The sequence below is a fragment of the Chaetodon trifascialis genome, chromosome 8 (assembly GCF_039877785.1).
Source record: "Chaetodon trifascialis isolate fChaTrf1 chromosome 8, fChaTrf1.hap1, whole genome shotgun sequence".
NCBI lineage: Eukaryota > Metazoa > Chordata > Actinopteri > Chaetodontiformes > Chaetodontidae > Chaetodon > Chaetodon trifascialis.
This window is the reverse complement of record NC_092063.1, coordinates 27002150-27074238: the sequence shown is the minus strand read 5'-3', so window position 1 is coordinate 27074238 and position 72089 is coordinate 27002150. Positions and strand designations below refer to the sequence as shown.

The 72089-nt window shown below is 40.4% G+C and overlaps 3 protein-coding genes across 8 annotated transcripts in view; all 3 read left to right on the top strand.

The window, feature by feature from the left end:
- The window catches only part of rbbp8l (retinoblastoma binding protein 8-like), a 17271-nt gene extending 10564 nt beyond the window's left edge, over positions 1-6707 (top strand). Inside the window, exons 5-14 of one of the 6 annotated variants that reach the window (XM_070969062.1) lie at positions 559-671; positions 956-1031; positions 1323-1477; positions 1576-1622; positions 2561-2643; positions 2917-3640; positions 3735-3834; positions 3933-3997; positions 4170-4311; positions 6527-6707. In XM_070969062.1, the coding sequence (XP_070825163.1) occupies positions 559-671; positions 956-1031; positions 1323-1477; positions 1576-1622; positions 2561-2643; positions 2917-3640; positions 3735-3834; positions 3933-3997; positions 4170-4311; positions 6527-6588 (1567 nt within the window). In that variant the 3' untranslated portion in view covers positions 6589-6707. Of the gene's footprint in view, positions 1-558; positions 672-955; positions 1032-1292; positions 1478-1575; positions 1623-2560; positions 2644-2916; positions 3641-3734; positions 3835-3932; positions 3998-4169; positions 4312-6526 lie in introns of all 6 variants that reach the window. The other 5 variants (XM_070969058.1, XM_070969056.1, XM_070969057.1 and 2 more) reach the window with 5 other exon arrangements.
- Positions 6708-11898: 5191 nt separating this feature from the next.
- On the top strand, positions 11899-32419 carry hck (HCK proto-oncogene, Src family tyrosine kinase). Its single transcript, XM_070969488.1, has 13 exons — positions 11899-12115; positions 18546-18685; positions 21261-21291; positions 22032-22125; positions 22253-22348; positions 22731-22834; positions 24468-24617; positions 25278-25430; positions 25524-25706; positions 26733-26809; positions 27707-27860; positions 28205-28336; positions 30238-32419. The coding sequence occupies exons 2-13, from the start codon at positions 18554-18556 to the stop codon at positions 30438-30440; spliced, it is 1509 nt and encodes a 502-aa protein (XP_070825589.1). The 5' UTR covers positions 11899-12115; positions 18546-18553; the 3' UTR covers positions 30441-32419.
- A 361-nt stretch (positions 32420-32780) lies between these two features.
- On the top strand, positions 32781-51475 carry tm9sf4 (transmembrane 9 superfamily protein member 4). Its single transcript, XM_070968402.1, has 18 exons — positions 32781-32824; positions 34367-34474; positions 36921-37020; positions 37193-37349; positions 38517-38661; positions 39326-39449; positions 39634-39755; positions 42193-42304; positions 44980-45050; positions 45210-45342; positions 47189-47270; positions 47366-47441; positions 47655-47738; positions 48400-48575; positions 48703-48766; positions 48957-49076; positions 49437-49526; positions 50678-51475. The coding sequence occupies exons 1-18, from the start codon at positions 32807-32809 to the stop codon at positions 50825-50827; spliced, it is 1932 nt and encodes a 643-aa protein (XP_070824503.1). The 5' UTR covers positions 32781-32806; the 3' UTR covers positions 50828-51475.
- Positions 51476-72089: the final 20614 nt, after the last annotated feature.

Sequence of the window (72089 nt, the reverse complement as noted above, 5' to 3'; positions counted from 1 at the left end):
ATCCTCCGCGTTTAACCCATTCTGGTCATCCTTCCTCCGCGGCAGACCAGGAGCAATGGGCTGCCATCTGACAGGCACCAGGGACCAGTTCCTTCCTGTCACCATTGGTCAGGTGGTGGTCTTCTTGCATGTTTTTAGTGGGGGTATTTTTATGGAGGATACCGCAGGAGAACACGGGGAGAACATGCAAACTCCACACAGAAAGGCCGCTTTCCTCGAGCAGCAGGCACCGAAGGCATGGTGGAGGACACGCCCCTCAGCGCCCACAGCGGGATTCGAACCGGGACCTTCTAGCTGTGAGGTGACAGTGTTTCCACCGTGCCATTGTGCCACTTATACGTTATGTGATTGTTGCGTTCACAGTGGCACAAATAATTTCAACTGTTGATTTGTAAGAAGAAAGATTACATAGTCTTCCAATAATAGACTGTCAAATGTGTGTTAAACTTCACAGGGTGGTGCATTTAGTACCTGAACATTAAGATTATAAGTAATATAAAGTGTTTACAAATTCATCTTGTGTTTCTGATGTCGTGTTGTTTCCTGCTGCTTATTTAGGCTGAGGGCAGGGCTGTGTGACAGATGTACAGTAACTCAGGAGGTAGCCAAGAGAAGACAACAGGAATTTGAAGCCTCACAGATACAGAGCCTCCAGCACATCTCTCTACTGGGTATTCTGTTTATATCTGTCTTCGTATTCAGTGATTCAACCATCCATCTAGCTGTCATCCATAACTTGTTTCTTATGTCACATTTCTTATCAGTCTAGAATTCCTACTAAAGCATTTTTTATTAAATCATTTCCTATCTTTTCTTTGCCTTCTGGCATTTGGTGATTGCTTCTCACAACTTTCTTTTAACCTCCTATCAGTGTTTTTCCTTTTCAAGATATATGCATTTTGGAGACAACGTTGTTGTTAAGTGCTCTTATCATGATTTGTGGTCTGTGTTGTAGCCGGAGAAATTAACAACCTGAAAAAGGAGAACAAAAAACTTAAAGAGGAGATCAGTAATTTCAGAGCAGCACTGGAGTGAGTATTTGTGTTTCATCATAAGCATGAGTCAACTTCAGTCTTATATCTAGGAGAGGCTTTAAACTGTTTTTCTGTTTTTTTAAGATCAGTTGTTAGATTAGTTGTTATAACTCGCATTTTTTGTTTGTGTGGAAAATAGTTTGATTTTCATTTTTCTAATATCTTTTCATTGTGAAAACATACCCCACATGTCAACATTTTGATTATACGACCAATGTCACTCACACAGCAACTGTGCAAAACTATGTGTATGTGTAGCAGAGATCACAGTGACCACTCCTCCATCAGCTGCACTTCAACAGAGGTCAAACCAAACATCTCCCCTGAACTGACGACCTCTTCTGGACCTTTGGCCCTTGTCACTACAGCAAGCAGCAGGGCCAGCAACCAGCCAGCAGATGGTGACGCTGCGATGAAAACTGAGGTAGACCAAAGGACTGCAGGTGAGGGTGAAGAACAGCTGGAAGGATTGTGTGATTGTTGTTGTTTGATTGTCTCCTTTCTGTCTTACACATGTTCATGTTTTCTGTTTCTCATCAAGCAGAAACTGAACACAGACAATGGAGAGGGATGAAGAGAGGCCACACTGTAAGTTTCTAAATAAACACACAGTATAAATGCAGTTTTTAAGCAGTGTTTCTCTAGGATCCTCTCACTCCACCGTGCAAGTTGTTACTTGTCACAATGATCATGAAGGTGACACTACTCTGGACTTGAATGTATAGGCTGCAATATAGTATAGAATTGAGGATTAATGGTATGCAGCTTACAGAATAAATGGAACTCGTGAGTTTGTGGTTACAACATGGAAAGTCATGTACATGATATGCTTGGGGTTCAGGAGGTGAAGTTGTGAGAACACCACGGCTGGGCAATGGCACCATGGATATAACCATCAGTGCCATCAAGGCTAGCAATTTAGCAAGCTAGTGAGAGAAATGCAAAGGCTTAATGAGGAAAAAGATGAGGTCTTTGGGAATATCAGCATTTTAGACAGACATGTTATGAAATTAGAAAGAAAAAACTCTATACAACTAAAATTTCAACATATTAACATACACCGAAAAATTTACTTCCATTTCCACTGCTATCTCTGAAAATATGTCACAGCTCATGAACTCTGAGCATTCAGAAAATTTCCACCTCTGAGGTGGTGATTACCATTCCTATGGACTTGTCTCGTGACCAGATGAAACATTTGAAGACAGTATATTATAGATCCAACTGACAGAAGGGTGGGATGAAAAAGGAGCAATTCCAAATCTGTCTGTTACGCCAGCGCCACAGACAGCACCATGGATTTATCAATACACAGCACAGTTGGCTACTGACATTTTATTACTCATACTTCAGAGCAGTAGATTCCAACCTGCACAAACCTCAGTCAGATAAAGGACCATTGAGTCAAGCAGTCTAGAATAACATATTCAACTAAACAAGCCCTTTGTCACTGCACTCTCTGCTACAATATGATAGCCACAAGCATGGTCATTTCATCTGCTTGCTGCCGTTCTCCACTCTCACAGGGCCCACACAAGCCTCTTTCAAATCTTGCATCATCATCATCCTGGAAGACAGAACATAGCGTATCAAGTGTTGGAGAGAGGAGGTAAGACAGAGGGACATAGGGAATGGCAAAATGGGTTGTTGTGCCACTATATGGGAGTGTGTAAAAGATGAATGATCAAAGGTCAGCACTAAGCTCAGATCGTATAAACTGAGTTCTATAATCCGTTTTTTCCACTACTTCTTACTGATAAAATGATCACATTACTGTAGTGCATTAGCAAGTGATAAGTTATGCCCAATACTATGGCCTAATGACCTGTATAGACAATTTAACCATTCGCTATCTGACTGGCCTATGTGTCTCAAAACTTAGAGCTCAGAGTGTTGAAGGACTGGACAAGCAATCATCTATCCCTCCTCAAGCTCTCCTTCTTAGGAACTCTTCTTCATCAACTGGTGGAGAAATGAACCCCAGCAGACACGTGCTCCACGTTCCTGTCCCCTGCCGTCCTCAACCAATTAAGAGCAGCCCTGTTACTCTCCCATGGCCCTTATCAGAATCCGCTGACTGGGTTTCTGCACCTGCTCCAGGGAGCAGCCTAGTGGTACAACCTTCACTTAAACCAAACCTGCTGCGCTTTCCTAACCTGATCTCAACTGGCCAACATGGCATCCCTCAAAGGCAGGGTTTTGGGTCTCTCTGGCACAAGCAGAGCACCTCTAAGCCCAGTGCCATAGAGCCAACTGTGTTGTTCAGGTTGAGGAGTCTGTCAGAGCATGTGGAGGGTCAAATGAAGCCCCAGGAGAAAAAGGAAATCCCGCCATCCATGGCTGAGAGGGTCTCTGGAGAAGGGCTTAGAGAGGTGTACGAGGGGCCTCTAGATCTGTCAGATCGAGGAAAGTCCAAATCCAGCCAGTCACCAACAGATTATTCAACCTTAGCCTCACAAGATGTAGAGAGAGTACAGAACAGCCCTGACAAGGATGTGATGACAAGTCCAGTATCATCACCACATTTTGTCATCCCTACCTCATCATCATCTACAGCACCACTGAAACTACATGAGGAAGAGACTACCAGTGAACCTAAGCACAAGGTAATTTCAGGCCTCTTAGCAACAAAATGAAAAGGTAAAGACAAGGGTGAAGGTAAAGAGGCAACAAACAGGATTCATGGTATGATTGTCACAGCAGGTAATCAAAGAGCAGGAGCAGGTCGATGAAGCGAATGGGAAGACAGACCAAAGCAATGGGAAGAAGGTGCCTGTCCTCACTATATCTTTACGTCCAGGTAAAGAGCTTAAATTCACATGTGTCTCTGTGTGTTGGTATACATATTTTTATTGTGTACAGGTGAACAATAAACTTGTATCATGTTGTCTCTAACAGTAGTAGTGCTGGAGACTCTGAATTCTGCTCTGCAAAAGCAAGAATCTTTATCATCAAATGGCAAGGTAAGGTAATTCAAGTCAGCAAAGCAGATATTATACTGTATATTATTACAATATTTGCTCATTCAATTTCACCATTCTCATTTGACAATATTAGCTGTTTCTAGTTTACTGTCACTTGAGGTAAGAGTTTCTTTCTGTTGTGAGCCCTTGTCCTTTTTCTGCATTATCACAGTCATCATCACCAGCGGTTGAAACAGGAAGCAGCACAGATGAGCGGGAGGAAGAGGAGAGTGTGTCAGGACAAGAAAGCAACGGCTACAAGAGGAAGAGGGCATCTGTGGACACAGAAACCGACAGAGACTCGGACACAGACAGTATGCATCAGTTCATATTTGTAGTCACTCTGGTTTGTGGTGTTCGAATGAAATCACATACCTAAAACTCTATGCCTTAAGATTCTTTTCCCTCACACATTCATCTAACTTCTGATTCTGTGGACACATGTATGATATTTAAGGAGCAGTTCAGCAGTATGAGAATTTTTTTTTCTTGCAAAGAATTTAGATGTGAAAATGGATACCTCTCTCATAGCCAGCAGTCAGCCAGCAGTTGACTAACTGAGCTGTGCATAAAAACACTAGGAAGATGACTTCATGCAAATCAGGTAGCCCCAAGACTGCTGCAAGGCCCAAGGACAGGAGAAAAAACTCCCCATCCGACAAGCTGAGGGCCCAAATAATACTGGTGTAACCCACATCTCATAAGCCAGACAGTATTCTGATTAGGGACTCTATAACCAAGCATCTAGAAATGGCAAAGACTGATAATCTCACCATGAATGACACATCTGTCAGAGAGCTGACAGAGCTGCTGCCAGGCATCCTCTCTGCACATCCATATTATTCACTTTGGATTTTTTGACATTCTGCAAAGGAAAACTAGCTCTTAGGTCCTGAAAAAGGACTTTTGCCTGCTACTGGAGAAGCTGATCAACTATCAGTCACAACATGTAATCATATCAGGCCCCATTCCAAGCTTGGAGGAAGGCATCAAATCTTTCAGCAGACTGCTTTCCCTGAATACATGGCTGACATTGAAATGCCGCATGCCATGCGATAAAGTTAATTAACAATTTCAATACCTTTTGGAACTGTAAAGACCACTTTAGGCCTGATGGAGTACATTCAACCATAACTGGTTGCACAACCTGCGTCATGCTCTTGACATGCTGTACCTAAACAATGCACAGAGAGACAACAAGGCCAGCCTGCACAGGGGAAAGCTTCACCCAATCCTTTGCCAACCCAAGGCATTCAGAGGACGTCTCTGTCCCAGTCATGGATCCAATGCCCCTCTTCCCCCTCTTCATTACATTCACCAGGGACCCAGTCTTCACGACTATCACCAATCAAGGAGTTAGTTAAAGCTGACACACTGAAACTCAGTCAAAATGGTGAACAATTAAGCAACAGTAATCACAGACATAATTACTCAGGTGAGTATCAGAAATGAGACAGACACCATGCTGCTTCCTCAAACATACTGGTGATGTTAAACAACTGGTGGCATGATCAAACACAGCATAGAAAACACAGACCACCTGGTAACTGTCTCAGTTACTTTTAATTTGTGATTGTCCAGCCACAGTGTCCAGCCAGCCTCCTCTCCTGTCACAGAATCCCTACGGCTGAAATTACCTCTTTTTAATGTCAGATCATTGGCTAACAGATCCTTTCTGGTTAATGATCCGATAACTGAAAATAATTTGCATTTGATGTTTTTAGTTGAAAACTGGCTAACTGGCCATGTCCTCACACAGTTTGTGTGTAATAATATTGACTTGTGTGAATTTATGTCACACATTACTAAAGACAGCCAGCTTAGATGGCAATGCACTCACCAACTATATGTCGATAGCCAACCTTCCATTCATCAGTAAGACACTGGAAAATATGCAAATGAATGCATTTGAATGCAATGAAAATAACATTCTAGAGGGGACACAGCACTGAAACTGCTCGGACTGAAATAATCAGCAATGTCAGATTAAATTCTGATGAAAATAAGGTCTCACTTCTTGCCCTCTTAGAGAATTTGATATTTGAATTGATATCTTACAGTTTTTCCCCGTTGCTTGAACACTTTTTGCAAAACTTGGCTCACTGTGTCAAAACTCTACACACAAGCAAACAAAGACACAACACTGGGAAATAAAGTATTCACATCTATGTCAAACTGAAACTCTGCTATCAAAACCTAACAATCCTCAAAATGTCACTCTGAAGACAAAATGATACACACTTGTGTACTTTCTATAAAACACTGCAGTCTTTCATTTTCACTGTTTTTATTCAGTACTGTACATTACGGTACTGTACTTTACAGTACATGCAGTAAAGTGGACTCTTTTTGATGTAGTCTGAAGTTTAGGTAGGTCATCTAAATGGACTTGGAAATACAGTAACTTCCACTCAACTGATGTGAATCATTGTCTTTCTAACTCCTTCTGTTGTCTTTTTTTATACATCTATAAATGTAACTATCACAAAAATCACCAAAACTGGAACCATTTCCTTTTTTTCCTTACAGATGTCCAGCAGGAGAGGAAGATCAAGATCACAGTGAGAACTGAGCAGAAGAGCCCAAACTAAAGATTATGACATCGCATTGGCTTGTTGATCTTACTTAAACCCTGATTAAGTGACTGTTTTGGCCACTTGGGGGCAGCACAACAAGCTATAAAAACAACACTAACATAACACCTTATTAAGTAGGGCAAACAAATTAGCAAATAGTGGAGTATTTACACATCCAGTAGACATGTAACAACCTTAGCATTAATTTAATATGGGGTCCCTGGCCTGATGATAGTTCAGTCTTCATATAATTTCAGTTTTTAGGAAACTAAATGGGAAGTCAACCATTAACCTGTAAATTATGTCCTTGGTTACTTTGTACATAGATAAAACACTAAAACAGAGCTGACATAGATTCACTGTATTCTGGACACTTGATCTTTTCCAACAAGTGGACCAAGAACTGACACTCATGGACCCCCGCAGAAATGAAAATGTCAACTTATACAGATGAGAAGTTGCCGAGAAAGTCTTTCCTTTTTAATATGCTGAGAATCATTGAAGACCAGGTACACATCATACAGGTTATGGAGGGTTTGCTATGCAGCTGTTTGTAGGCAACCTTTAAAAAAAATTACTGCTAACAGGAGGATTGGAGATTGGCCTATAATTGCTAAGTATGGATGGGTCTAGATTACCCTTTTTCGGAACAACAGGAAGATTGAGAAAAACACTGGACTGTAGAGAGGCATTAATGGTATGCAGAAGTTCATCTGATAGGCAAAATGTGTCAATCAAATTTTGGTATGCATGGAAGACCTACCACCCAAAAACAGATAAGGCAAGCAGCCAACCATGCGCCTACATTACCAACCACAGTATGAAGACATTTGATCATATTTGAAAGGACATTACAAAGCACCATGTTTAACTGTTTTACCCTGAAGTTCAAAGTTTTCAGTTTTCAAGTTTACAATAGTTACAACAGTTCACATCTCAGTGATGCAGCAGATATGCTTGAGTTTCCTCAGGATTTTAGAAAACTTTTTATGAATAGCCCTTCACGCAGACTAACTGTTTTTGGCCACTTAGGGATGGCAGAAACAACTCATATCCACAACTATGATGTATTATCACCTTATAAAGTTGCCTCTTTACACATTCAGCAAACACTGAGCAACCTTAGCATTCTTTTGTTGTTGTATTTGTGTTCTCCTGAGAGACATACAGTAAGTCCAATACTCAGTCTCATTTTAGCTTTGTTTAGCTCTTCAGCAACTCTGGAAAGCAGTGGCTAACTTTGTCTCTCAGCTGTACAGAGCTGGGCAGGTAGATATAATCTTTGTTTACCTGAGCTTTTTTTACTGAAATCAGCTGCCTGCTGAAAATTAATCACAACAGTAAAGTCGTGCTTAAAGATGTTAAACCTGCTCATAGTGCTCAGGGGAGCAGATAATACTCTGTGGGTCCATCATTACAAGTAAATACATTGATTTGAGTCACTTAAAATTCTTCATGAGACAATTTTAAACATCAGGTTGTTCCCTGCCTTTTGTCCAGTGCTCTCTGTAAGGCTCCAGCTTCCTCTTATGAGCCTGAACTGGAGTAAGCAAATATAAAAGATGATGGACAGGAAAATAGATCATATCTGTAAACAAATTCAAATGTGGTTGAGACAATGATAAGTATTTATGGTTTGGAAGTGTTGCCACTGAAAAGCAGAACACAGTGCCCTGTATCTGTTGACTTAAAGAAATTTCTTTTTAAACCAGAAAAAACTTCAGTGTCACAGTTTTGCTGAGGTAGATTCCACACATTACACATTGCAGTGGTCAGTAGAGACTCTCAAGGATGGCCTTGTTTGCTTGCTGTAATCTACTAACATCTCAAAATAAATGTAACTATTGATGCTGAAATGCTTCACATTGAACCTTTAAAATGTATGGTAAGATAAGAGAAAGCTGTGACTGCAGTTGCTAAAACTGTTTTAGATTCAAGCTTCTCACTCAACAGCAAGTTATTTTTGGTGGCATTTATGTCATGTTTCACTGGGGATGAACATGTTCAGATGCTGAGAAACTCTACAACTTGTCCTTTCATTCAGTGCTTTTATGTGAAAATTAATTACATGTAGTTTCAGTATATTAGAATGGTCCACTTATGAGGTGGAACATGCAATGTCTTATTCTATATAATGTTCGCAATAACAGGTATATGTCCAAGTCTCCCCATGTCATGTTAACATCATATTCAATTGATTATTGAGATTGGTAAACAATAATAACACAGCCAGGCTTAGAATGTCAAACATTTTCAAGGCCATTTTCACAAGGTACAACTCAAGCTGTGACTCTAAATATGACCAAGTGAAGACAAAGAGTTTTCTCATAGGAACCATATATGGTCAGATTTAAATGATAGGGGGACCTCTATTCAGTCTACTCTTGGCTGTTGATGGGTCAGAATTGATCATCACAGCTATTGCCAAAGCAGTATAACCATCAGTAGTGTCACAACCTGCACTGTCATCACCATTCCCCTTTTCTGAAACACTGAAAAATGTCAAGGCGAGTGACTGACTTTTCAAATTTGATCTTACATGATTGATTATTGTATTGTTAAAAAATAACTATCCAATTAAATTCAAAATTTAGAGAATTATCCTTTTTTCCTTGTCTTACAGAATGACAAAATAAAACAGTGTTTAAGTGTCACCTACACTATCCTCCTTTCATGTCACATACAGTATTTATTACTGTATAGCTTTTTCACTTTCCTGGCATTGCTGTCACTGCTATTTTTGCCACAGGGCCCCCCTTCCTCTCTCACCCTTTCTTAAGTCACCAACAAAGAAAAAAAGAAGAGAAAAATAAGTTCCTCTTCCTCTTTTTCATTTTCAGAATACACATATTTTGCAAGAATGAACTTTCCGCTCACAGCTGTGACAGCTTGTGGTAATATGGGTGGATGGAGGTACTAAAGGAACAGAGTCAGTTAAATAACTTTGACTTTTGTGGCAGGACACTATAGAGCTAATGTGTCCATTTTGTGTAAATATGTAAACGTTTTAATGACATGTCCTAATCAATAGGGAGAGTCGGCCAATATTTACTCTATAATAAATGTAAGATTGTTGTTATTTTCCTTTTCTTTTTTCAAAACTGACACTTCTCTTTTGTGTGTGAAAACCTGTGCAGTCCTAATGCTGTTATATTGATTTCTACTGTGTCCATCATGTTTCTCTGATCCATTAAGTACAGTACTTGGCCAATGATCAGTGACAAACCTTTCCCTGCCATTCACATCTCTCTGTTAATTCAAATGTGGTTGACGATGCCACTGTAAGTGCATTGACTTCCTCAGTGTGTTAATCTATCAGACTAAATGCGGCGTTGTTGTGTGGTCTTAACATTTATTTTGTTTATCAGAGCAATTTAACACACACTATTAGAAACTGAACGCTGAAATAAATGTCTGCTCTTGAATGTTGCCTCTCTGTCTCCAACTGTAATGTTTCAGCTCTTACGTATTTGTGGGAAATACAAGTAGCATCATGTTCAAGACATTATTCAAAACAGTATAGTTTGATGATCAAGGCAGGAACCAGTGGAGGCCATCAAAGTTTGTCATGTAACAGACTGGTGTGATACAGTTTTAGTGCTGCAGGAAATCCACTCCATGGTCACTACGCTGTAAAACCATTCTATTCACAGGTTTGCAAATTTACAGCAGGAAAGATTTTTAAGGAAAGCCACAATCATCTGACTAAAGTCTAAATAACAAAATGTTTGTACTGCAGAGCATTTCGTCAACTCAGGATATTCAATACATCATTAGCTTTGTTCTGGCTGTTCAATTGATTGTATGGTCACATCTCCCCCTGCAGAGAGTGACGGATGGAGATTCACACTTTGAGTGTGATCTGACATTTTGCTTTTTTCTCTTTTACATTAGTTCTGCTTTTAAATGGATCTATGTGTACTAAAAGTAAAGACAACAATTAAGTTAGGACCAGGAAGTCCAAAGTACAAAATGAAAACAGGTTAGGTTAGTGCTAAACTTTGTGTTTTGTGTCCTAAACAAGCTGTGGTTGACCTAAATTCATGCTGTTTAACATTTTTTACATTTAGTTCAGCAAATTTACAGAAATAATGAATGCTTTTAGAATTTATATTCATCCTTGCAAACAGACTTCGGAACATTTCAAAGACATGGGTGGGACCCAGTGACATTGATCCAGTGACCCAATGACACCAGACATTGGTGGGACTGATCAGTTGTCTCTTTTTTCTTTTTTTTTCATGAAGCACCATAGACTGAACCTTTCAAAGTGCATGTGTAAAGTCAGGGCAAAATACACCTGTCAGTGGATTCATATGTCGTCGGTGAGCTATGAGTGTGGTAATTCCTCATGTAATCATTAAACTATGTGTGGCTTTTCAATCTGCTAAATGAGGAACTCAGTTCTCCCTGAAGTTTATGTAGAGGCACAAACTGAGGTCTGTAATGCAGAGAAAATGGTTCATTGTGCCTGCACCCACATCAGACGTCAGGTCATCTGCAGCTGTGAACAGCTGCCAAACACCAATTCCTTTTCTTTATCCCTGATGCTGGAGGGGTTTTTTATCTCGTAATATCCTTCACCAATTTCAAACTACTACATTCTACCTTTCTATTTTTTTCTAATCTCATTCATTTCATCCCCACACCCCCTCCCGACCTCTCAGTGCAGCCTGGGTTTCAGATGGAACTTGGTCTCTAATCCTGACTGTTGATTAAGGATTATAGATGAAGAGCTTTCTCTCATGTGTTATTGTGGAGCTGCTGTTGAGGCCCTGAGGCTGAACCACCCACACCTCCCCTTCTGCTGCCTGCCTGCCTCCACCCAGGGGATGCATTGCAAGATAGCTGTCAAACTATCATTTGAATATATGTTAGAGCCGTCCTGCACACCATGCAAATATGTCCCTCACATCTGTCCACCCATCCCTCCATCTATCCATTCTTCCCTCTCGTCTTCCACTCCTCCAGTGAACAAACCAGCAGACACATCAATTAGGCTTCACCACTGCACTTTTGCAAACATCTTTTGAGTTAGTGAAGAGCTGTACAGTAGAATCCAAGTGTTTAATACAATAGTAGCATAATGCCCAAAAAAAGGGGGGGGGGGCTAACTCAGACGCCAGACAGTGATTATCTATTAAACGAGACACAGATCATACCGACTATGTTAAAAACAGTTACATATTTGCATTGTACCCTTTAACGCAGTGTGCAGCTTTCTCTCCCCAAAGTGTCACTGAAGAAGCAGCTGATAACAGTGACAGCAGTCTGTTTGACACAGTGGAAGCAAGTGCGGTCGGTGTGAAGTTGTTCCTCTTTTCACCAACTCTGTCGGACGCGCACAGCTCAAACTTCCTCGTACGCGTCCAGTTGGCTACGCTGCGCTCTGCCGCCTCGTCCGCATTCTGCCCCTGACCCAGGCGACGGGAGAGGGATGGGACCCACATGAGAGACATGAGGAATACTCTTTACACGGCCATCCGCATTTAGAAGATCAAATACCGCTGAAGTGATTGTCGAAGTGACTGGTTGTCGCGCGGTAAGTGTCCTCTTGATGTGTTTTTGTGGAAAGGGAGAAGACAAACTGTCTGAAAGATGACTGGAAGAAAAAATGACAGGCTGTGAAGTGAATGTGTCTGACGAGTTTAGTGGAGAATGCCAACACTGGGCTTTGATGATGGTCAAATGAACACGTTAACAGCTGGTATGCTCAGTTCCGAAAAGAGGAAATAAGAGGTCTTTGAGCTGAAGCAACCACCGCCTTTGAAGCCATGTGCAGGACCTGAACAAGTGTTAAAGTGGTCAAAATGATGGAGTAACGGAGCACAACGCCATCACACTGCTGCCCATCGTTTTATCTTACAGTATGATCTATGAAGTGACAAGGCAAGTGTATCTCTAACTTCAGCTAGAGCTGAATCTTTGTTCATCTGTGTGTGTGTGTGTGTGTGTGTGTGTGTGTGTGTGAGAGAGAGAGAGAGAGAGAGTGTGTGTGTGTGTGTGTGTGTGTGTGTGTGTGTGTGTGTGTGTGTGTGTGTGTGAGAGAGAGAGAGAGAGAGAGAGAGAGAGAGAGAGAGAGAGAGAGAGTTCTTTTTAGACTGTCCTTTAGACTAAACAAAAGCAAGAAAGTAGACTAGTTTCTTTTCTGTTTTTTTGTTCCTCCATGGTCAGACAACTGCAGACAGACAGCTGTGCAGTGTGCAAAGACAATGCTCTTAATGGCGCATCCTTTAAAGGAAAATGCTTTAATCGAAGGGAATCTTGCCAAGAATCTCATTTAAAAAAAAAAAAAAAAGCAAGGGAAAAAGTGTATTATGTGCATTGCAAAAATGCCAATATTACATCATACTGGCCATTGTTAAATTCCCGGTCTGCCATCTGTCTTGTGTTGTAAACTACTGCAGCAGTTTTGCCCCAAATGTTGTACATAGAAAAGTTATTGCAACCCAAAATTTTGAAAAGACAACATGCATGGTTGGTTGCTAGTGTTTCATGCTCTGACAGATAAGCACTATAGCACTATTTGAATTTTGAGTCAAAATCAACTTCCTTTATGAAAAGCAAAACTCCATAAGAATAATATAGTTTATGATCCAATGTGCACTATGTACAATAAAAAAAATGATAGAAATAAAAGAACATACTTTAAGTTAATGTACCTTGCCTTGGACTGGAGCTAATTATTATTTGCATGATTTATTCACTACACAAAACTATACAGAGCCGTATGGGAAGTAGTTGAAATAAGGTAAAATCATACAAAATATTGTATGTTACTATATAGATAATACATAATAATAATATAATAATTGTAGATTTTATATCCGTCTTTACATGAGGGTTGTCTGACAAGTAAATTGGATCTTGTTGATGATGATTGAACAGCAAACACAGGAAAGCACATAGATGCTCAAATGATGCAGGAGCTCAGATTCAGTCCATGGTTGTTTATGAAGTTCAATCATGTCATGCTATACAGCTGAGCATGCTGAGCTGGAGACACCCTGCAGTTAGCTAACCAAGAATCTTCTGTTTTTCCTCTTGATAAGTAACTTAATAACAATAAAAGTGGCAAGTAGTGCCTAGGGACTATGAGAAGATGTTCTTTCTTTCTTTCTTTCTTTCTTTCTTTCTTTCTTTCTTTCTTTCTTTCTTTCTTTCTTTCAGTCTTAATGCTCTGCTGGTTGCATGCCAGGCTGGCAGGTGATGTTATGGCCCCAGGCAGTCCCAAACAGGTACACACACAACCTGGCAGCCTTTCACAGCCCACAAAATTTCCATCTGAGGAAGAATCCATCCTTCATACAGTAACACAACACACATGAATTATTCCTGTCCCCTGTCTGTTGAGAGAGTGTTGGCTCTTAGGTGATCGGTAATAGGAAAATATATGTGTCCCTTCATAAACATGGCCGTGTGGTGTTCATTGAACTGCCAGTCAGGTGCTGGTGTACTGCTTGGGCAGGCACAGGGTGTGGATACACATAATGGCAACCTTGAAAAGTAGGACAAAAATGACACATGCAAGTATTTCATGTTGAAGTGCATGTTTGGACATTTTCGTGCCATTTTGTTGTGTTGTGGGCTCGAGGCATCGCTGTACACTTGTTATCCACATGTACTAAAAGCTTGTGCTGAATGTGGCTGCCTGTCTTTGCAGTGATGCTCACTTACATGGCATGACATAAACAGATAATCCTGAACTGGGTCTTTATTACAAATGCCAACCATAATGTTATTGTATGATTAAAGGGACAGTGTTATATTTTGACTTTGGCTATAGTTTTGAGTAATATTTTAGAGCAATCGTGATGTACTTCAACTGAAATAGAGACCAAGGCTGAGAGGTAACAGTGCTATTCTGAAACTTTTCTAAAAGGTGCTATGATGCTTTGATATGTGGCTGCCCACAGCTGCTGTTATGTTTTAGACATTATGCACCAGGGCTCTTGAATAGTGCAGTGCTTACTTTTAAGTAACTCTTGAAAAGAAGAAATAACACTGAGAATGTTTGCTGACAATTACTCTTTTTATGCTTGTGCTCCTCTTCTATTAGGTATTAGCATGTGACTTTGTGGTGTCTCTAAAGCAGCTGACTGAGGAGAATATTAGAAAATGGAGGCAAATTCAATGAGCCATTTTGCAACTACCACTTTTGGCCACAGCAGCTGTAGTCAGCAAAAGTTACCTATTCTCATTTTAAAGCCATAGTATTATGTTTTGGTAAATAAGCCATCTCACTTATTCTCTTTGTCATATCTCCTGAAATCCTGTCACCACTATGAGGCTGCGTTTAAAAGACTGAAGGCATAAATAGTCCTACCAATCACAGCACAACAGAGGCGGATAATGGGGTGGCACTTTGGTAGGCCAATCAGATTTCCTGAGGTGGAAACTCTTCTAGACATTGTCCTGCAGGGTTGGTGTGTCCCCCTGTTTCCAGTCTTGGTGCTGAACTAAACTAAACAGCTAACACTTGTCAGGAAAGTAACTAAACATATTTCCCAAAACGCCGAACTATTATTTTGTCTGAAGTCCACATTTGAGTTCTTTGTCCAGGTTGAAGCTCATGTGTGACCAGAGAGGTAATGCAAAATCATGTAATTATTCGTATGATCTGAACTTACAAGACATGGTTTCATTCTGTTCCAAAGAGAAAGTTGATTAAAAAAAAAAAGAAAGAAAAGCATTCCTGCTGGCAGAGTTTATTTTTTAACGTGTGGGACAGAACTTCAGACTTTTCACTGAGCGACATCTGACGTGGTGATGATACACATTTGGAATTTCCACAATTAGAAACGATTTCAACATTACTGTGAAACTAACACAGACTAGTGTATGGAGCAAGAGGCAAGGAATCATGTTGAAAGTAATGGATTTTATTTGACTTTTGACAATAAGATATATTTTTAAATGATCATTCGATCAAAAGATATTTAAGCGATGCTGTAATGTGAAGGGTTGGTTGCACATTCCAGTCCGCAGCTTTGTGAAGCTTTCATCCACCTCGTTGGTCTCTACATTTGAGTCCCAATGGATGTTACAGACACTTCCACTGCTTTTATAAAACATTTTGTCCTGTTTGTATTCACTAAGAGCTGTCGGTTGAGTAGATTTAGATTTTTAGTCAGGCTGTATGATAGTGTGGATCAGCTTTGATATGTAATGTAGTTGCTTTAAACACAGACAGAGATTAGTCAGTACATTTTTACCGAGCCAAACTATGGCAATATGTTACCATCAGCCTCTGCTGACCTCCATTTTGTATCAATAAAAATATCACAGGGAGCCACAAATGTTCATTACTGAAAGAAGAAGAATTGCAGTAAAGAGTCAAATCTCTCCAAAGAAACCTTTCCCTCCTTTGATTAGACAATTAAAGAGGAACAGAGTATAGAACAAGAACAAGGAAGCAAATATGTCAGCAGCACTAATTCTGAACTCAAGAATACTGGAACTTCCTGTGTCTAAATGTTCAAATGAAACAATTTCCATTGCTTACCACTGTACGTGAGTGGCTGTAGGGCAGTATGGTAATGATTCTGGTAAAGACTGCAGATATTATTGTAGAGGAGCATTCATTATAAACATTTTGCCCTTCCTTCATATTCTCTCAGCTGCTACTCTTTCTCTTCTGCTCGCTTCATCTGGTTATGTGAGCCAATGTGAGCTAAAAGAACACAGCTTCTACTGTATCTCCCATCACATGCTCCCTCTTTGTTCTTCTTCCCGTTAAACCTTCTCCCATATAACTGCATGTGCATTTGCTTGATACAAAGAAAAAATAATGTAGTAAATGTTACAGATGAAGAAGAATGTGTCCTTTCTTGAAATAATTTAACAGCATTAACTGAAGAATCAAAATAGAATTCTAACTGTTAAGTCAGAATAAACACCAATTCTGCAGAAGCATGCAACATCCCACAAATCATATTAGTCATGTTCATTCAGTAAGCTGACTGACTGACTGACTGACTGACTGACTGACTGACTGACTGACTGTGCAAGCTATAAGTCATCTTTGTTTTCTCAGTCTTCCCCGGTAGTGCAGAATATCAAACAACATGGTGATATGCTGTTTTAACACTTTCTCCACCCAGTAATGGAAATATTTTGAAATACATTTACAGTAGCAGCTAGCTGAGAGCAAAATGTTTCAGCTTTGTGCCAATGCTTAACATGTGTCACAGTTTCCAGAAAGATTCACACCACTGCCTCAAGTTCGACATGTAAATATACATGTCACTTTTTTCCAAGCACAATGGCCACAATGGCATTAAGGTTCATTAACTGCCATTCTATAACACAGGGTTGCACAATGAAATGTAAGTTCTAGCCCCTTCATGCTGTACATATGTAGAGCATACAGTCTATACAAATATTTAAATTAGAATAGATTGAATTAAATGGAAGATAAAATAAAACAGTGCAGTAATTTGTATGCATATACCTGGACACGTGTACACCCAGGAAATATGCACAATGTATGCAATGTCCGGGTAAAGTTCCATGTTATTTATTTATGGAGCATTGTAGCATTGTCTGATGATTTGTTTTGGCTTTGTTTTGGTTTTTAATCCAGAAATACTGACTTTTTTATTACACACTCCCTTGTCAAAACCTGTTACCTACTTTACCCACAATGCAACGCCAACAGTTTGGTTGGACATTTGCTTGTGGCTAATGTAGCTTCAAGCTGCCAGCCTCCTCAGAGCTGAGTTCTTTTAAGATCACTTCTTTGCAATTCCACAACCCAAGATTTTTTTTCCTTTTCAAACTTATTGTCTTCAACTCCAGCTGACTCTGACTCAAGTGACATCAATTGCATTTATCAGTCTTCACACAACCTTCTGTTGAGTCACAAAAGGCTGTACAGCCTACAAACCTTTTTCACATTTATATAGTAGCATTTCCCAACACCTGGAAATAGACTCTGATGTATAAGATGAGTCCCCCTTTAACACCAGACTGATGTCACGGTCTACACCCACACCTTGTAATACAAGCCTGCATTACTGTGGCAAGGTGGGAGGTTAATGCACTGGAGGTCAACATATACAAAATATTCAGGAGGTGATAAATGACTCTTTACAGTGCTTTGGTGAACCCTATAATTAATAACTAGTCTAATTCTTTCATCGTCAATGCTCAGAAAAAGTGATATATAAAGTATATATATATATATAAAGTACATCTTACAAAAAATCATGCATACAGTATATGTCTTCTTTGAAAATGGCAGATGACTGCATCTAAATGTAGACAGATTAGGTCTGTAAAAAAAATAAATAAATAAAAGCATGTGCTTCCTCTGAGGGTTAACTTACTCTGGATTCTTATCTCCATGATCATGCCATAAATTTGATAGCCCAAATTCTTCAGAAATCTTGTAAACCTTTAATATATACCTTTATATATGTATATATATAAGAGCCTGCAGAACTATTTAGTAAGAATAAAAAAGTATGAATATGCCTTCTGGCGTCTTCAGTACCTCAGTACCTCACTTCAGTATTGATCAGTGTTGCAGTAACATGAGAACTGATGGTTGCAAACAGCATTCAAAGGTCATTTAATACTTTAGCTGCTCATTTTAAGTGTATTTGTGAATACAATATGACAAAAACTAGTGTTCTTATTGCGGATGTGGTGTTACATCTTACATCCCAGCCGAGACCCTTGAGGAAAACTTAAAAATGGCAAATGACAAAAATCCATTTCATAACAGCTTTTTTCTTTTTTTCCAATAAAGTCCCCTGTGCATACTCAGTTCATGATTATTACTAAATCGGCATGACCTCCACTACATTCCACCTTTCTCTGAATAATGTAGACACATATCAGGTCACTCTATGGCTAGGAAAACTAGCTTTGACTATTTACATTACATTTAATGTCCCCATGGCATTTTCTTGCTGGTGTCCACAGCCTTTATGTCTTGCTGTTTGTCTTGTGCTCTCCTCCTGCAGAAGGCACTATGGGCTGCGTGGGCTCAAAGAAGGAGCAGGAGCCTCTCAGCAAAGGGACGGGACACGATGAGCTACAGAACCGGGCACAGACAGCCCACTATGTCAAAGACCCCACGGCAGGAAACTCTGGGAGCAAAGCTGTAAGCAGTAATGTTGTGACACACACAAATGTGAGAAAAGTAGCAAGTTGGTGTTCATCACAGGGCAAACAACAACTTAATATACTGTAGAATCACACAGAGGAGAGCAGAAATGATTTACACTTGGCTTCCTTAAAAATACTTCAAATTACTAACTATGACATTCCCATTGGCAGAAGTATTCAGATCCTTTACTTCTTTTAATGTACCAAAACAACAATGTAAAAAAACATTTACCATTACAAGTAAGTCATGCATTCAGAATTTGAATGTAAATGTTTTAGGGGAGTGGATTTGGAGAGAGTCCTCCAAATCCACTCCCCTAAAACGCATGAATGCACACTGCCTGGCCACTGCTGGAGCACAGGCCGATGGAGAGGGGAGAGTAGTGTAATGTATATTTGTGTGAGACCTGAAATTAACATCCTTGACATATGAAATTGTCTAATATAATGAAGGTACAATAGACTGAATAATAAAAAATCTATACTTTTTGAAGTAAAGTGCTAATTTTAGCTGATCTGCTTATCAAGTGCTAAGAGTAATAAATACACATGTACACACATGCACACAGATGCACACACACACACACACACACACACACACACACACACACACACACACACACACACACACACACACACACACACAGACTGAATTAGCAATGTGAAGTCAGCAGCTATTCATCAGTTCCACAGATCATGGAAATATGTGACTGTAAGCATGAGCTCACATTGTTTTATGTTAAGCATCTAAAGTAAAATGGATATTTTTGCTTTGCATAAAATGATACTATCATGTTTGTGATGCTAGTTTCTGTTGTGCGTTCCAATTAAGTGAATCATTTTTTTCACAGTGCAAATTATTGCCATTGCTAACCATATGCAACTACTTCATGACCCATTTAAGAAAGCACCCAGCATTCATCATAAACAATGACAACATGACAGATTCCTCTTAAAAGGAAACAAACCAGATAATTAACGGTCCAACGGAAATACAGCAACCACGGTGTCACCTATCAGACCCATCAACTCCTTCAGTTCTCACCATCGTTGAAAAGTCATACTGATGCTGACTCTGGTTTGACCTTTTCCATTATCTAACTTCTGTTTGGTCATAGCCTTTTCTACTTCTGGCCTTCTCTGTCTTGTCTTGTCTTGTTTAGCAATGCAGCCTGTTTTAGGTATAGATGGAACTGCAGATTTTGGCTTCACAATCTATCCCATTTATATTGCTTTAGCTATGTATCTGCCTGGCCTTGTGGAAGAATCTGGTTTTATGCAAAGAGCGCACAGGCAGAATGCCCATGGGTGGGGTATACATGCAGACAGGCCGGCAGGCCGTCCACCAAATGAAATAAAGGTCTGCTGATGTGGTGAAAAGTTCAGAATCTATAACTATAACTAACTATAGCTGGGAGATAAATGGAGTAAAAACTACTATATTTACAGGATCAAATGGAAATATTGTACTTAGGTTCAGTTGAAGAGTAAGTATACTTAGTTGCTTTCCACCACTGAACATGAATTTCACTCTTTAGCCATGTTATATCTGACCAAAAGGGTCGTTTTCCAAATGAAAATAGATGCAAACACCTACAAAAGTGGCTTGTCTTCAAATAAAGAATGAGGAAGTTTAACTGCGTCAAATGCAGAAACAGTGAAGTTATATGAGGTAACGCAGTGTCATTGGTTACTGCCATAAGCAATAGGAGACTGTCCTGTGCCTTCCAGAGATGATACCGTAGATGTGCACCAAAGTGCACTCTAAATGTGTTCCTGTGGCTTGTTGAGTTTGCATACTGGCCAGGCTTTGATCTGTGCCATGGGTAAAGTAGCAGTGCTGCTGCGTGGTGTGGTTCCTCTGGCTACTTCCTGTGTGCTGACTGTAACATCTCCCCTCAATGAAGAAAGAGGAAGTAACAGAAGCAGAACCAGAGCTCTCAGACAAGAGGTGTATGATCAAAACATCAGTATTAAGCGACACCTAAAACATGCCTCAACTCACACATAGCCTATTGTATTGTATTATTTCATAGACATCTACATTTACAGACCATCTGTCTGTATAAGCTCAGCTCATTATACCTACATGCTAACGTTGCACTTTGTTGAAAACAAACTGATATAGAGAACCCACTACAAAACCAAAAAGCTAAAGTAAAGGTAACTGCAGACGACATCCTGATTTTTAAGTTGAAAAGACAAAGTCCTTCCTTCCTTCCTCCTCATCAAATATTTGTTTTAGCATACATACATACATACATACATATATGTATATATATTGGACAACCTTTCAAAGAAGAATTTAAGACAATTCTGTACACACAACTCCAAACGAATGCTCATGTTGCTCCCTGTCTGCTGAATAACAACTTAATATGGTGATAGTGTCACGTTTACAGGGTGTTGCACCGCCCCTGCCTAACCCAGTAATTAATGCAGCTTCAGGAATGTTTTCTTCCTCACTTTAAATGAACAAAAAAGGGGAGAATGAAAATTTGCTGGAATTTACCTCCTCTCTTTGCCTACATACCACCATACAGTGTGTCTCTCTGTCATTCTTTTCACAGAGCAAAATGCCATCTAATGCAAACTCAGACGGTGAGTCACAATCTTTATTTACATTCTTACACAATACTATAACCCTTAAGAGCCTATGTTTGACTCTGCATTTTATATTAAGGCATCAATCAACCACTAAGTTACCTAGTACTGTCAACACCACCCATATTCTCACAAGACACTTGTGTCACTTTAAACAGTGTGATGTTGGTCATTGTTGGTTAGATGCAGAGAAACGCCATCTGAAGCTCAGCACAACATGTGAGAGAGGAAGAGAGAGTGACTGTCAGAACAGAGCGATAGCCTCTCTCACCGCCTCACCACACAAGCCTCCAGTACACAGAAGACCAGCCCCGTTGCTATTATTATCAAGCATACCAGGAAGTCAGTTATACAGTCAAAGTAATGAGAACTCAGTGCCAGTAACAAAGGCATGGGCATGGTTCAGACTTAAATACAGTGTGTCCATTAAAAAACTAGATCCGCAGTCATTTGCACTTTCTCACTCTCACAATTTCACACCCTCATAATGAACTTCCTTCAGAATGTCTGCTTTTCACGAGCCAAGACTAGCAGGTTTGGTTTCAGCTACATCTTCATTTTACAATCACAAAGATGTTTTCTCCACAAATTCTCAGCATGTTTGGCCTCAGAAAGAAGACACTCGCAAAGCTTTCAATGGCAACACAAACGGGATATATTTTATACTGCATATCATGACCAAAAACATCAACATGAGGCCTTTTGCTTGTTTTTTCCTTCTGGCCTTGCTGCTGCAGGAGAGAGTATTGCCATGGCACTGTATGACTATGAGGCCATTCATGAAGGAGACCTCGGCTTCAAGAAGGGAGATAAGCTCAAAATCTTAGAGGAGTAAGTTGAATATCAGCGGTGAGAAAGATCATGAATTCTTTGTGTGGCTTATCATGTCTTTGTTGACAAGAAATACTCACACCCGTTCTCTCTTTCTCTCTATCTCTCTATATCTCCCTCTCTGTAGATCGGGGGAGTGGTGGAGAGCTATGTTAATCAGTACAGGTCGGGAAGGTTACATCCCCAGTAATTATGTAGCCAAAGATACTCTGGAGGCAGAGGAGTAAGTGTACTCACACTCAGTACACATTTATATGTATCTCCCTAGTGAAAACATTTTTTTTTTCTGAAGATGTAGATATACAATTATGTAATAGATCCCTATTGCTCTTGAGAGTGTGACAAATGAGATTACTATTAGTATTATTGTTATTGTTATTCTAATTATTACTAGTAGTAGTAGTATCATTATTATTCTTATTATTATTGGCAGCAGCAGTGTTAGTGGTGACAATGATAGTATAATTTATTTAGATGGCACTTGATGTAGTAGTGTAGTTTTTCACAAAGTGGAAATGAAAACAAACAGAAACACACAATATGCATGAATGACGAAGGAGCTGTTCAGAGGTTATGTACTGACTGATGTGTTTTCTGTTACTGAGGTGGTTCTTCAAGGGTGTGAGCAGGAAAGATGCTGAGAGGCAGCTTCTGGCCCCTGGGAACAAAGTGGGATCCTTCATGATCCGAGACAGTGAGACCACCAAGGGTGAGTGAAACACATTCAAAAACAGATTATTTGTCCTTACATTGAGCAGTCTAAGCAGTCTTGAAAATGATTTATTGACTGCAAAAATCACAACTGACTAATCAAGCACTTACTGTAGAGCTTGGCAGTTACTGCTGTAACAGAAATTGGGTTTTTAACAGACAGGCCAAGTGGACTTCATTTTATTTATTTAAGCCATTGTAATTGTAAGAAGTGCACATTACAAACAAGTGAAGTCCTCTTTCATGCAAACTGGTTAACTGACTAATGACTTGAATGTGAGTAGCCTTTAAAGCTGCTCCTGTCTTTAGAATTATAAGTCCGACACCAAGAGCTTTTTGAGCATTCCTTTTACTCTTTTAGCTGTGTTGGTTTTACAGCCCACAACTTTAGTGTTGTGTAGGCCGTTTTATGTTTCCAGATGCAGCTCCTGTTTTCAGCAAAAAATCTCTGATAAATTCATTTTACACGACCATAATGGAGGATTTATCAGCTAAGCGAGCGTGTGGAGACCAAAACAGAAATGGAAAGAAAAGAAGTGAATGTTGAACTTTCATCTGTCAGGTTGCCAGAGTCAAAACTACTTGTAAACTACTTGTAGTTTTGACTCAATTTAAACTTAACGTTGCATTAAACATAATGTTGCATTGAGTCAACCCACTCAAAAAAATAAAATGTTTTGGATTTACTTAAAAATGTTATGTCAAGTGGTTCCATGAAACTGGGTTAAGTAACTCCTGAGATACTTGATTTATTAATATGGACTCAATGATGTCAGATGAATTATACATGAGTGTATTGAGTATATATCACTTGACTGGATTAGTTCATTTTTATGGATTATTCACACATTCAACTACTTAATATGGTTATGTTCAACAAATGATAGAATGATGAGAAGAATACGCTGCGCAGATGTACGGCAGTCATAGTCATGCATTGACTCAACAAAGAGCCATTGTGTAAACCTGACAAGACACATTATTTCGTTGAAACAGAAGAACTGACTCAATCAGAATTTTGAAATATACATTTGTTGAGTAAATTCAATAAAAGAGGATTTATTAAAACCAACAACACTGAGATTTGCAGATGTGTGAATAGACAACTGTTTGCTGACATGGCCAAAAAAGAAATTTTAAAAATTAATTCTTAATTTAAGGGCTGAGCACAGGCTGAATCTGCCATACATATGGTGAATTGTTCAAAGGGGCACTTCACCAGTTTTACACATGCATTCAATGTACTTATCATGAAGAGTACTACTCACCCTGTGGAAACCATTTAGAACGTCATCTGTGGCTTTCTAAACAAGACCATTATGAGGGTTGTGCCCAACTTTAAAGTTTTAACAAAAAGCCTCTATTACAACCTGAGGTGTGACGTGTGAAAGAAGTGCAATTAGGCAGGAATGAAATGTTGATCTGCAGGCAGTCCCAGAAGCTTTTCTACCCACACCAGAATAATCATCTTTGAGGAACACTGGGCACCTGTAATTTCCTAATATAAAAAAGTTAAGATTTAAGATGTTGAATTATCTATAAATATCAGCTGCTTTCAGTGAAAAAATGTTGGCAGCAGCATTCAAAAATCTCCTAGTCACATGATAACTTGTGTTTCTCTTTTACCACAGGCAGCTACTCTCTGTCTGTCAGGGACAGTGATGTCCAGTCCGGTGACACAGTTAAACATTATAAGATCCGTACGCTGGACAATGGAGGATTCTACATCTCTCCCCGCAACACATTCAGCACCCTGCAGGAGCTGGTCAGCCATTACAAGAGTGAGTTCTCTCCGTCAGAGTTCAGACTGTTTCTCTGATATGTTTACCTCCTCGCATCTGTGTGTTTTAGTAGTCTAGTTGAAAAACCACCATCATTAAAATGATGATGAAGGAGCAAATGAGGAATCCTCAGTCATTAGTCACAAGGAGTTTGTTTTCTCATTTTTTGTTTATTTATTTATTACTTTTTAGTCATTTAATGGTGTCAGACAAGAGTAACTTGTCACTATCATGCCTGTAGTAATGCACAGCGCTCTCTGCTGGACAATTTTAATACATCAAGCTGGGTGAAATAGGTTCACTGCTTAAGTCATAGAGTTTATTGCTCTTTAAATTGTAAATGTGGCAGCATCAGCATGATAATAAGATAAGACTTAATTGATCCCACATCAGGGAAATTAAGTTGTAAAAGCCACAAAGTATTACAAAAAGCAAAAACAGTGGCACAATAAGGTCAAGATAAAAAAAAAAGTGTTCAAGATACAGAATAGAATGTACATGTGTATATGTACATTATGTACAGATTCTAAAAAGTGTTTCTGGTATATAAAAATATTTATGTAATGATATAACTCCCCCCAAATAAGAGCATAGCACTGATTGTTATTGTATAAAAGCAAGCAAAATCATAAGTACATACATTTTTTCTGCCAATTCCAGAACAGGGAGATGGTCTCTGCCAATCCCTGACCAACCCATGCTTGAGCCCCAAACCTGAGAAGCCATGGGAGAAAGATGCCTGGGAAATCCCAAGATCATCACTAAAACTGGAAAGGAGGCTTGGTGCTGGCCAGTTTGGAGAAGTCTGGATGGGTGAGATAGATCTGAGTCGTTAGAATCCAGTTATTAATGGAGAAGGGAAGCTAGCAATTCATTTTCTAATTCTAATAATTGCTTTGTTTAAAGCTACATACAATAAGCACACAAAAGTAGCAGTGAAGACCATGAAGCCTGGCAGCATGTCAGTGGAAGCCTTCATGGGTGAGGCCAACCTGATGAAGAGTCTACAGCATGACAAACTGGTCCGACTCCATGCTGTTGTCACCAAGGAGGAGCCTATCTATATCATCACTGAGTTCATGGAAAAAGGTGTGTGTGTGTGTGTGTGTGTGTGTGTGTGTGTGTGTGTGTGTGTGTGTGTGTGTGTGTGTGTGTGTGTGTGTGTGTGTGTGTGTGTGTGTGTGGTGTGTGGGTGGGTGTCCAGGTTTAGTACATGTGCTGAACACTTGTCACAGTTCTTTTATTTTAATTCAGTGATAACTGTACTGTCACTTTAAATTTGTTGTTGAAAAAAAATATCATTTTCCCCCAAACTTTTAGACTTTAGACTTTAGACTGCTTCTTTATTCATCCCAATTTGGGAAATTATTTTTGTTGCAGTTGCAATTAAACATACACACAAACACAGAATGTATACAAGATTTTTTGTTAAAAAGTAACAAAAAAATGACAAAAAATATAGACAGGAATAACAGCAATGAATTTAACTAAATATATAGTTATAGAATATGTATTATAATATATAATAGGTATTATATAATATTTTAATAGTATAATAAAAATACAATATAACTAAGGATATAGGCAAGTATTTTCATTTAAAAATTGTGCAGTTTCAGATGATAAATAAACCAATAACAGACCTTATAAACCTTAAGCAGATTTATTGTATGGATAGCCTATAAAATATCCACATGACATTACACTAAATCCCAAGTAAACTGAAGGGGGATTTTGGGCAATCACAAGTGTCACGTTGAGATGCTGTAGCATCTCAATACTACACGCTGCATTTGAGAGTGTGTGAAAACTACGTAGTGAGCAAACAGACAAGTCTTAACAGTTACTTCGCTGGTGAGGAGTTGAAATTGATAGCTCCATGTTATGACCACTGCTCTAAGGGAACAATTAAAGCCATAAACTAAAATAAAATCGGCGGTCTCTTAGATACCTCCCTGATACTAGCATTGGACATGAAATGTATTTAACATGTTTGTAAAGAATATCTACAGTGATGTTTGTTTGTTTCGCACTACCAGCTTGTATTGTTTCTATGGTGACAATGTGTCTACATGTGGCATGTGTTTGTTAATGTGTTTGTGTGTGTGCCTACAGGTAGTTTATTAGACTTCTTAAAGAGTGATGAGGGCAACCGTGTGCAGCTCCCAAAGCTCATTGATTTCTCTGCCCAGGTGAGATTCATCAGCCACAGAGCGTCAGTCCATTCCACACGACATGACAGCTTGTCAGACCAGATCTTCTACTCGGCTGGTTGTGTTGCGTTTTACATGACTGAATCCTTTGTCTGCGATTCATTTTTCACTGGTCACATTTGAAAGTTCACATCATTTCTTGAGTTCAGTCGCTCATCGTTCTGTTCATATGGATTGTGTTAAAAGTGAATCATATTATTCAGTGTCTGTCTGCAACATTGAAATTAACTTTTCCGTAATTCTGCCATGGGCCATTGTTGATGTGATGTCCTTGTTATTCCATGCCTAACTGTCTACTCCAGTAAGAAAAGAGTTGAATTCTTGGTGATGGTTTGGAGAATAATAGACAAAAATGAAAAGTGAAACTCTGACCAGGATGAAATAATGCTGAAAAATAGATGGATCACTGAATATGGAAACACAGTGTGAAGCGATGATGATGTGATGTGAAGCAGTTTAAACTAGACCCAGCCGATATGACTCAGCTGCAGAGCCACAGTGGCTGCACTTTCAGACTTGCAGTTGGAGACAGTTGGAGCTGCCTGTTTTGATTCAATCCTTCCACGTGTAAAATGATTCGTCGGATAGGAAGAGAAAGTGATCTTATTTAATGCTAACACAAAAAAACTAAAGGGAGAGACTACACATGTAAATAGATCCTCACACATATTACAGTAAATGTATTCTTGCAGCAGAACAATTTCTTTCAAGAAACAACCCATTCAAAGATTATTACACGTGCAGTATGGAAGTGTGTGTTTTTAAGAAGGAAATGCTCCTTGAGTGCTTGAATGCTGTTCCAGGCTGTTTTTGCCAGTGACATTTACTGTTGTGAACCATGTTTTGACTCTTTTAAACGGACTTATTTGTCTTCAGACTGCAGAGGGCATGGCCTACATTGAGCAGAGGAACTACATCCACAGGGACCTGAGAGCTGCTAACATCCTCGTCAATAAGGCTTTAGTGTGCAAAATTGCTGACTTTGGCCTGGCTCGTATCATTGAAGATAACGAGTACACAGCTCGGGAAGGTACAACACAATATTCACTGTCACGTGTTGTGTAGCCAGGTGCTATCAGCAGAATTTATTAAGAAACTGAGGAACTGATTCCCCAAAACTGATGAAATGGGAGAAGTTTCATCCATTTAGGGGAAATTAGTTTGTGTCAGCGAGATGTTGGATTACAACATGAGTGACATAAATAGCAGTGAGTGAAGACGACAGTGACTTGCTGTATGGCTTTGAGAGGATGTGTGACCAGCAGGAAACTTCTCAGCAGTGTCATTAAGAGTTTCCAACTCCAACTTATGTGTCAATAATAATGTCAACATTAGTTACATTTTTGACTGTTTTCAACTTTCCACAATATCCAGGAGCCAAGTTCCCCATCAAATGGACAGCCCCTGAGGCCATCAACTATGGCTCTTTCACCATCAAATCTGATGTGTGGTCCTTTGGCATCTTGCTGACTGAGATTATCAGCTATGGACGTACACCATACCCAGGTAAGTGGATCACTCACCTAAACTCTTCCCATTAATTGTGCATGGTTTAAAGTGGCCGTCTAAGCCAGGAGGGAGTGTAAGATCGCTCTCAATGGAATGTGATAGCATAATAGTTAGGGGTTTGGATTTTATTGAAGATAGAGGCAGAATGGAAACACTTTACAAAGATACACTTTGCATGTGTGGAAGGCCATCTTGTATCATTTAATAACACCATAGTTATAGTTCCATTCTCTATAGTTCCATCATCATTTCTTATCAAATTGAGCTTTTCTCATGGTATTATGGCTGGCCCTTGGTACCAAGTGCAGTAGTAACAAGGCTACCGCTATTCTAATACAATTTGGCAGATGCTTTTATCCCAAAAAAAATTACAATTAGTTTTTATCCAAAGTAGACGTGCATATGAATTCACGTTTTTGGGGTTCAGTATCTTGTCCAAGGTCAAGATGGACTGCCAAGGCCAGGGATCAGACCACCGACCTCCTGATTGGCAGATGGCCACTCTACCTCCTAAGCCACAGCCACCCCTAGTCAATCTGTCAAGCTGTACATGGGAACATGGGATGACACCCAGCTCTACCTCTCCTGCAAACCAAACTCCACACTCCCACCCCCCTCCCTCACCTCCTGCCTTTCTGAAATAAAATCATGGTTCACCTCTAACTTTCTAAAATTAAATAGCAATAAAACTGAATTCCTTCTCATTGGCACCAAATCCACCCTATCTAAAGTTGACACCTTCTCTCTCTCCATCGACAGCTCCTCAGTCTTCCCCTCCCCCCAGGTTAAGAGTCTGGGTGCCATGATACACTCTCCCTTCAATCTCACATTAATAACACCACCCGGTCTGCTTACTTTCACCTTCGCTCCATCAATCGTCTCCGCCCCTCCCTCACCCCCCACACCACTGCCATCCTTGTCCATAGCCTTGTCACCTCCCGCCTTGACTATTGTAATTCTCTCCTCTTCGGCCTACCTCAAAAGTCCCTCCATAAACTTCAGCTGGTTCAGAACTCTGCTGCCCGGATCATCACCAAAACCCCCTCTTCACACCACATCACCCCTGTCCTTCAGCAACTTCACTGGCTCCCGGTAAATCAAAGAATCACTTACAAAATCCTTCTGTACACCTACAAGGCTATCCATAACCTCGCCCCTCCTTACCTCTCCGACCTTCTGCACGTTGTCACTCCATCCCGTGCCCTCAGATCTTCCTCCTCCCTCCATCTCACTGTACCCGCTGCCCGTCTTAGCTCCATGGGGAGCAGAGCTTTCAGCCGCTCTGCTCTCCAACTCTGGAACTCACTGCCACCTGACCTCCGTAACTCTGCCACCCTGCTCATCTTCAAATCCAAACTCAAAACTCATCTATTCAGACTTGCCTACTCTCTATAAACTGCTTCACACGGTCCCCTGCCCCTATTGATTGTATCTTGTTTTTATCTTGTATTTTATATCATTGTTTGTATATTTTCTGTACAGCGACCTTGGGTGTCCTGAAAGGCGCTTTCAAATAAAATGTATTATTAAAAAAAATGTATTATTAACACTGAGCACTAAGCTAAATGCTAACATGAGCATGTCATCATCTAATTAGGATGAGTTTTGCTAGTGTTTGCCCATAAAACAAACTATTGGACAAATTAAAATTTTGACCTGTTGGTGGATCTAAAGGAAAAGTCAGAGAGAATGTCTCCACAAAGTTTCATAGCAGTCCATCCAATAGTTGTTAAGATATTTCAGTTTGACAAACCAACTATGCATAGAACCAGGAGGCTAATGCAACAGCCGGTGGCATCTAATGCAGCCAATGAGATATTTCTCATTTATTTTGAAGAACTCATAGCTCTGCAGCCTCTCTTAACCAAAGCTTGTGATTTTTTTTTTTTTTTTTTCAGGAATGACAAACCCAGAAGTGATCCGTTCCCTGGAGAAGGGCTACCGAATGCAACGCCTGGACAGCTGTCCCGCCGAACTCTATGAAATCATGCTGGAGTGCTGGAAGAACAAGCCTGAGGACCGTCCCACCTTTGATTATCTGCAGAGTGTCCTGGAGGATTTCTACACAGCCACAGAGAGCCAGTATCAGCAGCAGCCATGAGACTTTTTCATAACATCACTTTACATTCAGACTTAATTGCAAGTCCATTTTCTACATGCAACAGTGCAGTACACACACACACACACACACACACACGCACGCATGCACGCACACACACATACACATACCCATGCTCTCTTTTTACCATTCTCTCTGTCTGTCTCCTTCTCTTTCTCATTCACACACACATTAAGGGACTGTACAAAAATGACTGGGTAGGGTTGAAACCAGAACATTTTAAAATAATATGACCTGAGAGATAAAGAAAAATAAAACATTTCAACAAAATATAGAGTAGTTATTATTGTTACTATTAGCAATATTATGATAACACACATCCTACCTTAAACTTAGGTCATGGCTGGACCAAATCAGATGGAGTCCTGTAAAGTTTTGAAGGCTTGGTCACACAGTAGGCTGACATCACCATAGCTGCATCAGCTGTACGGGATATTTACCTTCAAAAAACTGACCAAAAATCATCTGGATGCACATCAGCAGCACTCTTGTGAATCACTGGACGCATATAGTACATGATGTGTGCAGATATGTTAATTTGTTATATCTGCAGCCTCTTCATAATGAAAAGTGGTGCCAAAAAGAATACTTCACATAATTTATTTGTGCTTTTATTGTACTAGATTTTTTTGACAACAGATTGCACATATTATTTGGATCACTCGTTGTGAGTGCATTATGCAGAGAAAACAAGTGACCTGACATTCGAAATATACTACCTCTATTTAGCAATAATTGCCAGTAGCCCTCCCACTTTTTTGCCCTCGCCCTGTTATATTTTTTGTGCAGTCCCTAACATATCATTTGAACACCTTTGAAGGTGTTCTACATAACATGCACAGCATGAAGAAAGCCAACTGTACAGTACAGCAGTTGAAAAAGCATTACTGTTTCGCACACAGTTATTATTTTACATACATGGCCACATTCATAAACAACTGTTAGTCACCTGAAAGCAGTCGCATGGAAAAGACTGGATTTATCTGTTCTACTTCAGTACACATTATGCATCCATCAAAGGAAGGTATAACCATAACACATGTGATGATCGCAGATATTACTGTGTTGATGTCAACAATTCAGCAAGCAAAGGTGTCATGGTCCACTCCCTTCCGATGCAGTGTTTTCCATCGTGACATGGTACTGTGGACTTGACAGAGTGAAAGATAAATGACTGATTTTGCATGAATCCTCTATTTAAATTCCATGGGTTTTTTTCATTGCATAACTCCTTCACTGTGCCTTTGCCATAGTTGTTTCTTTTTTCAGTAATTTATAATATATTGCATACGCTCTGTATTTATGAAATGATGTACACAAATAAATACAGTTACGTAGGAGTAAAGTCTTTAATGTGAAGCCATGTTAAGTAATAATGCTTGATTATTCTTTTGGTCCATTGAACTGTTTTTCTGTATTTGGGAAGTAAATGAGAGAAGCAAATACAGATTTTCACATCTTTTGGCCTTCTTTTTTTCTGTGTGGAAAAAATATTTATTGCTGCAAATAGTACTGCTATGAACATCACTGTATCTTGAATGGAAGGATATTTTCCAAAGTAAAAGCTTTTCAATCATTTTCTGAGTCAAGGACTCATGACTGTGCTATTTTTCAACACTGTTTGGATAATGTGTTTCTCATATTGTTGGAAATCTTAATGTACCGAAATGGACAAAAATCCTAAAATTTCATAGAGAATATTCTGAAGTGTCTAACATTTAATCATTTTATCATTTCGTGATTTGGTATCATCCGTTTAGAAATAACTGAGGTACAATATCTGACAGTCTTCAATGTGACATTTGCAGAGGCGATATGTGACATTACTGAATAAATGCCCAACACTGTAGATATATTGTTAGTTAAATTTTTTGTGTGTTTTTCTTTCCCAATAAAACTCCTTTGCGTATTTTGTTAGATGCTTGGTTAAGTGGTGATATTTTTCAAATAAACTGTTTTTGAAACAATTACTGTATCTACTGTACCCATATATATTTACTATATAACAGTAAGCGATATTTAAAATGTCGTGTTTTTTTTACACACTAAGTTCATTTATCTGTTTGTAGGCATGGCTCTTATTATGAAGGGGGAGGCAAATGCCAGTGATTCAACAGTATATTACACAGCATCGTTAACAAACAAGTAATTTCCATTATTTCAAAAGAAGATGGGAGAAACGCTTTTGCAGAGAAAATCCTATGTATTTGTGTCAGTGGTAGTGTCAGTCAGCAGTGTGGGAGTCATGTTCCACAGTTCTTCAGGAGTCCGACATTTATGTCAAATAAAAAAACAGAAATATTAAAAACACAGGACTTCCGCAACGTCACTAATGACACGTATTCAAAATGGCGGCCTCGGCGATGGTATGTGGAAAAGCGAACTCTTTTTCTTCTAAGTACACATTGCTCATACTGTCTCCCAAATTAACTCAGACACAGTGGCGTTCTTGTAGCAGAGTAGTGGTCTGTCGTAGTCGATGAACAACATTTTAACTTTAACTCAGTACAGAATCACGAGTTCGCTGTTGTTTGAATGTCGATGTGACGATTTAGCTAACTGCTTGCTGTAGATAACATTAGCTAGCTGTCGCTACCTAGCTTGAGTGTCAGTGGTGCCTTAAAAATGATTTTTATCATGCTATTTGGTATATTACACTGTTCTAACGAAGTATGACTGATCACGTACTCTGTTGTTTGACTGTCATTTGTTGTACGGCCAAGAGAAATCAGCTATCCGAACTTTGGCTTAACGTTAGCTTCTAGCAGCCCAGTCTGGCAGCGTCAGTTTGAGGTTGTTGTCGGTGTAGTTGGCTAACAGTACTGAAAGATGCGGATATGACAGCATGAGATGAGCTAAATAGGCAAAACTAATGTGAACTAAAACTGTCTGTTACTCTATTGTTTTGGTGCTATCACATAACTTAAATGTTGAAGTCTATGTGCCTTCTGGCAACACTAGTGTAGATGTCATGTGAGGCTTTTCTCTTTGACTCTGCTCAATCACCTGGGCAGCAGTTGTATGCACAGTGTCTGTCCTCTCAGCTTTGGAGCACTGTAGCTCCCTGTGTCCACAGGCCATGACCTGTATAACTGCTATTCTTCACAGATTTCTTCTCATAGGGACACTCCATTTTTGATGATAGTCTGCCCGAGATGGATTAACAGTGATGCAATACTTTCCCATTTAAGAAAAATACCACACTTGTCTTGAGAATATTCATATATCCCTCCTATGATCATTCCTTTTCTTGTCTTGGATTTGTTTTGACTGCTTTTTCGTGATGATGTAGTTATTTTTATGACTTGAAGGACCCACCCCTCCAATACAGGACTAATATTGTACTATGACTTAATCATAGTACATCCCAATATGTAAAAGCACTGATGATTTTTCAGGGTGAATTTTTGAGATTGACTGAAATGTTGTTTTTGGTTTGATGTTTGATGTTTGAGGAAAAGCCAGGCACCCTTAACTGCCAGGCTTTGTAACACATTTTGATGTGACATTGTCTTCCACACAAAAAAGAAACAAGACTTTTGCAGGTGAGGTGGAAACCTGCTACAGATAAATTTTGACACGTTGGTGTGTATACAGTTTCATCATGAAAGGGAATTGTTAGGAAGTAGTTTCAAGTTGATTCTGCCTGAAGGCATCTTGAAAGAGATTTGACAGTCTACTGTCAGTGCACACCAACTCTCCTTTTCCTCTTTCTCTTAGAACGTGAAGCTTAGCATGGTCTGCACCTCTAATGAATTCACAGTATTGTAATTAGTCTCAAGTCTTTGTTTTTTATGTGGCATGATGAACTTAGCTCATGTTAAGAATGTTTTTGTCTTAATACACCCACATACATTATGCAGTGTTTGTGAGGTAAAATACAGCATTTGCTGGTGTCTGCGTTACAGGAGACGTGGTGGGCCTTGCTGCTGTTGTTGTTACCTGTGGTCCAGCCCTTTTATGTTCCTGGAGTTGCCCCCCGGGACTTCCATGATGGTGACACAGTAGATATTAAGGTAAGACTAAGATTCATTTGATTAGCATTTCACTGATTAGCCGACACATTGTGACATGGTTGTTCAGTAGTTAGCCTCATTGCCATACATCACAAAGTCCTCGATTTGAACCCAACTGTGGCCTTTCTTTGTGTTTTTATAACTTTCCGTATTCTTGTGAGTGTCCAGTTCATCTTACACCAAAACATGGGTATTAGGATGCATTCACACTTGTAGATGAGTTCATTTGATCCAGACCAAGGATTAAAACGATGGGATCGGTGATGGTTCCGATCCATGTCATGTTGCCACTGACTTTTTTTTGAATGAGCCAGGAGCTGTATCCATGAAAATATACAGACTAGGAATGTCAATAGTTAACTGTTAATCAGATAATCGCCAAGAATATTTTTGATTCATTACACATGTTGCTGTATAGTTTAATTTGCATAAACACACATAGTGTGATGCACTCTGTGACTTAACACGTTGAAAGACACTTTGAGGAGAAGGATAAGCTCAAAGTCAAGCTAGCCAGGGCAGATGAGCTAGCTCTGAGCACCGACTGTTGAACTGCTGGATCACAACTATCTGTTACTATCATCAGATTGGGAGCAGGGTTTCCATTATCTTAAAATACAATTTTTTTCACCAGGAAAATCTGTTGATGTCCTACATATTTAAGTCCTTCCGGTTGAGTCTGGTGGCTTTGGCAAAAGCCAATAGTAGCTGTTTCTGGTTATACAAAAAGGATCTTACTCTTTAACCAAAAGGTCTATCTCTGTAGGGATCCTTTCCATAATGTTGTCAGACAGGTAGAATAACAATCCGAGTCTGTCAGTGCCAAAATCAAACACATACAGTTGACCAACATTGACTGTTTGGCAACACCTGGAGGGATTACATGGCAGTCTGTTTAGTGGCTGCCCGCTGCAGCACTCTCATTCAGTTCTGAACCAATTTAAAAAATTGTTGTCCCCATTCGTCACTTAGACGGTCCCTGTTTGAATGAATTTTTCCGGTACATAAAAACTTGAAATCATGAAATAAACTGACTGGGAGATGCAGTCGAACAACTAACAAGTTAGTTTACAGTCAGTGGCTGTCAGACTATTGGATGCAAAATTAACCAAAACAGGTAAGTCATTCATAGGACAGTTTTGATGACTGTCATTTGGTATCATCAGTAGTGAAAGAGATCGACAGCAACATTTCACTCACTTTTTCATTGAGGAACTGCCAGAATACACGTAGTACACAAGCGCATCACACCTCTGTTTTAACCCCTATTTGACTTTACAGACACACATAACATGTTAACATGGTTAACAAATGATCTTGCATTGTTATACAAATTACCTATAAGGATCGCTTGATAGTTCCCATGAGCAGCCAATGGATTTAATGGTAGTTTAGAGTTTGAGTTCATTCTAAAATCAGATATCTATGGTCTACTTTGCTTTTGCATCAAAAATAAAATAAGATAAACCAGATAAACCTGTTAGTTACAGGTTAGTGGCTGAACACCCATTAACCTGTAACTAACTGGTTAATTTTTAAGAAAAACTGCCACAATGTTTTGCCGTTATCGTGGATGCAGGCCAGCACATGACCATTGAGGCCCGATGTCTCCATCACACTTGTCAGCATCTCTGCAAGGTTGTCTGACGTGCCAGACAGAGAGGCTTTGAGCAAGGAGCACACTGGACTGCATCTCCCAGTCAGCACTGATGAAGTGAGAGGTAGTTGTGATGTAGTTTTGTGAGAGCTGTCTGGCAGTCAGTTCTCAGCGCTAGCTTGTCTGCCCTGGCTAGCCTCACTTTTAGCTCATCCCTCTTCTCCTCAAAGTGTTTTTCAATGCAGTGAGTGATGGTAGTTCTTAATGGAAAAACACACTTGGGCTTGAAGAACTGAAATAGCTATTTGAATCCCTCACCCTCCACCACACTGATTGGTAGCAAATCAGCCTCAATGATTGGTTGATGGCCTCTGACTGACATGCATCACACTTGCTTCCTGTGGCCAGCAGCAACGTGATTTTTGACTGGGACCCATCCCAATCAGCATTGTACCAGTTCTGCAACTAAACTGAAGAGTAGCATCCCAGACATCCCTTGCTGGAGGAAATTTTCCTATACCAAGCTATTTTTATCTTGCTTCATTTTTTACCTGACTCAAAGCTAGTGAAGCCATTAGCTCTGTCTGTCTGTCTGTTAACCTATAGACCAACATGTGTAAACAGTCAAAAATCAAACCCTGTGCCATCACTGTGTGAATGTGTGTGAATGGTTATTGCTCATAATGAGCAGGTGGCACCTTGCCAACAGTGTGTGAATGCTGGCTTGTGTCGCAAAGTGCTTTGAGTGGTCAGGAAGAGTAAAGCAGTGCTGTATAAATTCAGTCCATTTACTGTTTACTGTTCATCGCTACATGTGTGACCCAGTCAGTCAGATCATTTGTTTTTCAGGCAGTGAAGCTGACCAGCTCCCGTACCCAGCTTCCTTATGAATACTACTCCCTGCCTTTCTGTAAGCCAGAGTCTATTTTCTACAAGGGAGAGAACCTTGGTAAGTGGAATGCTGCAGACGTGTAGAATGTGTTTCTCTAAATACGTCACACACTTTGACTTCATCCTATATAGGAAAAGCAATGTCTTACATATTAAAAAAAAAATCGCTATTTATTTTTCTGTGTGTTTACACATATTTTGTTTATGTTTTTGGTTTTTCTTTTTTATAGGTGAGGTGTTACGCGGGGACCGTATTGTAAATACCTGCTACAATGTCGAGATGAACAAGGACAAGAAATGTGAGATGTTGTGCAACAAGCAAAAACTCACTGTAGATGAAAGCAAGCTGGTTGCTGAGCGAATCCAGGAGGAGTATTATGTTCACCTGTAAGCGTCCCTTCCTCACTGTTATTACCAGTGATGTTATGTCATATGTTGATAGATCAGTGTTGATAGACCTATTGCCATGAGGACTACCAATGATTACTACTACCAAATAAGTAGTATTTTTTGTTCAGTCACTCCAGACTCCATAAGTTTAAGTCTAAGTTGATGTGTAAAGAGATGACTGAAGCAGTTCTTTGATACATTGTAGCATAACATAGTTGGAAAATAATACTTTTTTTCTGTTCTCAATTATATGTCTTCTTATATGTCTTCGTAACTTAGGTCTCTAGCATTTCAATTTTTATGTCTCTGTGCCAACTACAGCCGTGGTTGGAGGCATTATGTTTTCACTTTGTTTGTCCGTATGTACGTCCCATTCTCCTGAATGTGATATCACAGCAATGCATGGAGGGAATTTCATTACGTCTGGCACAATCATCCACTTGGACAAGGATGAACTTATTAGAATTTGGTGGTCAAAGGTTACTGTAACCTCATAAAACATGTTTTTGGCCAAAGCTCAAGAATTCAAACGCTAATTTTAACAGCATTTCTCACTATGATAGAATAATGAAGTGATGAGATTGTATGTCCAAAAGGTCAAAGGTGAAATCAGGAACAGAAGGGCTGATTGTGGCCATATTTCACATCAGGGTGTCCACCTTGAAACTGTGCTGTATAGATCTCAGTCCTGTGCTGCAGGGTTGAACGTGTGTATGAAGCATTCACATTTTACAGTTTGTATCTTCTTTGCAGCAGCATCGATATCTGAAGCATTGTACTTCACCACAAGCTCACTGGTTCTGCTGATATTGAGCTTCAGGTGATTGCTGTTGCACCATGTGATGAAGCTCTCTATCAGTCCTCTGTACTCTGGAAAAATAGTCACTAAGTGAAGACAGCATGTTTCTCACTGGAAATGAGTCACTGCATTATACATGTCATTGTAGTGAGAACTTCCGTTTCACCAAAAAACATACTGAGTATATTTATATTAAATTCCTTCAAAAGTCTTCTCTACATATATTATGTGAGTCTGAACAGACATGAATGTAAACTGCAACTTGAGTGTTTGGCAGAGGCATGCAACTGAGGGGTGGTTATTCTAGTATTTGTATATTCAATGTGCAAACCAAGACTGATTGAACACCTTCTTGTGCCTTGCAGTATTGCAGACAACCTGCCTGTTGCCACCAGGTTAGAGTTTTATCCCAACAGAGAGGCAGGAGGGGAGGAGGAGCAGAAGAAGGACGTGGTGAAAGATATCCAGTTTGAACATGGCTACAGACTGGGATTTGTCGACAGCAGCAAGGTAGATATATATCGTGTTTATCTGTCCTGATACATTATTTGGAGGTGGAGAGAGGAGAAGACTTCACTTATAGAATGCTGTTTTGCATTTTCAGCGTCTCTTAGCACTGTTTTGCCTGTATTGATGAACGGAGATTTTTCTACCAAAGTTTAAAGTGAGCGAGACTCAGTTGGAAACCGTGATGTCACATTTTTTGTGCACCAATCAGTTTTTGGTGATATTTGAATCAAAATCTGCAGAAAGTTATGGGGATGTTTTCTTGATGTTGCCAGCCCACAGTCAGTCAAATCTGATCGAACTACATTCACACCTGAGATCTGAGAGTTTAAATGTTTATGAATATTACTGAATGTTTTTTCCCATCTTTAATTTGGATTTCACATTTAGCAAGGGTTCAAACACATTTAACCATCGTTTTCAGGGCCTTAAAAGTTGCATGTTGAAAACCTGGAAAGTCTGAGACAATTTATCTACTGGTAATAGAATTATGGAAATGGAACAAATGTAGAATGTCTTGGATAATGTTTTGTTCCTTGAAATTCATTTTGACATTCTGTGTCACTGTAATGGTCGAATTAACAATCATAATGTAGCCTGCAAAAATAAAAAAAACAAGTCTGCTTGTGTTTTTAAAGAGTACTTGTCTTGCCCCTTATCTTCACAGTTTTATCTGCACAACCACCTGTCCTTCATCCTGTATTTCCACAAGGAGAAGGTGGAGCAAGGGGACATTCACAACTACAGGGTAGTGCGATTTGAGGTCATACCCCAAAGTGTAAAAGTAGATGGTAGGTGTCAACACACTCTTTTGGAATTACTTAAGGTTGTGTAATGTTTCTGTATCTATGGTGATTTTAAAAACTATTCAAGTAGAAGGGAGATACACAATTGTTGCCTCCAAGGTGGCCAGTAATGTAATAGTTGTTATCACTCACTTCTTGTAATACTTATTCTGTGTATATTTATTCTCAGATCTGAAGCCTGTGGAAAATGAGAAGACATGCACCTTGCCTGAGGCCAGTGGCTCTGCCCCCCAGGAGATTGACCCGACGAAGGAGAATGAAGTCCTCTTCACCTACTCTGTCCACTGGAAGGTCAGTAACCACAGTATGGATTCTCAGTGACTTTAAACATCTTGTAACCACAGTGAAGTCCTGAATAAATCCCTAAAACTGCCCAAATCAAGGCATTTAATGAAGGGTAAGTTTGAAATTTAAACACAAGTGATTAATTTACAGTGGCTTGCAAAAGTATTCACCCCCCTTGGCATTTTTTGTGTTTTGTTGCCTCACAACCTGGAATTAAAATGGATTGTTTGAGGGTTTGCATCATTTCATTTGCAGAACAGGCCCTCAACTTTGAAGATGAGATTTTTTTTTTTTTTGTTAATTGTAAAGCAAACAACAAATAGGACAAAATAACAGAAAACAGCGTGCATAAATATTCACCCCCCTAAAGTCAGTACTTTGTAGAGCCACCTTTTACAGCTGCAAGTGGCTTTGGATAAGTCTCTATGAGCTTGCCACGTCTTGCCACTCGGATTTTTGCCCATTCTTCAATGCAAAACTGCTCTAGCTCCTTCACGTTGGATGGTTTCGCTTGTGAACGGCAATCTTCAAGTCTGACGCCAGATTCTCAATTGGATTGAGGTCTGGACTTTGACTCGGCCATTCCAACACATTTAAATGTTTCCCCTTAAACCACTCGAGTGTTGCTTTAGCAGTATGCTTCGGGTCATTGTCCTGCTGGAAGGTGAACCTCTGTCCAAGTCTCAAATCATAGGTAGACTGAAACAGGTTTTGCTCAAGAACATCCCTGTATTTAGCACCATCCATCTTTCCCTCAACTCAGACCAGTTTCTCAGTTCCTGCAGCTGAAGACATCCCCACGGAGTGTATGGCTTATTGTGGTCCTATGGACAGATACTCCACTCTCTGCTGTGAAACTCTGCAACTCCTTCAGGGTTACCTTTGGTCTCTGTGCTGCCTCTCTGATTAATGCCCTCCTTGCACGTTCTGTGAGTTTTGGTGGGCGGCCCTCTCTTGGCAGGTTTGTTGTGGTACCATCTTCTTTCCATTTGAAGATGATGGATTTGATGGTGCTTCGGGGGATCATCAAAGATTTGGATATTTTTTTTAGAACAGAACCCTGACTTGTACTTCTCAACAACTTTGTCCCTGACTTGTTTGGAGAGCTCCTTGGTCTTCATGATGTGATGTCTCTTGCTTAGTGATGTTGCAGCCTCTGGGGCCTTTCAGAAAAGGTGTGTTTATACTGACAGATCATGTGACACTTAGATTGCACACAGGTGCACTTCATTTCACTAATTATTTAACTTCTGAAGGTAATTGGTTGCACCAGAACTTTTTAGGGGCTTCATAGCAAAGGGAGTGAATACATATGCCCATGCAAATTTTCACTTTTTGTTTTTTTTTAATTCTTTTTTTGTATATATTTTTCTCATTTCACTTCCCCAACTGAGACTATTTTGTGCAGGTCCATGACATAAAATTCAGATTAAAAAACATTTAAATTACAGGTTGTAATGTAACAAAATAAGTTAAAAGCCAAGGGGGGCGAACACTTTTGCAAGGCACTGTATATCCACGTGATCATCCTAGGGCTGACTGCAAAGGCAATTCAATTCAATTCAATTCAATTCAATTCAATTCAATTCAGTTCAATTCAATTCAATTCAATTCAATTCAATTCAATTCAGTTCAATTCAATTCAATTCAGTTCAGTTCAGTTCAGTTCAGTTTTATTTGTATAGCGCCAAATCACGACAAAAAATGTCTCAGGATACTTTCCATATAGAGCTGGTACAGGCCAAGCTCTTTTATCTACACAGACCCAACAATTCCCTCATGAGCAAGCACTTGGCGACAGTGGCGAGGAAAAACTTCCTTTTAACATGCAGAAACCGGTTGGGTTAGAGAGGGAGAGCAAGAGAGAGAGAGTGAGACAGACAGAGAGAGACAGACAGAAATGCAGTCAGAGAGAGAGCGACAGACAGACAGACAGACAGACAGACAGACAGACAGACAGACAGACAGACAGACAGACAGACAGACAGACAGACAGACAGACACAGTAACAGTGACATTGGATGTAATAACAATAGTAGCAGTTGCAGTGGATGTCAGGCAGGGCCAAGGCAGGAGACTTAGCTGTAATCCACAATCCAGATTCAGCCACTGTCCATGGGAACCTGTGAGACGACGAAGCACAGAGACTCCAGGGAAGGAGCTAAGTTAGTAAGACTCAGTGGTAGGACATGAAAGCGTGTTGATGGAGAGGGACAGAAGGACGGAGGAGCTCAGTGTATCTTTGGAGGTCCCCCAACAGTCTAATCCTATAGCAGCATAACTAGGGGCTGGTCCAGGACCAGCCTGTGCCAGCCCTAACTATAAGCTTTATCAAAAATTCAGGCCAAATTTCCAGCTGTTTCAGTTCTCTGGGATATGGGGTTAAACAAAGATAGATAAATGTGGAGGAAAGACTGCTGAACGTCTTGTCTTCTCTGTGCAGGAGAGTGAGGTGAAGTGGGCGTCTCGATGGGATACGTACCTGACCATGAGTGATGTCCAGATTCATTGGTTCTCCATTGTGAACTCTGTGGTGGTCGTCTTCTTCCTCTCGGGTATGTCCAAGTTTTGATATATAGACACACACACACACACACACACACACACACACACACACACACACACACACACACACACACAGGAAGTCTATTCACAATTACAATTGTCATGATAATTTTGTTTATAATTTTACAAATAAATGAAGACTTGATTAAATTAAAAAAGACATCATTGCATGAAATTAAAAGATTAAGTAAATTTGTGGCATGCTTTGCAGGAGTGTTTTTAATTTAATTTGTTTTTAATTACACTTCTAGTGAGATATTTACATTTTTTTAAACTTACATTAAGTCAGACATTATGTGTATAAAGTATACAGTATATCCAGTGTATCAATAAGGTTGTGCAGTGTAACAATTACCTATTCGGACAGAACAATGGAACATAAATAAATGTGCTTAAAAATCACGTCCCTGGCTTTCTAGTATGGGGTGTTAATAAGTACTGACCATGCAGGGTTCCCAAGCTTTGGGACCTTTTCCTTTTTCATTATTTTAAAACTGTCAAAGATGGAAACAGAAAAGTAATCTTGCTTGAAATATTAAAGAAACGTGTCATCTTTAATTTTATGCTGCTTAGAAATCAGGTCACCTTTCACTCATTTCTTTGTTCACAGTAAATATCCACTTCTCACAAAAAGTTAGGGATATTTGGCTTTTGGGTGAAATTTATGGAAAATGTAAAAGGTTCACGCTACAGTGATATTATATCATGAAAGTAGGGCATTTAAGTACAAGCATGCAATGGTGATTCAAGGACATCTCATGCTGTTCACAAGTCGACATACTGTCTGTTGAGGCATGGCATCCCACTCTTCTTGAAGGGCGGCCCTCAGGTCATTGAGGTTCTGGGGTACAGAGTTACGAGCATCTACACAGTGACTCAGCTGATCCCATAGGTTTTCTATGGGATTCAGGTCTGGAGAAAGTGCAGGCCACTCCATTTGAGGTACCCCAGTCTCCAGCGGCTGTTCCCTAATGGTGCAGCCTCGATGAGCTGGAGCATTGTCGTCCATTAAGATGAAATTAGGCCTGTGTTGTTCATGCAGGGACACAATGACTGGATTAATGATATTCAGGTAGTATGGGCTTGTCACTGTACTATTCATAAAGCGTATGGCAGTTCTGTATTGACTACACACATGTCCCCACACTGTAACACCAGCACCACCAAAGGCTTGTCTGGTGACAGCAGTGGCTGATGCGTAGCACTCTCCTTGACGTCTCCAACATCGTTGGCAGCCATCATTTCTGCTCAACGTGAATTGACTTTCATCAGAGAACAGCACTGAGGCCCACTGGTGCCTCGTCCAGCGTAAACACTCCCTGGCCCATGCAGGATGGGACCCACGCCTATGCTTGGTGGTGTGTCAAGTACCCTTGCAGTTCATCTAGCAAACAGACCACGCTGATGTAAACGGGTTGGAATGGTCTGACGTGACACTTGGGTACCTCTCACTTAGGGCTGGGCAATAAAATGATGACAATATGTTTCGCGATAGACACGTAATCAATATCAATAAAAAATGCGTTTGATAAAACATTCGATATTTTTTTTCTTTGTCGGAAGAAACCAGAAGTTGTGAAGCAAGGTTGGTTGCATGAACAAAGGCACTCACTCTCAGGTAACCGAGCAACGTAGGGAATAATCACTGATCAGTGGGAGTGACACGCTAACATGCCAATCATGTAACAGTCTCAAGTTCGGTTGCGCCATCTCGTTGTCTCGTGTTTGATTCTTCACAAGGAGTGAGATGAGAAATAGAAAGTGAGTGCTGCAACGAATGAAGAAATTGTCGATGAAACATAGAAAGTCAGCTCGCCAGTATGGCAGTTTTTTGGATTTTATAAATTGGACCGTAGTCAGACCAATGTGGTCTGTAACTTATGCAAGACTGTCGATCCCAGCAAGACCGGTAACACCACAAACTTATTTAACCACCTTAGCCGCGCGCACCCTTACGCAGCCGTATTCGCCAACGTCCAACAACATCTGCAACCGCAGCACCACCGCACAAGCAGCAGACCACCATGCAGAGGTATCTGCTTCAGTGCCTAATGACAAATCATCTAAAAGGCACAAAGACATAATGGAGGCAGCGGCATATCATATAGCTAAAGACATGCTTCCACACATTTCCTTTCCTTTCTTCCTTGATAGCTGAGGGGATTATAATCACAGGAAGGTTAAATTTAAAATAAAAATGTTTAAATGTAATGTATTTTTCTCCTGGTCCTTATTTTAAATAGGTCATAAAAATATCAATAATTATCGATATCGACCGATATAAAACACTTATATCGTGATACAGTTTTCAGCCATATCGCCCAGCCCTACTCTCACTTCCCTTAAATGTGCCTGGAGTTGAGTGGCATTCATCATCCGGTTCCGCAGTGTTCACAGTAAAGCGGTCATCAGTGTGGGATGTGGCCAAAGGAAAACATTGAACAGTTGGACATGTGCATTCAAAAGTTTAGAGAAGGTCAAATTAAGTTCACCTGTAAAGGTTATAGTGCATTTTAGGTTCATCCTGAAATTTCACCCAAAAAAAGCGAATATCCCTAACTTTTTGTGAGTAGTGTAGATAGATCGATAGACAGGTAAATAATTGTGTAGCAGTGTTGAGATTTCTGTCTGTCTCATCATTATTTTCCCTGCTTTTCTTCCTCAGGTATTCTGAGTATGATCATTATCAGGACCTTGAGAAAGGACATTGCTAACTACAATAGAGAGGATGACATAGTAAGAAAATACGCACCTGTCAAACGAAAGTTTGCTTGGTTCACCAAATCTTTGGGGAAAGAACATGTATCATGTCTCTGAGAAATTGCATATATTAGAATGACTTGATTTCAGGGTACCTGTTTTTAGTGTTAGTGAAATTTTCTACTCCCTATCCAGGAGGACACCATGGAGGAGTCAGGATGGAAGAATGTGCATGGTGATGTCTTCAGGCCGCCTCAGTATCCCATGATCCTCAGTTCTCTCCTGGGCTCAGGGATCCAGCTCTTTTGCATGGTTCTCATTGTCATCTGTGAGTTTGTTTTTTCTCTATCACCAATTTCCTTTAGATCTTGACAGTGTAAATCTCACCTTATGCCACTAGGCTCTTTTCCTATCATTTACACATGCCTGAAATAATATATAAAAACTAATGCTGTCAATCGATTAAAATATTTAATCGCGATTAATCTCATGAATGTCAAAGTTAACTTGCGATTAATTGCAAATTAATCACACATTTTTATCTATTCTAGATGTCCCTTGAGTTATCATTTTAATATTGTAATCAACATGGAAAAGTGGATAGGCTTGCTTTGTGCAAATGATTTTTTATTGAAATTGTGTTATATTTCACACTAACATTCTCACTTTGAGCAGTTATTCATATTTGAATGAATCAAATCTCACACAATTTAACACTGTCAATAAACAGATGACAAAAAATAAATACTTAGTTACAAAAAAGCCCCCTCAGCAACCCTTTCTAAGGGATCAAAACAGGGTGATCCAAGATAAAGTTACAAAGTGCACATCATTGTAAACTAGGACTCAGCCTATAGTGCTGTTAAACCACTTTCCTTTCTTAAGTTTCCTTTGAACATATCCATATGCCTCTGTCAAAAGCCATCCATTGTCGCCTGGATTTGACAAGGAGGTGGCGGAGAATTCGCATTTGCATCCACACAAACCAGTAGCCTACTTTTTTACAGCTAGCTAGCAGCCAAGACCAAACACGTGTGTGGGGCGTGCCTATTGTTTTTTTTCCGATTTACAGTCAGATCCTGTAGTTTTTCTTACGTTACTAGCAGTGGCCACAGCTTATGAAAAAACTATGAGTTCACTAGGTCACAAAGCGTTAATCTCGCGATAAAAAATGACGACGTTAAAATTGATCTGTGTTGACGCGTTAATAACGTGATATTTTTGACAGCACTAATAATAATGTTCTCTGTCATACAATCCTGCCAATATGAAGCTGCAAAGAAAAGTCCATGAAAAGCAAAAAATATGCAGAAATAAACTGAACTATATGTGTAGCACATAGACAACAGTTTTTTGCTTTTGAGGAGTATAAATTTCTAAATGTTAACGTGCATGCAGATACACAGATTGGTCACGCCACGAAAACCATCCAGGACTGGCCCCAAGAACATGACAAAAAGCTGAAGGTGCCAGCCGAGCCCCAAAACTCCCCACATATCGATCAAATCGAGCATATGTGGGATTTGCTGGATCAAGTTCAATCCATGGATGCCCCAAATCACAACCTACAGGCCCCAAAGAAAAGCAGCGTCTGTCATATGTTCTTTGACTTTAGTTGTAATGACTTCATGTCCAGACGAATGAGTCCCAGTCTAAAATCACTTTGCTGGTGTTTGTTTGTAACGGTGATGAATTTAGCCAAATACATAATTTCTTGACTGACGCAGTGACTTCCTGGAGTTTTGCCAAAACAATGAGGTTGCCAGGCAACCAGAGGAGATGCCAAGAATTTACTGATCCTGCCAAGACCCAGTACATATCTGTCCTAAACAGCACAGCTTTTCATTTTTGCATCGGTTTTCATACGAATTAAACAAATTAGATGTAAAATATGAAAATTTGGACAGAGCTAGGCTAGTTCGCCCCGTTTTCCAGGCTGTATGCTAAGCTAAGATAACCATTCTGCTCTATCTTTGTATTGACCTTATAAACATGAGAGTGGTGTCAGTCTTGTCAACTCACTCAAGGCAAGATGGTTTTTCTTATTTATATACATTTCTAAAATAACTGGAAACTGGAAATATTCAAAGTGTGTGTGTGTGTGTGTGTGTGTGTGTGTGTGTGTGTGTGTGTGTGTGTGTGTGTGTGTGTGTGTGTGTGTGTGTGTGAGGTAGTTGTTGCAATGTTGGGCATGTTGTCTCCATCCAGTAGAGGAGCCTTGATGACCACTGCTTGCTTCCTTTTCATGTTCATGGGGTAAGAGCCATGTTCATATTGCTGAGCCTCATTAAGAAAATCCCAAAGATGGCATTTTGTGCATTTCTTTGATTTCACACTGTTTTCTCTTCCAGTGTATTTGGTGGCTACTTTGCCGGCAGACTGTACCGCACACTGAAGGGCCATCGGTGGAGAAAAGGAGCATTTTGTGTAAGTTGATAAGTTAAATCCTCAATGTGCAAAGGATTGCCTCTCGTCATGTCACTGAGTTTGTGTTATTTTTTTCAATGCTGCAGACCCAGTGTTTGTTTGGAGTTCTACGAGCAAGGCTTTTTATGTGTCATTGAAGAAGTGCTTAAATTGGCTTCCATTGGTATTGTTGTAAGAGAGGCTTAGCTTTTGTGTGTTTTGTCTCCACTGTAGACAGCAACTTTGTATCCTGCAGTGGTTTTTGGAATCTGCTTCATCCTCAACTGTTTCATCTGGGGAGAACACTCCTCTGGGGCGGTGAGTGTCATGACTCAGATGACATAATCTGAAATGTTTAATTCTGCCTACATTGACAGCAGTTTAGGAAACCACAAGCTGGGAGGGCTGGGGGGGGGGGGGGGCTTTTAGCTCTCTGACAGCCTGTTGGATGGAGCTAAGGGTAGAGAGGGGAGAGAGTTTAGCATCCTAACAGCCTGGTGGATAAAGCTGTTGGTGAGTCTGGTAGTGCAGGAACAGAGGCTCCTATACCTCCTCCCAGAGGGCAGGAGGCTGAACAGATTGTGTGCAGGGTGGGCTTGCATCGCCCAGAATTGTGATCGCTTTGCGGGTGAGGCGGGTGGTGTATATGTCTTGCAGGGAGGGGAGTGGGGCACCAATGATCCTTCCAGCTGTGTTCACTATGCGCTGCAGGGCTTTCCTGTTGTAGTCAGTGCAGCTCCCACCCCACACAGTGATGCAGCTGGAAAGGATGCTCTCAGTGGTGCCTTGGTAGACTGCTCATGATGGGTGGTGGAGCACTGTTTTCCAATTGACTACTTATGAGGAGCCATATCACCTGCAGTTTGACTTTGTGTTCTAATATTAAGATTATTTGTTCAGTCACATGGATTATTAAACATTGTATTTTGTTTCTCGATGACTCTTGTTGTGACCCTGCCCTCTTCACTCGCCACCTTAGGTCCCCTTCACCACAATGCTGGCCCTGCTCTGTATGTGGTTCGGTATCTCCATGCCCTTGGTCTACTTGGGCTACTACTTTGGCTTTCGCAAACAGCCATATGATAACCCAGTGCGCACAAATCAGATCCCTCGGCAGGTTCCGGAGCAGCGCTGGTACATGAACAAGTTTGTAGGGTGAGTGTTTAACCAGGCAAACAGTCTGCTCCTCTGCCAGTCACTGGTATGGCTGCTGGCTAGTGTAGCATTTGAACTCTTGAGTTGAGGCGTGCTTTCTTGTGATAAAATGTTTTCTGTCCTTTAGAATCCTGATGGCTGGGATCTTGCCGTTTGGTGCGATGTTCATCGAGCTCTTCTTCATTTTCAGTGTGAGTACAACTGCTCACCTTACAGGTCAGCTCTTGTTCACCAGCCAGATCACCTCATGTTCTTGTCCAGCCTCCCTAATACAGACAGACTTCCTGAATTTGTCATTAGTTGTATTTAAAGGATAAGTGATGTGATGTCAGTGGCTTGGTCCTCACATGTCAATGGTACTGTGTGTTTCACCACCTACAGGCCATCTGGGAGAATCAGTTCTATTACCTCTTCGGCTTCCTGTTCCTGGTCTTCATCATATTGGTGGTCTCCTGCTCTCAGATCAGCATTGTAATGGTTTACTTCCAGCTCTGTGCAGAGGTAAGTTCTTTTGGACTACTGTGAATGCAGTACTGTAGACTGTAATTTACCATTCTCTTTTGGTTGCAAGGCAGGTGTTTGATCAAAAAGATTACCAATGTAATTTGGTTCGAACGCTCTGCGGCTCTGCAGGGGGCAGGCAGGGTGTGGGTAGTGCTGCTGAGCATTGGAGGGATCCTGGTAATCACAGACATCATGCTCCATCTGTTGGAATCAGCATGACTTGCACTCTCTGGGCATATTAATCACAGCTGCAAACTTTCATTGAATGTCTGCATTCTGAATGAAAATGAAAGATCAGGCATTTTTCTGAACTCATGCTCATGCATCCCTTGCGTTTTGTTTTCTCCTCGCTATCAGGACTATCGATGGTGGTGGAGAACTTTCCTGGTTTCAGGAGGCTCAGCATTCTACGTCCTCGTTTACGCCGTCTTCTACTTCATCAACAAGGTAAAAGAGGATGTTTCAGACAGTTCAGATATCCACAACAGACTCTTCTTTGGTCTACTGCAGCTGAAGAAATCAGTGCTGTTTTTAATTTGACAAACTATTCTTATGTGTAACCATCAGTGAGTGATAATACATGTGGTCATTAACTAGTTTGTCTGATGATATTAAGTATTATCTTTGACGATGTCATCAGGTTTTTTTAGTTAGGTCTGAGACGTGAAATGTTTGACAGAAAACCTGCATTAATACTGGGGGCACTGAGTTCTAAAGATGGTGTTGAAGGTGTGGGGGGTGGGTCAAAGGAAATTGAGCAGGTAATCTCTGGGTTGCAGAGGGAAAGGCCAGCCCTGTGCCTATTCAGACCTTCAGATGTGACAGACCTGTAACATTTCATTAACACATGCTGTCAGATGAATGTAAAGGCTGCAGCAGCAGGTATAACGTGCACAGACACATTTACTGCAAGTCTTGTTTGTCTTATTAGCATCATCATCTCTTTTGCATGAAGAAAATAAAATCAGTTATTAAGCCACAAAACAGTGAGTGATGCAGGATTCAGTTATGTAAGAGATGCTTCTCATTTCAGGTGAGCTCATAAAAATGATTTTCTTCACACTGCAATGTGGGAAAAGAAAAGAAAAACATTGACACAACTGCAGTAAACATTAGAGCTTTCTCATGCACACACTTCATTCTGAAATCCTAGAGAAGTAACAAGGAGACACATTTTAGGCTGGAGGGGGTCTTACTTCAATGGTAAAATAAGATTTGATGTCCACTAATGTGAGACAACAGAAAACACTTGTCTTTCCTCGTGTCATCACTTTGCAACTAAGCACTGCTCTCAGCTATGACACTGCTCCATCTCGTGCATCATTGCCAAATAAAACATGAGCATTGTGCTCTTTCCACAAATGCCATAACCAATGTTAACATAACATCACTGTCTGAAAGACAAAGCCGTCATTTGGACAGTTTGTGTTCTATGACTGACAAGGGCTCTCTGCTGCTTTGATCTTATGCAGAATCGGTCTCTTGCAAGGTCTGTACCAAATGTACAGAGGTGAATAGTAAGTGGAAACCGTCCAAAGCAAAAACCTGAGATGGACAGCATATTGAAACTGATTCCTCTTGTCTTCATTTCTCTCCAGCTGGATATTGTGGAATTCATCCCCTCCCTCTTGTACTTCGGCTATACGACCCTGATGGTCCTGTCGTTCTGGCTGCTGACAGGCACGATTGGCTTCTATGCAGCCTACATGTTCATCAGGAAAATCTACGCTGCGGTCAAGATCGACTGAGTGTCACTGACGCTGCTGTTCTTGTTGTTTTTTTGTTGTTTGATTTTGTCACATTCTGTTTTTTAATGTATATATTTTTTATTCTTCATGTCTTACAAGCACTGACTTGTGTGTTGAGGGAACCGAGGGGGTGCTTTTTATGGCGCAACAGCCCCACCCACTGGCCTCATGGGGAAGGACAGCAAGGTGGCAGAGCTGTTTTACTCATCCCCCCCCCCCCCAAGGACAGAAACCCAGAGGAGTCCTCCTCTGATCACACAACACAGTGGGCCAAAGCTTGTCAAATGATGGTTTCTGCACATTCTCATTTGGTCTTTTCATTTGTGTTTTGAGTCTAACTTATCCAGGTTTTTATTTTGTCGGCACAGGAGTTATCTCTGATTTCATTTCTTTCCATTGTCTTCTGGGAAGCTGTTTTCACCTGATTTCTTTACATAAATTCTGTCTTTACTCTTTCCATTGTTTCTGTGTTCCGATGTCTCTGTGGTTTTATTTTGGAGACTTTGGCGGTCAGGGAAGGATTGGGGAATCTTAATTGCGGTTACGGTGTTAACTTTGTTGTGTTGGACTGATATGGATGGAAATTATGCTGGGAAGTTCTACATTGTAACACAAGAAAGGATAAATTAAATCTTCTATTATTTTTTACTCTGTTTCCATGTCCTGGTGTGACCATGTTAACTGCAACTGGATGAAAATATTAGCTTCTCCTTCCAAAACAGTGGGTCTCCTCTAAAGGTCAAAATATTGGTCCATTTGCTGTAAATGACAGAACAGGTCTGAGTGGGACTATGGACACTATGCCCTAAAGCAGTGGACTGCTGGCTGAAGTCACTGGAGCTGGAGGCAAATGACAAGGAGGAGTAACCTTTTGTATCTTTAACTCTACAACACAAGTTAATGTGTCTGAAGCTCTTCAGTAGAAACTATTATACAGGATGTTTTCCACTCATTCACCATGCTGTCAGTGTAGCCTGGGCAGTGCTGGACGCCTGCTGAACTATGCAGGAATGGAGACAAAGAGCAAAGTTGCTGTTTGTGAAAGTTCTTTTAAAGGACCATTTTTGTTGATGCCTCACTTCTTTAAGCTGGAGTCTAATGTCAGATACATTTTTTGTATGATATGAAAAATGATTTTTGAAAACCAGCAAGATCACCGCTGTGTTTCTACCAGCTGTGGTAGATATCTTGACAGTGCTTGGGTGTGATGGGAGGCAGAGCATTGACATGTAATCCCGTGTTCTCATTCGACATGTACAGTCAGTGTGTTTGTGGCACACATGTTCATTCTCTGGAATTCCAGCTTGTGATTTTTGCCCTTCTTTTTAAATAACATTTCAGGGGTTACAAACATGGTTCTATTTTTCTGTGTTTCATTTTTTAGCTGAAAACTTGAGAAATACATTTCAAACATTGATGGAACCTGATTAAAAATTCAGCTTGACAAGCAACTCAAGCTAAGGGCTTCCCACAGACAACCAATGTAAAGATACAGCTGTATCTGTAGCTAAATTAGAATCAAATGAAATCATAACCATGACATTAAAGGAACAGTTTGACTTTTGATTTCATGCAGAGAGTTAGAGAAGATTGATACCACTGGTCACTTTCTGTTGAATGTGAAACGACAGCCAGCAGCTGGCTAACGTTGCTTAACACAGACTGGGAGACAGCAAGCTTCAATCTGTGTAATGTAGCTACGCTGGAAGCTGTTTTCCCCTGACATGTTGATACTCCTGGACTATCAAGCTTCATATACATCTAACTCTAAAAGAAAGCAAATTAAGCATATTTCCCAAAATGGCAAACTGTCCCTTTAAAGGTGACATGGGCAGATCAATATGTCTCTCAAGCACAGACCACTTATCATTCTCTGCTGTCCCGTGGCAGATAACACAGGTCCAGCAGAGCACTGCTACATAATTGCAAAATAGTTCAGTGGGTGTTTGGAGAACACCTAAGACAGAATTCTAACATCTGGCACAGACCTGAAAAGATCACAAACCCCTAAAGAAAACTTCATAGGTGAAAGGAACTCCGCACTGCATGCACTGCACTCTGAGCCCTTCAGGTAAATATTTATTGGAGTTGTATTTAGCTCATTGTCGTGAAGGACTGAAGTGCTTCACTTGATTTGATTTTGGTGGTTGGCACTTTTGCACAGGAGTAAAGGTGATTTTTCAGTGCGGGGCTGTTCAGAGGAGGGACAGATGTCAAGATCAACGCTGATTCTCCAAGGGCAAAACAGTAGAAAGACTTGTGCCCCTGTGCCCTCGTGCTTCGTTCGTTATAACCAACCCTTTGTTCAGCTTTGACTGAGCTGCTTGAAGAGAGCAAGAAAAGCCAAATTAATTGCTGTTACTGCTACCACTTGCTACGGGGTGCGACTGCTCAGTGAAGCCCCAGAGGTTGCCTCAATTCAAATGAGTGTCCTCATGTATTGACCATTACGCTTTCATTGACTTCCACTTCATCAGACATTCAGATAAGAGCTCCTCTTTACTGTACCACCGTCTGTATTATGTCAAAGAGTGACTGAGCTCTGGCACTTGGCTGCTGTCTTATGTGAAGACAGACACACTCCTGCTGTGGAAGTGCACACGGCAGGGAGATTTTTTTTTACAGATAGACTTCTAAGAGGCCCGAGTCATGCGTGTGTATGTATGATCCAGGGGTTTACAATGTAGATAAACAGCTTTGTATTTGTTAGTTTCGCTGTTTGTGGCGCTTTCTGTAATGATCCCATTATCGTTTTAGCCAAACGCATGATGCTCACAATGACTGTCGAGGAACTTGTTATTTTTCTCTTTATTTTACAGAATGTCCAATTACAAAATGTACAATGACAAAACAATAAAATGATGACAAGTTGAGTATGTAAATCAGCTTCCACTGTGTTTCCAAATATTCATAAGGGGTCATCAGTGATTTTACACACACTTTCAGATTGCAATCCTTCTCACACTGTAAAAACAGGCTCTCAGGCACGTCCTGAAAATATCATCAGGGTATCTCAGCTTTGACTCTGAGACATGAAATTTTGCAGATGTTCGTGTTCTCCACAGAGGATCTCTTGACTTTTCCTGTAGCATTATCATGAGGTTCACATTCGTCGTCTTGCCTATGTGTACCACAACGCAAAGCAGTGAGTGGTCACAACGACCAGCTGGGTTGTGTCAGTGGTTTTTCCAGCCCAGTTAAGATGAAACCACAGTAACTTCCGTATGATGAATGCCTCGATGACTGCATTCCCATGGAAACTGTGGTCACACAGGTCAATGTAATGTAATGGTAATGGCAAACGTTTGAGTCAAGCACAGATGTGTTACTCTGGCTGTGGTGTTTGGTTTTTCTTGCAGTTGCTTTGTAAAACACAGCCAGCGGTGGTGCTGATACAGCGGACTGTGAGCTGTCGTTTCCCCAGTAAACACACCTCTTGGTTCAGCTGACCTGCAGTCACTCTCTTCCCTGCTCTGCTGTCAAAACAAACTCACCAGGCCGCCGCTGAAACCACGTAAAGTTTGTCCTGCCTATCATCATCTAAACTGAGCTGGAAAAACAACAGACGGGTTAGCTGCTGCTACCTCCAGCAAGACAAGGGCGGCATCTGAGCTGATGCTGGTTTAACTTTTCAACTTGCTGTGGCTATGTGACAAATGGCAACCACTGAGACCACAAGAAAAAAAAACATTGGAGCTGTTTTCACTCGTACCTGACAGCTCTTCGCCAGCAGCCACAATCATACATAACATATGTCGCAGGCAGATGTAGGATTAGGATCGTTTGGTCACCAGCGGCCCGCTCACTGTTCAGACTTTACATTGTCCCAACACCTGTTATATCTTCTGTGGATGGCAGTATGAAGCTATATTCTGTCCCATGTTCTGTATTCTGTCTGCTATGTTTCTACATCTTGAAGTATTTGGTGGTATATGTCCTTGTAGTATCCATCCGCGATGGCTTTCTTCATTCCAACCAGGACTTATAGAGCCATAACAGACCCCAAACACCACAGCGCTGCTTCACCACTCTAACACACCTGAAAGCCAGAGAGAAGAAAGACATTGAACATTCATTTGTATTGGTTTTCAACATTAATAGTTCATAAAAATTACCATGAAGCCTCAATAGGAACATGAGCCTTATATGAATTAGAGATAGGTAATGACAGAGGGCATTGTACTCCTGTTGGATGTCATGGCTTTTTTGGCTTTTAACGTACATCTGCTGGCAGGCAGACCAAACCACAGGCTGCTGCAGAGACTCAGCAGGCAATGGACCCACAACACACATCAGACACATTTCTGATCATTTTTATCACAGGTTTGACTTACTCCAACACCCAGTTCTTACAGGCAGCGTGCACCAATGACATGGCACCACGCCTCCTTGAATGGGACTGTGTTTGGATGCACTTGCTTTATCCTCTTAGTGGATAGTCAGATAGAAGTTACTCTGAGTAAACATTTGTTGTTGCACTTCATCAAAGTCATTTGTTTGTTCTGATGCTGTTATAAGCCCACAGCTGCTGTCAGCTTAACCAAAGGGATCCAGTTATCAGTTACATTGTTGATCTGTTATGAGACATATTTCACACTTTCAAAGATGCAAATGTATTCTAGAGTTTTTTTAGGCAAATGTGCACCCCATCTATATTTAAAGCTGAAAAGAGATAAGGCAGATAAATGGAAGGAGTACAATCACAACACTTTTAGCCTGGGACTGAAAGTACAGGGGCTGGAGGACCAGAAGGTGGAGCTGAGCAAAAGTAAGCTGACAGTCCTGAACATAGAGCAAGAGTTCTGCAGAGGACACTACTTCAGTACAGGAAGATGAAGACCAGTGAACTTCAATGAAGCTGATTAATGAAAGTGTAAGGACGACATGAGGCGTTGTACGCGTTGAGTCGGCTCGGTGGCAACGCCAACGGTAAAACAACCGTGTTCCTCCGCTGTCACTAACCCTAACCCTAACCCACTTCACAATAAAATTCCACTTCCTCTTACTGTCTTGCTAATCAATGGAAACTGCACAGAATGACACAATAAAGCTCAGAGGGCAAAAACAAACAGAAATAAAGTCTCACAAAATGCTCAGCAATATTTCTAAACTTCTTAAAACACTGTCACGTTGTGCTCAACAATAACTACGATTTAACAGTAAACAAATTTACAAAATGATAAATGGCGCTTACATAAATGTTATACATTCAAATGGTTACCTCAGTAAAAATACAGCAAAAGTGTAAGCATCAAAATATACTTAAAGTAGCAAAAGTCAAGAGTGACCCCTTTCAGAATAATGTGTTGCATATTATAGTATTGGATTGTAATTGTTGATGCATTAATGTCAGCTTGACTTTAATGTTGTAGCTGGCAAACGCGGGGTTGATTTAAACTACTTTATTTGCTGCTGGACGGCTCGTGATTTACCTCCAGTGATCAGTAAAGGTGTATTTTATCGTATCTTAGCCTGTACTACGCGCCTGTGAATATTCTCATTCATCCAGGTCATTGTCAGCTTCAGGGCATTCAATCAATTGCAACTTGCAATTGATTGAATGCCCTGAAGCTTAGCCTGTACTAATACATCAGAATGTAACTGTTGATTGTGTTCTGGAGAAGGATTATGAGGGGGTTGGTACTGATAGTCTGGGAGAAGAGGATGATGAAGGAGAGGAGTATTGAACAGGCATGCATTTCATTGTATTGAACTCTGATCTGTGCCTCTATTGATGTGAAAAATAAAGTTTGTTCACTGACTGCAGTGCTGCTTCCTTGAACACTCATTCCATAGGGCAGAAGTGCTGTTGGAGAGCATGTTTGATAGAGCAGTGCAGATTGTTCTGTTTGTCTTTCAATGCAGAGAGCATGCTGCTGTCGTGAGCACTGTCAAACTGGTGTGTGTAGGTTCAGACGGTACGGTTCTTAGTGATTATTACACACTACACTCAGCCACTATTAAACATCTTGAATAACCTAAAGTTTCTTCTATCACTGAAAAAATCTAAAATGTTCTGTCTGTAGATGGTCTTGCTGCTCTGCTCACTTTCGTCACTTGGGGGCAGTGTTGTTCAACAGATGTTTGAACTCCACTCGGCTGAAACTGCAAACTACTGTAAATTTCAACTTGTTGTGGGTGGCCTGTACTTTGCCTACCAAATGACTTCAACATCAGGTGCTCCCTTGCACCATTTACAGATCTCACATCTGTTTTAAGTTGTGATTTGTTCTTTACCTGCACAGTGTGAGAATAACTGAGGCCTAACCTGGTCAGGTTTGGTGTTGACTCAGCTGTTGTCTTGTAAGTAAACTATGATTGCAAGTTAAATTCAGTAATCCAATTGAGTTTTACTGAGACGCCTCATGGAGTTCATTAACTCTCCTTGAAAGCTTTCACGTATGTCTTTTCTGGTAGTTTTCTTTCTGTGTTGTAAAGGAACCATACCATTGTTCTAAAATGTTGTCAAAAGTATTACATTTATTTCCTCATTTAGGTATATCAGCATGCAGATAGTTTCTCTCACCAATGCAATGAAGGTGAATGAGGTTCAATTGCTGGTCAAATTACCAATCAAATTAACTAAAGACCAAATACCTTTATCCATCCAGTCCTCGTTGTACAACGACTTGCTTTTAACTGTAATATATCTATTGTTCCATATCGGTGTGTTGTGCGGGGTGAAATTATGATTATACAAAAGTTTCCAGTACAAGAGGACTTGCTGGTGAAACGAGGATAATTTAACGTGAAGATTTTGAATACTGATCGCATTTTAGCAGAAAATCAATGCCTCCAAGTTTTTTGAAGATTTCTCTGGGGATATGATACCAGAAGCTCATATTATTAAGGAAAGATTTTAACCAGTTGATTTTCAGTGTTCCATTGATGAAATCAAAGTCAGTGGCCTGCAGGCCCCCATCCTTGTATTCCTTAGTCATCTCTGTTCTCTTAATATATTGCATCTTTTTCTGCCAAATGTAATCAAAATGACTTTGGTTGACCTTCTTAATAGCTCTGTTAGGGATTGCCAAATAACGCTGGATAGATGCATCTTGATATGCTTTCCATCTTCGTAAGAAAGACTCGACCTAGTAAACTGATGTCTCTCAACAACCAGGAGTTAAGTTTAGTTTGACATTCTGTTATTACTCTCCATACATTCATATTTTCTCTTTCAGTTGGGTTTTTTGATATGTGTACTCCTAAATATTTAACAGCTGATTTTATAGGAATATTGTATGCTTCTGTTAAATCACACTGATGAATAGGCATTAGCTCACATTTATTCAAATTAAGTTTAAGCCCCGAGGCATTAGAAAAAGTATTAATCGCTTGTATTATCTTGGGGACCTCAGTTAGATGTTTCATAAAGATGGTCGTATCATGTGTAAGCTGGGTAATGATAAGAGGTAACCCAATAACATTTACAGGAGCAATGTCTGAATTTTTAATAAAAATAGAAAGCATTTCTGTGGCAATTATAAAGAGAAATGGAGAGATAGGGCAGCCTTGTTTGACCCCACGTTTGATAGCAAATCTTGGTGATGTACCTCCTGGTAACGAAATATAGCTATTTGCATTATCATAAAGAGAGTCTACAGTGGATCGAAATTTATTCCCAAGACCTAATAATTTTAAACACTGAAAAATAAAAGGGTGTTCAGTAGAATCAAAGGCTTTGTAAAAAATCAAGAAACAAAATAAAGCTCAGACCATAGAGATATAAAGAGTAGACGCCACATCGACCGCTACTGCCTATTGGTGCTGACGCCGTGGGGCTGCCGTCTTGGACCGGTCACCCGCTCCACTCAGTGCTGTTTGGCAGGCGCAAAGAAGCGTCAGCGCATTTAATCCATCTTATACCATGGCCTGGGTGAATATTCGATTCTGATTGGCTGCAGGGCGTCCATTAAAAAGTGTTGTGGACACCTATAAAAAAAAGTTCCAGTCAAACAGCCCGATTGTTCTAAATTATTGCGCTGGCTCAAACACTGGTTGGCTGGACGGACTGACCGTCTGGCATACCGGTGAGCCGACGTGCTATTTGGGCACAATTTACTTACAGTCAGCCACTTTTTTTTTTTTTTTTTTTTTTTCATTTTAAATATTGCCCACCCAGCAAAAATTGGTTGAAAAGACGTTGAAAAGACATCATTTCCATACGTTGAAACAACGTTTAGATTAGGTTGAAAAGTGAAAGGTGAAAAGCCGTCATTTTCAGGTCGTTGAAAAGACGTCTCAATAAAGACGTCCCTTTGCTGGCTAAATTAGGTTTGCAAAGTAAACGTAATTTCAACCTATGAATTAATGATACAATCATAAATTCACGACTGAATTTTTACCCTAAAAAAATGAGACGATTCACAAAAAAAGTATCAATAAAACATTTATTGTTCTCACATGGACTTTGAGAACCTGACTTCTTACATAAACACTTGCAAAACTTTTTAAATCTGCCACAAAACGCCCCCCAAAACAACAACAAAATGATCATACATCCAGAAGAACATGAAGAAATAAAACTGGTGTGGACTGATGAACTCAGAAACAATCGAAGTTCCTCCCTGAAATTTCCTCTTCACTGCAGCACTGCGAACATGAGGCAGGTTATGTTTACTTCATCACATTTTGACATGAACAGCACTTATTGTGTATTTGAAGTCTGAGCTCATATATTTTCTAAAGAACATTTGCAAGCAGTTACTTTTTTACACATCCAGTGCAACATTATCATTCATTTGGAGTTGTGTTTGTCACCCGACAAATGTCCAATACAGTGCCTGATTCTTGGTGTGCATCCCAATACTACCATTAGGCCAACTAAGTAATATTAATAGCAGTGGGTCATTGAGGGCATTAAGCCAATCAGTCACCTTTGTCCTTTTCTGGCCAGTGACTGCTGAGTCACTAGTTGCTACTGTCATTGCGTGGCCCACAGATGAACATGCAGCACCTGGTCGACGGTTCAGTTAATTTGAAGCAAAAATACCAATACACAAATATCTGTTTAACAATTACCCGACTTTCGGTTTGTTGGACTCCTTCACTTATTGTGGACAAACCTGTTTTGTTTTTTGAAGATAGCCTCCGCCACCAGACCGCCCAGGAGCATGTTTGAAATGGTCTGCCATAGTACGTGAAATTTCATGGTCTGTGGCTTTGCTGTCCCACTTTTTGACAGCAGCTGCAATGACAAAGAAAAAAATATGTAATCAACATTTGTTTATTCCTAATTACACAATACAATCAAATGAACAACAAAAAAATTGTGTACACATATTGACATCAATGACGTTGTCAAATTTCAACTTTATTGACAGAAAAATCCATTTGAAAAAAACCTAAAGTTGTGCAACTCCTAATATGTACCAGTCACAATGGTGTAAAGTGCTGTCGGATGGAATGCCCTTTTGGAACCGTGGCCCTTCATATTGAATGCTGACATGAGGGAGTTTGTCATCAGCCTGAAAAATTAGCACATGAGGTATCTACACTTAATCAGTTAACTTCTTGTGTTGTTTAAGAGCTGGGGAGGGATGATGAGTGGTGAGGTTTGGGGGATAGAGGGAGTTGATAGGGAGGTAAAGGTAGATAGAGGGCAGGGTAGAGATATTGAGCAGGGAGGGAGGGAGGGAGGGAGGGAGGGAGGGAGGGACAAGGAGGGTAGAGAAGAAGATGGACATGGGGAAAGGGATAGAAGAAGGGAAAGAGATTTGAGGTAGGTATGGAGGGAAACAGAGGGAGGAAAGGAAATAGAGGGAGAAAGGGACTGTGCTGGGGGAGGTATGGAGATGGAGAGAGGGAGGATGAAGATGAAAATAAGGAAGTGAGGGAAATAAAGAAAGAGAAAGGGAGATTGAAATGGGGAGGGAAGGAAGGATAGAGGGAGGTACATAGAGCATTTCACCAACAGGCATTTCTTTTACCATCAGATAATCTTAGCTTTTATAATGAAAGGAATTACTGTGATTTGAATGTGATGTTTGCATTTGGATTCTCAATACCTGTCCAAGATCTTTGTTGTGCAGTCCCTGATGTTCTTACCTCCAACCTTACTTAACTGTGAAATCTATGTGAAAAGAGTTATTTTTAGTATATCACTATATTAGTAACAGACATTTTATAGCCCTTGAATGCTAGACTTTTAAAACTTAGCACCATTCCAGCTAGCACAGGGGTGGGCAACCTTTTTGGGCATAAGATCTACTTTATCTGCGTGGCTGGGGATGGTAGATCTGTGCAGCCTCAGAAAAAGGCGTGAAAAGGAGTGAAAATCACCAAAATTTTAAAGTCTAATTATAGCCTACATAATAATATGCAAACATAGTATTGGTCCATATTTTTATATCGATAATAATGTGTAAATTCTTCTTATCTGGGGAGACAAGCATATGCACATTGATCGTTGATAATATGAAAAATGAAAAAAAAAAAAAAGAATTGAAATGGGACTTGCTTCAGTTTCCTCATTAGACCCTTCTGTATAGGCCCATTGCAAAAATAAAATGAAATCGTGGCAACTTGGTTTTGAGATTTAAACCCGTAAGCTTGAGTTTGATTTCTTGAATAACAAAAAGAGAGATGTCTTTGTCTGGGTTTTCCAGCTAATCCAGAGATCTACTCAGACCCCATTTGAGATTTATTGGTAGATTAAAAAGACATGGTTGCCCACCTTTGGGCTAGCATATCTCCATCAGAAATGACTGTTTCATGAAATTATGTTTTACCAGAAGATGTCTCGCTTCATTATTTTGAAGTTTGTCCTCCAACTTATCAACTTCCTCCATCTTCTCCATTCTTCTAACATGGTAACTTGAAGCACTGGGTTCTGCACACCCAATGCGCTTTACCTCCTCTGTAAGCTCCACAAGCTTCTTCAGGACACATTTCTGGAATTCTTAAATGGTATGGAGACATTTCACAAGAATATTAATTCCATCCATCCATTTTCTATACCACGTATCCCTGTCGGGGTTGCGGGGGGTGCCGGAGCCTATCCCAGCTGTCAACAGGCGAGAGGCAGGGTACACCCTGGACCGGTCGCCAGTCGATCGCAGGGCACACGCACACACACACACCTAGGGGCAATTTTACAGTCACCAATTAACCTAATGAGCATGTTTTTGGTCTGTGGGAGGAAGCCGGAGTACCCAGAGAGAACCCACACATGCACGGGAAGAACATGCAAACTTCACACAGAAAGGCCCAACCCTGGAATCGAACCGGCAGCCTTGTTGCTGTGAGGCACGCGCACTACCTGCTGCGCCACCGTGCAGCGAATATTAATTCCATTTTATGAAAATAAAATGACTATGATCATACACAAAATGAGCATATTTAAAATACAAATACAGCAGTAAACAATACAAATTAATTACTTACTGGCCATGGGCATTGGAAATATATCCACACTGTTGTCAGTTGGAGCTCTTGGTGTTTCTGAAACAAACATTTTGAACTCAATACTCTAGCTGGAAATACTGCATTTCACGGGACAGAAATCGATGACTTCAACCAACTGGACTACATTCAATTGTTTTTAAATTTTGTATTACTTTCTGAACTAGATGACTTTGATACAAGATCTGAGTTTTGGGTTGGATAAGTGATCTGAGTGATGAAATATCCCCATTACTTGCTTGGTGCTCCCCATAGCCGCTAATCCAGAATACTCCATTACTCCATTTAGTGCCAGAGCGGCAAGACTCTTGCCAAAATTTGCCACATAAACCAATACTAATAAAGTGGAATATGCCAAAATAAAAAATAAAAGTTTCCTCAGTTTGAGTAAATAAATGGCTTCATTGTTGTTTTAGAGGAAATGGATGTAAACATAAAGGTAGTACAATGGCAAGAAAAAAAGATACTTTTGCCCCAATGAAAAGGATAAGTACTCAATGCAGAAACCCAATCCATTTGCCAAAAGAAACTAACATACCTATAAATAATTGAACTACACATTACTGTACAAATGTACACAACCCCCAACGGCTCTCAGCATTGCCAACTGCTCTTTGATGTGCTCTCCAGTTATTGACAATGCCAATGGTATATACCTTATGGCCCCTAATGGCCACTGGTAGTATTCTAAGGCAAAGGCAAAGGCAAATTTATTTGTATAGCACAATTCATACACTAGGCAATTCAAAGTGCTTTACAGAAGCATGAAAATACATTAAAATCATACATTTCAAAGAAAGAAAGAAAGAAAGAAAGAAAGAAAGAAAGAAAGAAAGAAAGAAAGAAAGAAAGAAAGAAAGAAAGAAAGAAAGGGATTAGAAGAGAATAGAAAAATAAAAATAGAATACAATTAAAGGAACATTAAAAACAGAAGCTAGGCAAAGACAATAATTTAGCATTTAGAATGATCAAAATCATTGAGCAGATATATTTAATCAAAAGCTTTAGCAAATAATAATGTTTTCAACCCTGATTTAAATGAACTGACAGTTGGTGCAGACCTCAGGTGTGCAGGGAGGATGTTCCACAGGTGAGGAGCATAATAACTGAAAGCTGCTTCAATTTGTTTGGTTCTCATTCTGGGAACATACAGTAGACCTGTCCCTGATGACCTGAGAGGTCTGGATACTTCATATGGGGTTAATAAATCTAGAATATATTTTGGTCCTAGACCATTTAATGCTTTGTAGACCAACAGTAAGATTTTAAAGGAAGCCAATGTAGTGATCTGAGGAGTGGTGTGATATGATCCATTTTAAGAAGAAGAAGAAATGCACAATTTATCACACACATAGAAGTTGCACACACTACATGCACACATGCCATGCTTCCGTGAAATTATTTTCTCCAGTTTTCCCATCCTCGGTGTGTTGATCCTCCGCAGCAGACCGGGAGCGGTGGGCTGCCAGCTGCCAGCCAACGCCAGCGCCCGGGGACCAGTCCTCCTTCGTCCTTCGTCCTCCTTCGTCAGGTGGCGATCTTCTTGCATGTTTTTAGTGGGGGTTATTTAAGGAGGAAACCCCGGGAGAACATGCAAACTCCACACAGAAAGGCCCCTTTTTTTCCTCGAGCAGCAGGCACCAAAGGCATAGTGGAGGACACGCCACCAGCGCCCTAGCTGTGAGGCAACAGTGTTACCACTTGTTCCACCGTGCTACCCGGTGTTTGTAACCCAGTTTTTTGTTTAGGCAAGTAAAGACTCCATTGCAATAGTCCAACCTACTGAAAAAAAAACTTGCATATAACCACTCAACTGGAGCAATGCACAACCATATACAGCTCAGGCATGTGGAAGTTGGCACACACAGTGCCAAATGTCTCCCACTTCAGCGGCATTTAAAATGTGGTGTGGTTATTGAAGATGTGATCAAAAGCTTCAAAATACACACACTATTTTTTGGACATTGTTTTAAATACTGACCAATAAATTGTGCTCAGTTTTGACTTTTTTCTGGGTGTTTTTCTACTTTAGACTTGTCGACTAGTCTTAAATAAAAATTTCATTTAGTTGACAGGGAAATTAGTCGAACCGGAACATCCCTGGTTATGATGAGATTAGAACTGTTCGATCTTACCATGTCTGGATGTTGAGTGTCCTGGGGTAGAATGTCGAGCACTTCCGTGCCTTGATCGGTGACTGGAAGAGTTGGGATGCTCCCTTTTAGAGCTGGACTGCCCTGTAACACCAACATGGCACATGTGGGACAGGAAGACAGGAAAATGCTTTGAATGATTAAGTACTGAACTGGAGAAAAGCCATGCATGAAATCAATTGCCATGACTTTTTCAAGGCCTGGAAATTACCCTAATGGCCATTGATAGTATTCTAGTAGAGAGATAGAATGACAGTGAGAGCATATCATCAGGATTATGAAGTGGACATCTTCCTTCGCTGATATTATGTCGATTAAGGCTCACAACACCTTAGGAAGGCTCAACAGTTAGTTCTAGTGTACCAGAGCCACCCCCCTCCGTGCTAGCTCTCATTGTCCATGATGCCAACATGCAGTACTTCCTTGTGTTATGATGAGATTAGAACTGTTCGATCTTACCATGTCTGGATGTTGAGTGTCCTGGGGTAGAATGTCGAGCACTTCCGTGCCTTGATCGGTGACTGGAAGAGTTGGAATGCTCCCTTCTAGGGCTGGACTGCCCTGTAACACCAACATGGCACATGTGAAACAGGAAGACCAGAAAATGCTTTGATTAAGTACTGAACTGAGAAGAAAGTGCCATGCATTAAATACATTTCCAGGACTTTTCCAGGCCCGAAAATACCCATTTTCTAATTCTATGATTTTTCTAGGGTTTTTGTGACTGTAGGAACCCTGTAATAGTGCATTTTGTTTCTACCACAAATCCCATCAAAAATGTCCTTTTTGAAAACTGGAAACTCACAGCAGTCAGCTAAACATTGAAATTGTCAACCCCCCCAAAAAATGGTTGCCAACAATATTTTCTGAATCCTGATCCATGAACTCATCTTCACTCTCATTCTCAGCTAATTTGTTGACTATGGTATTGACCTTCCTCCATTTTTGAAGATAATTTGAGGCCATCTTTTGACAATGATGCAGTGATTTTCACAGGGAGAATGTAATTCAAAGACCCACCTTAGTGGTTTGTGTGTTCTGCTCCAGGCTCTGATCAGCCTCACCGTCTCACAGCCTCACTCTCCACCTCCTTCTCTCGAGGAACCAAAAACCTGTGACCGGAGACCATGAGTCATGGGAGTTTTGTGCAGTAATGCCAAGTATTCAATACAATTCAATACAGTATATTCACTACAGAGGGTTATAATTATCTGGCGCTAATGTTATAACATTATCACGCCAAAAGAAGGCTTGGATTTTTTTCTATGGCTAAGAAAATTTGAACGCAAATGAATGCTTTACAAATATTTTCTCATTTCATCCATTTTAGACGATGACAGGTTGTGGCTACAGCTAGTTCACAGACTGGGCCTATGTAGGACTACTGTTTTCCACACAGAAAATTAATCAGGAATCAATAAGGAGGATATTGAGAATTCAATTCAATTCAATGTTTATTCGTCCCTCAAGGGGAAATTCCAAATTTCACAGCAGCATCAATAAGTGAACAGAATATTCAAAAAGACAAGAAGTCTCAAGTCACAAGATGGCGACGTTCCTAAAGCGCATATATATATATATATATAACATACATAAACAGATTAATGGGCAGTATATTCTGATGTTGCCAATGAACCATGCCAAATATTACACACTGGACCTTTTGCAGTGTCACTTGCAGGGCTCTCAAGTTTTGAATTGAGTTCAGAGTGAGATTTTGACAGCGAGGGCGGGGGTTTGGTTGGGGTGGGGACAGGGCTCTTATCTGATAATGACACATAAATTCGTATAAATAAAAATATTTATTTAATTCAGTATTTCTTACTGCAGTTGTGTGTGTGTGTGTGTGTGTGTGTGTGTGTGTGTGTGTGTATTTGGAGGAACTTAGGAGAAGAGAAGCAGCAATGTGATAACAAATTACACCAACACAATAAAAAAGTACTGATAAAATAACTGATAAAAATCTAAGTATTATGTTCTTTTCTAACATCTCACCCTCCTTTAGTGTCCTCTTCTCAGCTAGCGTCTGAAGCGGGAAAATCTAAATCTTACCCGGATACAGCAATGCTATCCAAGCCATGCAATTGGCTGTGGCCCTTGATTCCTATTTGTTCCACTATTATAAAAAATAGCGGCGCAATTTGGTGGGCGTTATGGTAATTTCTCTGCATGAGAAATACAAGGTGTGGCGTGTGAACAGGTTGAAATGCGTGTGTCTCACTCTAAATGCGTGAGACTTGAGAGCCCTGCATTTGCTCTACCAGTAGAATGAATAATGCTAACGTTAGCCTTTCTCAGACCAAAATGCCCGGGACAAGCACACTAACTTGCGCTTGTAGCTAACCTTTAGTTCAAAGTCACACTGTTTGTAGATAAAACCGACACACCAACAGTCTGCAAAGCGTTTTAAGTTTAGCACGTTACATTGCATTCTCGATTAGCATTCATTACTTTAGCAAGATATCAAGACCTAAATTCAGTTAAGCATACGTTTATGTATTACAAATTATAAGAATTTGATACTTACAATGTGTCTCTATCCGTCGCTTTCGTTCTTCAATAAACCAACAGAGTATGTGTCTCCCGCCGAACTATCCAACAATGTCAATCTCCTGCTTCTTCTGCCTCTTCTTCTGTTTCCGTTAACTTGCCGCGGATGCCGAATTACAACGAATCATAATGTGAGACCGCCGTACAACCAATCATTATGCGTGACGTTATCTGTAGTTGCGGGTCTCGGAGCCTGTCTCCAAGTGAATCCGTCTGCGGCCTGCAAGAGAGAGGCGTGTCGTACACGTAGACGCCGCGTTGAGCTGGTTGGGCCGTTGCTGCATACGTCAGCGTGTCCGCCATATTGGATGTGGCAGAGCTGCTCCGTAAACTAATGCAAGGAAATGGACCAATCTTCATAAAACGCCTTTCTACAAACTGATTTAACGTGATGTCTTGTATTCACCCATTCTCTCTCTCTCTCTCCCTCTCTCTCTCTCTCTCTCTCACACACACACACACACACGCACACACACACACACACACACAAATATATTTCAATTCAATTCAATTCAATTCAATTCAATATTCCTTTATTAGTCCCTCGAGGGGAAATTCCAGATTTCACAGCAGCATCAATAACAGAATAGAATATTAAAAGACAAAGTGAATGCAGTTAACACAACAAGTATATACAAAAGGGTGCACCGGAAAATAGTATTTACAGACTTTTATGTCCTGAAATATTGCACAGTTTACAGAGAAATATTGCACAGATTACAGGCTTTTGTGTACTGAAATATTGCACAGATTATTGCCCAGGTTATTGCACAGATTGTTTCCCAAAAAATTGTTCAGTTCAGTTATTGCACAGAATGTTATGCAGATTATTGTACTGTCTACTTGGAGCAGTTTCTATTGTAAAGTCTGATGGCTGCAGGAAGGAAAGACCTGCGATACCGCTCCTTCACACACTTTGGATGTATCATCCTGTCACTGATGGAGCTCTCAGTGCAGTGAGTGTGTGTTGGAGGGGGTGGGAGTCATTGTCTGTCATGGAGGACAGCTCGGCTGTCATCCTCCTCTCCCCCACCTCCTCCGCCTGTTCCAGAGGGCATCCCAGGACAGAGCTGGCCTTCCTGATGAGTTTGTCCAGCCTCTTCCTGTCAGCTGCTGTGATGCTGCTCCCCCAGCAGACTACTCTATAGAACAAGGCAGAGGCCACAACAGAGTCATACAGTAGAAGGTCTTCAGGAATGCCCCACGCACCCCAAAAGACCTCAGCCTCCTGAGCAGGTAGAGTCTGCTCTGTCCTTTTTTATAAAGTGCAGTGGTGTTATGAGTCCAGTCTAGTTTGTTGTTCAGATGAGCACCCAGGTAAGATGTCACCATCTCAATGTCCCTTCCCTGGATGTTCACTGGGGAGAGTGCGGGCGCCCACAACCAGCTCCTTGGTTTGGGAAACAAATAGCATCAAAAACGTATGTAACTTTTGATTTGATGTGATAATGGTTGTAATCTTATAGTACTTTGGCACATTTTACTATAGCAATATAAGATTGTAGCACAGGGATGAAACAAATTATACCGTGATGGTAGCAGTACCATAGAACACCAAAGAAGTATTAAATAACTATTATGGACCTTAAACCTTGATTATACATACTAAAGAGATCTTATTGGATTCCTATACAAAAGTACCAAACCAGGGTATGTTTTTTAAGTTGTTACAGCTATCAATGTATGCAACACTGTTATTGTGATGATAAATATTGAAATATTAAACATCTGTTTATAATAACCAGATCCTGAATTTTAGATGTGACATATGGGTTTTCTGAATAAAGAGCACAAACATTTACATTTCGCTGATTTTGATTAATCATTTTCATATTCAATGATTGCTGAACATACACATATCTACACTTACATGTGTACAGGGGTGGCATTGATGAACATATATACGTACATATATCTATATCTATCAATCTATACATTTATACAACTAGTCTCTGTGTGTGTACTGCGTGTGTGTGCGTAAGCTAAAAGCCTTGGAAAAGAATGATCTTGCAAAGCTTTTTCCGTGTGTTGCCTTTCTGCAACTGAAGAGTGTTCATTTTGGCAATGTGGTGCAGCCTTAGTTTCTTCTGCTGCTGGAGAAGACTCAAAAGCAGTTTGCATTTCTCCTCTCTTTTTCCAGACTCTCCACCCTGTTCACGGCTTCCCTGAGTCTGGCTCTCAGATCATCATATGATGAAGGCAGAGCATAGGAGTAGTCCTAGTACAAACAAGGGTACATCATTACATTACTCAGTGACAGTCCGTAACATCTTTACTAGTACAATGTGCAGTCCAATGTTTCACATTCTTATATTCTTAGTTTTAGCTCTGCTCAATGGTACTGCCAGCAGCGTGTGTGTGTGTGTGTTTGCACACATGTTTGTGTGTGTGTGAAGGTTCAATTGCAGATTCAATACTGGCATGTTTCAATGTATGTGCATATGTGTATGCGAGTCTGTCTGAAAGAGTGACAGACAGTAGTAGGTGTTGTAAGGGCACAGGGGAGTGACGAGAAGTTTGAATGTAACCAGCTTGCAGCTGTTTGAAGCATAGCTAGCACTTATTACTCACAACACTGGGCACAGGCAGGGGTCCGATCTCCTTGACAAGCTGGGAACAGTCCGGTGACAAGGTGACAAATATAGAAATGGTCTCACAGTGTAAAACTAAATACATCACTGACTCCTTCACATTCAGAAAGGGAAAACATTGTTAACGTAGCGTGGCACTGAATGATCTAATCCTTACAGCCTACACACCTACCCTGTGGAGATGAGCTGGGAAACTGAAGGCAGAAGGAAAAGCTCTGATCCTGACTGTCTGACCTGTCCTGTCAAAATCCTCTGGTCTGAAGTGTTCATTGCAGAGTGCGGATGACTGACTAGAAAACCCTTCCCGCCTGACAGCTGTTTCCCACTTCTTTCTGAGCTCTTGATTTTTGGGAAACCTACAGAGTATATGAAAAGTTAACCAACTAACAACAATCAGCGTAGTTACTTCGGGCCACTTTAGTCAGGAAAGACTTTATTGTTCAGAGGCTGGTTTCGCACTGGAATCCACAGTATTTATATGCGGGACTTCATGTTATAGCCACTAAGTCTGCATATTCTGTACGTAATGTTATTGTTGGTACAATTCCACGCTGCACAAGAATGTAGCATCTTCTCTGCACGTTCTTGCCACATGCTACAGCTTGAACATGTTCCAGCTGCACAAAATTCAACGGTGGGAAAAGATTTTTTAAGGCAAGATTTAATGAATATTTAAGTAGCAAATTAGTCTACAAAAGCTGGCATTACTTCAGACTCAGAAAAATATATTTTCCATTAATCAATAGGGATTGAGGTGGAAAATTTTCTTTGACTGTGCCACGAGAAAAAAGACTCAGGACAACAATTAATGAGCTAAAAAATAAATAGATAATGTCAGCACTTGTGTGTAAGAGCATAATGTGTAGATTTATTTGAAAAGGGGGCCTATGTTAGACTATTATGAATGTGAAAGTAGTAAATTAAAAAGTAAAAGAATGTGTAATGACAGTAATTTTATTCATCCTTAATGGGGTTGTATAGGTTATACGGTACCTACCTACATCCATTTTTTTTCTACATCCTTGTGGGTTCAAAAATAACATTATCATGTAACAAGCTTGATGGCACTATGGACCCCTTAAATCAAAAACATGTTTTCTTATTGTTATTGGTGGCATGACTTTGATGATACAGATTGTTATTTATGCTGAACTTGTCACTGAAGCACTTTTCTCCTATTCTTCGAGACCTCATCTACTTCCCTGAAATCTGAGTTTTCCCTTTGTGTGGTCTTTCTGTAGGACCAGTGTTTACTAATTAGTAAGCAATTTTATTTTTCCAACCTGAGACATTTTGACCTTGGCCATTTAATTTTATTTGAGAACAAAAAAATAACGCATGTGCACCATCCCCCATTACATACAGTGCTACATTGGACCCAGAATTTTGTTACTATGATGGTAGAGGAAGTGTCCATGACTGAGGAAGGTAGGTCAAAGTTAAGCAGGAAGAAGTGTTATGGTGCACCAAAGCACATGCGGTCCAAAAAGATCTCCATCTTGGGCTCAGTTACGTCCAAATCAGCTATACAGACTCAACACAGCCCAAATTCCAACAACTGTTTTTGGGTTAAATTTGGACCAAATTAGACAGGCTAAATGCAGTCCAATATTCAATGTCTATTTTTGGGCAAAATTTGGACCAAATCGGACGGACTAAACTCAGCCTAATTTTCAACGCCTATTTTTGGGCAAAATTTGGACCAAATCAGACGGACTAAACTCAGCCCAATTTTCAACGTCTATTTTTGGGCTAAATTTGGACCAAATCAGGCGGACTAAACTCAGCCCAATTATCAACGTCTGTTTTTGGGCTAAATTTGGACCAAATCAGGCAGACTAAACGCAGCCAAATTATCAACGTCTGTTTTTGGGCTAAATTTGGACCAAATCAGGCGGACTAAACGCAGCCAAATTATCAACGTCTGTTTTTGGGCTAAATCAAGGCAATGACGGACTGACCAGATTTAGCCCAAAAAACAACGTCCAAATGACGTCTAGTGTTGGGTGGGTGGTCTGACCGGCCCATACAAACAGTTGATCAGCGGCCAGATTGACACTGGGCTGGCCCAGTCACATCGTTAAACACCCGTTCGCTTTGGCCCTGCGGCGCAATGCATTCGGCAAAAAGCGCGAGAGTTTGTTTGTAAACACCGACCGCCCCTTGACACACGCAGTTCTGCGGCTGTTCTGCTAGGATCTGCGAGAATGGAGAGAAAATGAAAAGGAAGAGCAGAGAAACTGCGAGAGAAAAAGAGGCTGGCTCTTCAAACCAACGCTGCAAATGCGCAAAAAGTTCTGCTATGTTTGCAACAGTAGGGCCTTCATCAGCTCCTGTGGCTGATGACAGTGGTGGTGGTGGTGGCATTTGAACAGGGACATGCAGTAAAACCTGCGGTAAGCTGGACTGCTCTCAGAACACTTGTAATGAGTAAAGCAACCCAACCCCTTGGTAAATCTGATAATGATAAAACGTCAACATATTTTTGGCTAATGTTCTATGGCCAGGTTAGTTTGTATTCCAGTTAGTTTGTAATACCTGTATACGCAGGTATTTTTAAGACAT

Coding starts and splice junctions, on each gene's coding strand:
- hck (XM_070969488.1), top strand. CDS start 18,554: ATGGGCTGCGTGGGCTCAAAGAAGGAGCAGGAGCCTCTCAGCAAAGGG. Junction 25,707..26,732: donor CACTGAGTTCATGGAAAAAG/GTGTGTGTGTGT, acceptor GTGTGCCTACAG/GTAGTTTATTAGACTTCTTA. Junction 27,861..28,204: donor CGAGTACACAGCTCGGGAAG/GTACAACACAAT, acceptor CACAATATCCAG/GAGCCAAGTTCCCCATCAAA.
- tm9sf4 (XM_070968402.1), top strand. Junction 39,450..39,633: donor CCAAAGTGTAAAAGTAGATG/GTAGGTGTCAAC, acceptor ATTTATTCTCAG/ATCTGAAGCCTGTGGAAAAT. Junction 49,527..50,677: donor TCTTCTACTTCATCAACAAG/GTAAAAGAGGAT, acceptor ATTTCTCTCCAG/CTGGATATTGTGGAATTCAT.